The following is a 69,670-nucleotide window of genomic DNA, read 5'->3' as shown; positions in this document are numbered from 1 at the left end:
TTGGGGAAGGGCCTCAGAGATGGAGTCTGGGTTGGGGTCAGGGGGTGATCCTTCCATCCTCCCCCCCTCCCCCCCACCCCGCCCTGCCCCGCCTCCCAGGGTTTTCTCCTACTTCCTGCCCTGGCTCCTTCCGGTCCCAGTCACAGACTGTGTGTACATGAGGGTGTCCCCTCACCGGTTCCCCCGTCACGCTGTTCCCAGCCTCTGGGCGGGTGTCTGGGGCCTCGTAGCAGCCTAGCACCCACCCGGCCACCCGCCCCTGCCGTCGTCCAAAGCGCGGTCCATCTGCAAACCTCACGAACTGCTCCCAGCCCACAAAGAGCCGAGCGCCACACGGGGAGGGCAGCTTTACAAATCCGGGTAGCTGTTAGTCATTGCTGCTGCTTTTGCAGACGCGTGGCGGGCTCTGTTGTTTCCACTGTAGGTTGTGGAACCGGCATGTGATGGATGGGCCACGGAAATGAGCAAACCGGCCCTGCCCTGCAAATGGCTTGGTAAGCACCAAGCCCTGGGAATCACAGAGCAGGAAAGCTTCCCCTGAGAGCTTAGGACCGCGTGCCTCACCCTCCTTCCTTTTGTCTCTCTGAGCTCGGGTCCCTGGGAGCATCAGGAAATTTCCAGAGCTTCCCTGAGGGGCAGGGAGTAGGCCTGGCCTGGCGGAAGTCTGGGGGACACAGGCACCTGTCAGCTGAATCTCAGGCACCTGGAGGCAGGGTTGCAGAAGGGACATCCCGGAGGGGATGGCTAGGAAAGAATGTCTCCTCTCGACCAGAATCACCTTCCCCTCCCTCCGAAGCCCCACGGGGGTCTCCTTCTGCCTCCGTCATTCAGTCCCACGGATTTGCCCGGAGTGCTACATGAGGGACCAGCCTGACCCGGCACCTGCCTGCCTTGAGCTGATGATCTCCTGGCCGGTGGGAGATGCTGAAGCCCCAGATGATGAAGCAGATGATTTCAGGTGGTGGGAGGGTGATTTCAGGGGTGAGGGAACGAGACCGGATGATGGGACGGGAGTGGACGGGGTGGCCTTGGGGGTGCAGGATGTTAAATGGGGGAAAGGTGGTGGGATTTCAGACAGCTTAACGAGGTACAGGAAGTCATCCTAGAAACCCTCAAAGAAAGCTCAAAGAGAGGAGGAAGCAGAAACTTCTTGCAGGGGGCTCTGCCCTGCCCAAGTTCAAGGTTGGCCTCGCTTGTCTGCTCGCTCGCACCCCGGAGGGGCCCCGCTGCTCCACCTTGCAAGTGCAGGAGGAGGCGAGGTCGTGCCTGTAGGGGCCCCAGATCTTGCGCGAGGCGTGGGGTAGGGTCTACGGAATGATACTGGTCCTTCGCCAGTGTCCCAACCCCCGCGCCCACGCCTTCCCCTCCCGCCTGTAGATCACGGCATGGTATCAGTCTTAGTTCATGCCACATGCCCACACGAGTTCTGAGATGCGCTGGAACCGGGGGAGGGGCGGCAGGGGGGGGGCGCCCTGGCATGCCTCAGCGGGGGGCCCTGGCCGAGCTCCTTGCCCACCTGTTGGTACCCGTCCCCTTGGCCGATCTGCCAACCTTGCCTCTCTGGCAGTGGGCCTGTCCAACTTGATCTCAGTCTCTCTTCTTGGAATTTCCCTCCTTTCTTGGTGCTCTGGGAAAGTCTAGTTTGGGGGGCTGGGGTCAGGCCTCCGCAGCTCCTTCTTCAGGTGTAGTGAGTCTATTGGTTTCCCACAGGGGCGCCTGGGTGGCTCAGTCAGTTAAGCATCCGACTCTTGATTTCGGCTCAGGTCGTGATCTCACAGTTCATGGGATCGAGCCTCCCTTCAGGCTCTGTGCTGACAGCGTGGAGCCTGCTTGGGATTCTCTCTCCCTCTCTCTCTGCCCCTCCCCTGCTCGTGTGCATTCTCTCTCTCTCTCTCTCTTAAATAAATTAAAAAAATTTAAAAAGCCCACAAATGCCCACAAACCTCGTAGCAATAAACAACATTCATTCATTAGCTTGCCAGTTCTATAGGTCAGAAGTCCAGGTGTGACGGGGCTGGATCCCCTGCTCTGGGCCTTGGGGGTCTGAAATCAAGGTGTTGACTTATCTGGAGGAGAACCTGGCGGTGGACACTCTCTGCTCCTTCCCACGTGGCCCCATCTCCAAGCCTGCACCGGCAAAGGGAGCGCTCGGTGCCCATCTCAGTCTCCCATTTCCTCTTCTGCCGCCGGCCAGGGAAGCCTTCTTGCTTTTAAAGAGCTCTCGTGATGAGGTTAGGCTAAATGGTCCTTTTAATGAGCTCAAAGTAAATTGCCACATGAGGTAAGAGAGGCACAGAACTCACCATTGTCACGGAGTCTCGCACATCCCCTCCCTGGGGGCCGTTCTTTCCGTGCTGCCTCCCTGGGCAAGCAGCGGGTCCCAGATGGTCCACACAGACCTCCTCCAAGATGTCCCCTGGGAGGGCGCACCACCTAACTAACCTGGGAAGTCGGAGTCCTGGTTTTGAGCTCTGCCTTTGCCGCTAGCTGGCCATGTGACCTTGGGCCAGCCACCTTTGTTTGGGCCTCAGTCTCCCCATCTGTTCACCTGGGAGATTGGACTGTATCACAGGTTCTCTACTCCTGAGAACCGCCTGAGGTAGCTTTTAAAAAATATAGCGTCTTGTGGCACCTGGGTGGCTCAGTCACTTGAGCGTCCAACTTTGGCTCAGGTCACAATGTTATAGTTTGTGGGTTCGAGTCCCGCACTGGGCTCTTTGCTGGCAGCTTGGAGCCTGGAGCCTGCTTCCGATTCTGTGTCTCCCTCTCTCTCTGCCCCTCCCCTGCTCGCACTCTCTCTCTTGCTCTCTCTCTCAAAAATAAACAAACATTAAAAAATTGTTTTGAAAAAACTAGTGTCTGCACCCTATGCTCTGTGATCCCGGCCTAATTGGTCCGGGGTGGGGCCCAGACGTGGGTTTATTTAAAAACCCTGCTATGGAGATTGGGCAGCGATCCGTCAGGGTTGAAAAGCACAGAATCAAAACTTTCCAAAGCTGAGAGGTTCTCAACCTTGGCTGCACCTTAGGATCCCTTGGGGAGTTGTTTTCCTTTTTTTTTTTTTTCCCCCAAAAGACTAGTCAGTGCCCAGCCCCACCCCAGAGCCTAACTGAATTGGATGGAGGTCGGGTCCCTTTTAAAATCTCTCCAGGGGTTGGCAGTGTGCAGACACAAGATGGTAACTGCCCCTTCCTGTCCTCCCCCCATCACACTGGGTGGTATGGGGACAAGAGAAGGCCAGATTGAAGAAGGAAGCAGGGACAGGGAAGGGAAGCCTGCATTCTGGGTCAGCTCCAGGGACCCCTCCAAGCGATCGTGGTCTTTCTCCTGAGCCCACTTCCCAGGACTGAGGATTAAGAGCCGTCTCATTGCTTAGCACGGCGCTCCTCGAAGGGTGGTAAATGTCCTCGGAAGCCCCCCGACCCCCCCACCCAGGCCAGGTGGAGCAGGTGCCTAGGTGAATCTGACCTCCGCCTTCCCGGGAAGGCCTCCCAGTTTCTCACCGCTGGGATCCCCGCCCTCAGGTTCCCAGCTCGGCCCTGCAAACAGGCCCCGGCCCTGTTTTCAGCGTGGCCACTGCCTCATTCTGCACCATTTCCTTCCAAACAACTGGCTTCCCCTTCGGGGAGGTTATCAGAGCACAGTGCAGGGTGGACAGGGCCGGATTTCTGCCCTGGGCACTCCCCAGAGGTGGGAAGGGGAAGAGGATGGGGCCCCCGGCTGGACTGGCTGACCTGACCAGAGGCCGATCCCGCAGGAGAGTTCCAGGCAGGAAGGCTCAGCTCTAGCAGTCTGCCGGGAGCATCCACAATATACAGGGAGTCCTCCGTCCCTCTTGGAATGATGCTGGCTTGCAGACAAGGCCCAGGCTTCTGGCTGGTGGGCCATGCTCCCGGGTGGCTGTGTCTATGGTCTGTAGGGACCTGAGGGTGGGTCTCTGTTCCCACCATTTCTCACAACTGAGAGCCTCACAGCTGACCTTCCCCCCTTCCGATCTTGCCGCTTCCATTTGTTTTCCCCAGAGCGACCAGAGCGTCCTTGGGAAAACAGGGGTTGGATCCATAACTCCCGGGTTTAAACTGTTCGTGGGCTTCCTGCTGCGCGGCGGATAAATCCAGACTCCTACCACAGCCCGTGAAAGCTGCTTAATGTGGCCCCTGCCTCTCTGATTCCTTCTTCCCTCCACTCTTCCCACTCACAACAGCCTCCTTTTCCTCACTCGGATCCTTCCTACCCCAGGGCCTTTGGACTTGCTATTAATCCCCTCTATATGAAGTACTCTTCCCACCGGTGGTCATTCTTCTGTTCTACCTGTTACCCTTCAGTCCCAGATCACCCTGCCTAAAATACCTACCCCCCATTACTGTCTAGGTCACCCTTTTTTTATTTCTTCCCAACACATCGCTATGAAAAATGTCTTATTTTTTAACTTAGTTTTTCTTTCTTTCTTTCTTTGTGGTCTCTCTCTACTCCTAGAAAGTAAACTCCTTGAGGGCAGGGACCTTGTCTGGCCTTTTTGCTGTGAGTTCTTGGGCCTGGAAAACGCTCAGGAAACTTTGGCTGAATAAATGAACAAAAGAAATCGACATCGTCTCCAAGCATGTGGTGCGTGCAAGGTACCGTAGGTGTTCGTAGAAATGCACGCGTCACCGTCCCAAATGCACTACATGCCAAGGGCTGTTCTAAGGGCTTAAGCTCAATCTCTCAACAGTCCTGTGAGGTCGTTGAACACTACTAAGTTGTGTTCACATTTTACAGGTGAGGCAATAAAGGCACAGAGAAGTTAGCGACCTGGTCAAGGTCACCCAGCTGGTCAAACCCAGGCGTAGCCAGCCCCCTGTGCTGTACTGTCTATGGGGAAACAGGAGGCGTGATGCAAACTGCTTAGCTGGATTGGTTGCACAGGCCGGGGAAATCCATTCCATTCTATTGTGGCCACCCCCACATGGCCATAATAAGGCTGCAGAGGGCAGGGGGGGTGGGGAGGGGAGCAAGGGATTCTCCTGAAAACCCTCAAAGAAGCAGCAGAATCCCATGACGGGGCAAACTGCTTCCTGCCACTCCAGACTCAGTTTCCCCATTTCCAAGGTACAAAGGAGGTGGGCGTTTCTATAAGTGACAAATGGGTATCAGCCAGAAGTGTCACACAAACCCCAGCATGGGGGCGGGGTGGTGATAGCGAGTGGGGCTCAGACAGCAGGGGAAGGCATGAGGGTCTAGGTCAGAACTTGGGGGCATGGTCAGAACTAGAGGGCACACCCAGAGTTTCTGCCTGCAGGGCGTCGGCCCTTGGCCCTGATGGCAGCACCCCATTCTCCTTTGGGAACTCCCCCTTGGCCATCTGAACCGGCAGAACTGGAGCAGGGGCAGGGAGGTGGCCGTCCGGCAAGGTGCCTTGCCCTGCCCGGGCCACTGCTGGGCACGTGACCCAACCTAAGCCAATCAAATCCCCTCTCCAGACTGGAGTTTCAGCTGGTGGGGGCGGGGGGGGGGACAGGAGGGGAGGAGGAAGGCAGTACCCACTTCCAGACTCCTCCCAGGGTGTGCACGTCCTTACCCGGAGCCCCCTGCTGTACTCGCAGTCCTTAGAATCCCCTGCCGACGCCTCTGACCTCATTTGCTACCACTTTCTCCATCACGCACCACAGTGACAGCTACCACGTCACTTTTTTACTCCTCAGGGCTTGCTCCTCACCCCAGGGCATTTGGACTTGCTGTTCCCTCCACTAGGAACATCCCATTCCAGACCTTCCTTCCCCCTGCTGGCTTCCTCTTGTCATTTCAGCCTCCACCAAAGGTGTCCTCGAAGAGCCCTTCCAAGATCACCCAGCTGAACCCCCGCCCTACCCCACTGGCCGGGGTCTCCCATATCCTCCTGTTGTACCTTCTTTATGGCGCACAATGATGGCTCAGGTTATTTTGCTGACTTGTTGGTTTACTTCTGTCTGCCTTCCCTCGCTGGATATAAACCCTGTGAGAGCCCTTCTCTGGGAGTCTTACCTCCCCGAGCTTGGCAAAGCCCCGGGCACTTGGTTGGGGCTCAAGGAATAAGGAGTGAATGTGGTCGTGGGTTAAGTCTAACCCCAGGGAATCCTCATAGGGGATCCTTCAGTGAGTTCATGAGGGAATTCGTTGTCCTGTTTCCAGAGGGGAAAGCTGAGGGCCGGTGAGGGGAGAGGAAGCCATATCAGAACTCACTCAACCTGGTCTTCCTTCCCCGAGAAAGCAGGAAATGCCCCAGCCACCTCCAAATGGCGTACTTGGACTTTGGGGTCACTTTGCACAATCGTGAGCCAAGCTACCCAGGAGCAGGGAGTCCCTGGCCTTAGGCCTCCCCTTTTCCTCTCCCCAAGCTTCTGGGAAGAAAGAAGCCTTTGCTTCTCTTCTCTGGGAGAAACACAAAACATTCTCATGTGGAGAAGCACCTGGGGGTGGGAAGAAGGGAGGAGACGAGGCAGACGAGCTGGGTCCTGCCACATGCCCGTCCACACAGATCCGGCTGGCACGTGGGTGGTGTGGTCTGACTGGTTGGGTGAGTCTGGGTGTGGGCTGGGGAGGGTGCCAGCCGGTGAACCGTGATACCCCCAATCTGGAGATGGAGAGGCACTCTGGGGAGACAGCTGGTCTCCCGATGGCTCTCCGGCTCGTGAGCACAGACTCTGGTCTGGGACCATCAACACAAGAGACCCAGAGAGTCCCTGGCTCCTGGAAGGATGCCATGGCCACTTGAACAGGGCTTCCTGAGGGCGCCTCATGTGGTGGAGGGCGAGGAGGAAGCATTCGGGCTGGAATGGAGTCGCAGAGCATAGAGATGGGCTCGAGATAAGCAGATAAACGAAGAGGCAGTGAGGAGAGAAACCTCAGTGGGGGCGCTAAGAGGGTTGAGTGTGGTCATTAAGTGTTTGGAGCCGCAAAGACCTCTGCCACCTATTTGGTTAACCTGTCTGAGCCTCAGTTTCCTCATCTGTAACATGGGGATCACAGTACCCACTTCCTCATGGTGTTGTGAGGGTTAAGTGAGCTAGGACAGGGAAAGTGCTTAGCACTTAGTACAAGCTCAATAAATTAAGCATAAAGAGGGGTACAAAGTACAAAGTAATGGGCGTCTTGCACCCATTAACTCTTGCTTTTTCTCCTAGCTAAGGTTTACTTTGTCTAGGGAATTTGGGAATGGGCTCCACCCCTATGGACCCCTCCTGTCCAAATTCTATCCTTTTGGAACGCTGGTTGTTATTGGCTCTAGCTAAGGTGTGAATGGCCGATGGTGGCTACTGGGATAATGACCTTAATGGCTTAATGAAGTTCCCCATTTGAGAATATTTGCATATTAACCAGTGACAGCTTGAGAAGCCGGATGAACTTTCTCTGCAAAGCCCAGGGTGCGGCTGGGAGGGAAGACGAAGGAGTTTGGCCCGAGCGGGACTTCCTGGGCTCTCCTATCCCTCCAGAGCGCACTCGCATCCAGCCCTGGGTGTGTTGAATGGGCGGCCACTCACACAAATGCAAAGAGGAAAGCTTCAGGCGACCAGAAAGACCCCTAAAACATGTCTTTGGGGATGCTGCAACATCCTGCGTGGGGGTTGCACAGAGACAGGATCAAAAGATGTGCCAGGAAAGATGGTCTGGGGGCCACATGGGAGAAGAGGCCCCAAGATTCGCCCTCTCTTCCTCTGCGTCCTTGTTCTTAATTACCTAGGTTTATTCCAGAACAAGTTGTCCTAAATTCGGTCATCTCCGTATCACGATCATCACCACCATTTCTGCACCTCCTGCCTGTGCTGTTAGTTAAGAGCTCATTAAACTCTGTCTGGGGGCCAAATGCAGTCCCACATCAGCTTTGGTGAATAGTTTCATTTGAAGCGCAGCCACACCCATTCATCTAGGATTGGCTTCAGAGCTTTGAACTCCTGTCAGGAATGCTGTGAGGTCTGTGATCCCGGAGCTGAAAACATCTACTACCTGGCCCTTTACAGAAACAGTTTGCTGACCCTTGATTTTGTTTTGTAAGACAAAACAAAACAAAACAAAACACCAACTTCTGGGGTTTTTTTTTTAAGTTTATTTATTTTGAGACAGAGAGAGAGCACGCACCCACAAGCAGGGGAGAGGCAGGGAGAGAGGGAGAGAATCCCAAGCGGGCTCCACACTGTTGGTGCAGACCCTGATGTGGGGCTCGATCTCAATGAGCTGGGAGATCGTGACCTGAGCCCAGATCAAGAGTCGGACGCTTAACCGACTGAGCCACCCAGGTGCCCTTCCACTTGTGTTTTTGAGTTAAGTAGACTTACTTAAAAGGGAAATTATATCACTGCTATAGATTGAAAACCAGACTCCCTACCTGTGAGAGGAAGTGCACTGGAGAAAAATAAACATAATGAAAGCAAAAAAGTAGTTTTCATTTCTACCTAGGTGCTCTTGCCTAACCAAAGTGCTTTTTTTGTTTGTTTTGACTTTTTATTGAAGTATAATTGGCATGAAAAACCCTGTTCGTTTCAGGTGTACATCATAGCACTTCAATATTTGTATACGTTGTGAACTGACCCCCAAGTAAGTCTGGTTACCACCTGTCGCCTTATTACAATGTTATTGACTGTATTCCGTCTTCTGTACATTACACCCCATGACTTATTTTATAACTGGAAGTTTGTACCTCTTTTTTTTTTTTAATTTTTTTTTTAACATTTATTTATTTTTGAGACAGAGAGAGACAGAGCATGAACGGGGAGAGGGCCAGAGAGAGAGGGAGACACAGAATCTGAAGCAGGCTCCAGGCTCTGAGCTGTCAGCACAGAGCCTGATGCGGGGCTCGAACTCACGGACCGTGAGATCGTGACCGGAGCGAAGTCGGACGCTCAACCGACTGAGCCACCCAGGTGTCCCATGGAAGTTTGTACCTGTTAATCCCCTTTGCCAGTTTCGCCCCCCCCCACCCCTCCCCCTTCTAACCAAACTTCTGAGTTGTGACCTTCTTTCCTTAGAAGGGTATCATTCCATCTTCAATGCAGCAGATAATTATTGAGCACCAACTGTATGCCATGCATTATAATGAACACCTGTTGCCCTTGTGGGGCTTTCTTGGTGCCAAGTGCTGTTTGAAGCTTTTCATCTCTGCTAATTTGTGAAACTCTATGGCCCTGTGAGGTGGGTGCCATCACCCTGTTTATCATCGAGGCAAACCGAGCCACAGAGAGGTTGAGAGATCTGTGGACGTTACACAACTCGGGAAGTTGATAGGGGCTGGATTGTGGCTGCCCCCCCTCCCGCTCCCCACCATTTGCATGTTGTAGTCGTTAACCCCCAGCACCTCAGAACGTGACTCTATTCGGGGACAGGCTCTTTAGAGAGGTAACTCAGCTAAACCAAGGTTGTTGGGGTGGGTTGTAATCCAATATGCTTACACTGACATTCTCATAAGAGGAGGTGGGGACACAGACACACAGAGGGAAGGTGACGTCAGGACACTGGGAGAAGATAACCATCTACACGCCAAAGAGAGCAGCCTCAGAAGAAGCCAGTCCTACCGACACCTTGATCTCGGACCTCCAGCTTCCAGAACTGGGAGACAGTCAATTTCTGGTGTGCAAGCGACACAGTCTGTGGTACTTGGCTGTGGCCTCACACGGAGGCCACACATGGAGGGGCGGAGCCTGGATGTAATGGCCACGCTCCGTCCGTAGGTGCTGGAGCATCCTAGCACCCAACTGAGACTTTCTCCTTGTGCTCATCAAAGAGACTGAACAGGACTGGGGAAGAGAATAGCATTGTTACTTGCCATAATTGAATGGTATGAATTCCACACCCATGGATTGATTCAGACCATCTCCTGGACCGTCAGGGTGTATGCTTCTTGCTTTGGGGAATGTAAACCTGCCACCTGACCAGTGGGACCAGCCTGGGTCCATGACAGCCCATGGGCCCATGATGCCCAGTGGTCGACTCTCCTAGACTTCCGCGTTACTGCTGAGCGTCTTGAGATTCCTCGGGCCAACGCTTGGCTCTGCTGATCTGCTTGGACTTGACCGCTGGAAGCCATCCTCGGAGATCTCAGCACGTGGACCCACCCCTCAGTGACCTCACAGGGCAGCGCAAGGCTCCTCGGTGTTACGGGCACGCGCACCTTCTGGGGATCGTGTTCAACGCAGGTTCTGAGGCAGCCGGTCCGGGGAGGGCCTGACATGCTGCAGTTCTAACAAGCTCCCAGATGATGGCGCTGCCAGGGAGGGAGGGTGCCTGAGGAGCTGGGCGCATGCGCACATCACAACAGATGCCGTGGGTCCCCGCCAGGCACCAGAGCCATCTGGTTAGTCCCCCTGGAAGCGGGGACTTTTAGAGGCCATTTCGGGGGGGGGGGGGGGGGGAGAAATCTCCTTCCTTAATCTTTACCAAAGGTTCATTTGCCAGTGGCCTGGCTCCCAAATCTGGGATCCTCCATGAAGAAGACGCTGGAATAACTTTGCAAGCCATGGCACCGGTGTCTAACAGACTTTTATACTCCTGGAGAAGAGTAAGCCTGGAGAGCTTCAACATAGGCTTTGGGGCGCCATGCCACATGTTGGTGAGTTGAGGACCCTCGGGCTGCATAGGGAAGGGATGACCCAGTCCCGAGGCATGATCAGTGCCTTCTCCTTCTCTAGGGATCTTACAACCTGAGCTCTGACGCTCCAGATTGCAACTCACTGAGCGATCCTGGACAGGGCGTGGGCATCCATTCTAGAATCTTCCAACTCCTCCTCCAGGACCAGCCACCTTCCAAGCTTAAAAGATACCTCTTCAGAGTGTCCTTCTCTTCTCTGATCCATCTGACTACCCTGTCTGCTATAACTCTCTCTCCCAAGTCTGTTGTTTATCTTCTAACCTTTTTTATACTGTAATCACTGGTATTTCTTTACTTCCTAATGGCAGTTGCCACAACGTATAATTATATGACTGTTTGTTTCTTATTTATCTCATGGCTCCCTCACCAAATTGCACCCTCCACTGGGTCAGGGACCGTGTCATTTTCATTCACCTGTGTGTTTCATTCACCTCTCGGCACTGGGCGTGGTGCCAGGCCCTCAAAAAGTAGTTGTTGGATGAAGAACTAGGATAGCAATGCTTCTGAACTTCAACACGCAGGGGGTTCACCTGGACATTTCGTTAAAATGTAGATTCTGATTCATTAAGTGGGTAGGGCCTGAGAGTATGCATTGTTCAAGGCTTCTCATGGGATCTTGTTGCCACTGGTCCGTGGATCGTGCCTTAAGTAGCCATGTCCTAGGTAAAATCTGTCCTCATCAGTTGTCCACCCCACCACCCCCTGTCTCCTTTCTCATTGCTCAACACCCGAGGGGAGGTTTCCAGTGTTTCAGAAGCAAGGAAGGGGCTATTCAGACCCAAGAAATGGTTAGTAAAGCAGTAGGAGACATTTCAAGGAGCCCAGAGCTAATGAAGCTCCAAAAGCTTAGCTGAGAGTCGGCACACTGGGCTTTCAGAGGTGTCCAGCTCACATGAGCCCATCTGTGGAGACGTTGGGGACCTAAAGAAAGACAGTCCCACCCTGGATCTCTCCCAGCAGGGTGATAGGCTGTTCCAGGGCTGGAAAAGGGAACCCATGCCTCACCAGCCTGTCCTCCTTCTCGATGAAATCTCATCATGAACATCCAGCAGCTTAACAGACCTGGCCTGGCTGTTCCAGAGGTGGATGCTCCCCATCGCCTTGGTGACAATGTCTGGTCTCCACCACACCTGTGGACTCACCCAAAGGCCCCTCCGAATACAGAACGATACAACCGCAGGACAAAGTTGTTCAGTTGAACTTCTGGTGCTTCCCAGGGCCCCACATCTGTAGGAAGGTATGGTGGCCCTCCACCAGCCAACATGGCCACTCCCCACATGCCTAGGGTGTCAGGAGATCGGTGTTAAGTTGGACGCTCAAGACCATGACCATATATGGCTAAAGGACTAAGTATTTCGCAAAATGTGGTCCACACACCACTGGCATCAGAGTCACTTTGCAGCTGGGGAATGGGAAAAGAGAGCTTGTAAAACACGCAGACAGGCTCCACCCCCGGCCTTTGGAAGCGGGGCCCAGGAATTTGCATGGTTCACGGGCTCCCCGGATGATTCATATGTGCTTTTACCTTTCAAGGTCTCTGGGCTCCTATAGTTGCTTCCTCCTCAGTCTACGTAGTTTTTTTATTTCCTTTTGTGTCAGCTCTATTGCGTGCATATCTTTGATCATGAGCTGCCTCAAACCCCTTTGGAAGCTAGAGAGTAGAGTAAATACACAAGGCTTTATATGTGACTAGGTGCCCCAGGAACCACCCTGCCCCTTTGATGCGCCTCTTGCCAGTGAAACTGCCATCAAAGTGCAGCCCGCACAGAAGCTACCCGGCGAGCCCTTCCTTATTACCTGAATCCAGCCAGCCGGTCCCCAAGGCCAGCCCATCTTTGAGACGTGTCTGTGCTGGCAAACACTCCCAATGGACCAAACCATGCCCTGCACGCTTGGCTGTTTCGTCTGAGCCCCAGACTCTTCAGCCTTCTCTATAATATTGTTTTCTTTACACATTTCTCTGAAGGGACGTCTGAGTCCCCTGTGGCTTATTCTCCCAAACCCGGTGCCTGTCTAGAGTGTGAGCGCAGCCTTGCATTCCGTGCTCCTATCATTTTTCACCTTGTAATTTCTCTGCCTGAGCCCACTCTGCCCCCCCTTAACCTTCTCCGCACAGCAGCCCGTCAGACCATGGTGCCGCGTGTCCGTGTTTTGGTTTCACGCCGCTGTATTGAAGAAAAATGACTCGTTTACTCGTTGAGCTATTGGTTGGTCACCCTTCTACCCAGCCACGGTGTCTTTGAACTTGTTGCTTCCTCGACTTGGGGCTCTCTCCCTTCTCTTTTGCCAAGCCAACTCCTCGATGTCCTTCAGGTCTCAGGCCCCTTCCTCAGGGAAGCCCTCCCTGACATCTCAGCCTGGGTCAGATCCCCTCCCTGCAGGCTCTCAGAGCACCGACTAACCTCTTCCTTTACAGCGCGCTTTCCAGGCGGGCATTCGCATTTAGTAGAGCGACACCTTGGTTCATTAATTCATTTTGTTAGGGTGATTGTGTGCCCCGGTTTCCCGGGGACAGTTCTGATTTGCGATTTATTGTCCCACTGCATTTATTAATAGCACCCCCTCTGCTCTCGAAAGTGTCTTACTTTGGATGATGAGTTATATGGCCGTCCCTGTGGGAGCGACCCCACCCGACTGTAGGCTCCGTAAGGACCAGAGCCTTACTTATTTCTGCTCGTCACTGTGCTCCCAGCACCTGGCTCCAGAGAACCCGGCAGATCCTTCGTGGCTACTTGTGACCCATCCTTGAAAGTGATCCGGCATCGCTTCCGGCATCTTCAGCGGGTCAACTGGACGCCGGTCAGTGAGCCCAAGCTCTCAATGGGCTGAGTGTCAGAATTTGCAGGCATGTTTTAAAGCGACCGCCTATCCCCAAGAATTTGAATTTTATTAATTGAGTCATCAAATATTTATTGATTCCAGTGCTCCTGTCTTGTCGCATCGTTTGTGCATGACACAAGAGTTCATAGCTGAGAGGCAGAGGGTAAAATCCAGCCTGCAGACAGTCCTGCAAGCCACATGCCTGGCGTGGGGTTGTGTCTGCTTGGAGAACAGGGTATTTCATTTTTCCTTTGCACAAAGGTGACATCTTTGTGCCATGCTGTCTGCGCTGAAATGAAGCCTTTTTCTTTAAAAAGTTTTTTTCTTTAATGTTTGTTTATTTTTGAGAGAGAGAGACAGACAGAGAGAGAGAGACAGAGCGTGAGCAGGGGAGGGGCGGAGAGAGGGAGGGAGACACAGAATCTGAAGCAGGCTCCGGGCTCTGAGCTGTCCGCACAGAGCTGACCCGGGGCTCGGACTCACGAGCCGTGAGATCACGCATGACCTGAGCCGAAGTCGGCCGCCCAACCTACCGAGCCACCCAGGTGCCGCAGGAAGCCTTTTTCTAAATCATTGGTTTGGAAGAGGAAGCTTTTTCAAATTCTCATAAAGGCGCTGAAAAGACTAGCAGGCACCCTGACCCATCACCCACCCTGTGTCAGATGCTGGCGAAAAGGACCTGAGCAAGATAGACGTGGCCTCTGCTCTCAAGGAGCTTACGTTCTATTGGGCAATGAAGACGAAGAGGGAGAAAGTGCACAGACAAGAATGAAAAACTACCATTACAGATTGTAAACAGCGTTATGGGGTGAAAAGCCCCTCACTGAGCTCCTACTCTTTGCTGGCTGCTGGAGGCAGAGGTCGGAGTGTGGCGGGCGAGGCTGCCTATGCGGGGCCGCCAGAGCTCGGGGGATGTCCTGCAGAGGGAGGAACGAACAAGAGGAAACAGAGACGGGCTGTGTCCAGAGGATTTTAGTCCCACAGAAGGAGAGAATTCTCAGACTGTTCAGGTGTAGGGACTTTAGGATCAAGAGCCTCAATGGCCCAGATCCTGCCCAGAAGCATAGGAATGGACAAGAATTTCTAGGCCTCCTCCTCCCAAGTTGTCATTGTTTGAATTTGGAACTGGGGCACCATGAGCGGGGTGTGTGTGTGTGTGTGTGTGTGTGTGTGTGTGTCTTCCCCCGGAAACAGAAGACATCTTCCCTTCCCCACACCCAAAGTTCATAAGCATTTGGGAGTCTGGCCTGAGTCCTCAGACTGGGGTTCCCTGGCGGAGCCAGGGGTCACTCAGCTTAGGGGAATGTTTCCATGCGCTTACAGTGTAAGAGACAACTCCCCCCTGCCCCCCCCACCCCCCACACCAAGATACCGAGGAATCTTAGGAAGAAACAAAACAAAACCCATGTCAGTGTCAAGCAGGATAATGAAGGAACAGTGTTGATTAGTAAGTTCCATGAGATAAACGGTTTTGTTTTTAAAGGTTTTATTTTTTTAAAGTAATCTCCATACCCAATGTGGGATTTGAACCCACAACCCCGAGATCGAGAGTCACGCACTCCACCAACTGAGCCAGCCGGGCGCCCCTGAGAGCAAGCGTTTTTCGACCTGCTTGTTCACTGCTGGACTCCCAGTGCCTCAAGCGGTGTGTGGCACGTGGGACATTCACACCAGGTACACTTTTTTTTATTCGTTTTTCTGAAGGACACTTAGTGTGCGACTTGCAAAGTACTGTGAGGTCGGGGACATCAGCCTTATTGTTTATTTAGTTTTGAGAGAGAGAGAGAGACAGAGTGTGAGTGGGGCAGGGGCAGAGAGACAGGGAGACACAGAATCCAAAGCAGGCTCCAGGCTCCGAGCGGTCAGCACAGAGCCCGACGCGGGGCTCGAACCCACAAACTGTGAGCCAAAGCCAGGCGTTTAACCGACTGAGCCACCCAGGCGCCCCCCCCCCCACATCAAGTATACTTTAAGTGAATGATTGGAAATATATTATTTCTGTGAGCGATTGTTTGGCAGAAAGGAAGGAAGGCAAGGAGGTTTTTTTTTTTTGAAAAATTAAAAATATTTAGAAAAGCACAAAGAAATAATATTTTCAACTCTGCTTAAGATCCCAGGAAAATGAGAGCACACCCTGGACACTGTAAACAACGGGGACTTTTTTCTTCCCCTCTGCCTTTTCGGGGTTAAACTGTACTCTGTCTTTTCAGGACGGGCCAGGACAGGGGACCTCTGCCCGCCTTGCCACGCTGGGAGACACCAGAGGACTTTCTTCTGGGACTTGTTAAAGACGTCCCCTGGGCCTACCTGGGCTCCAGATGCTTGGGTGGTAATGATCCTGGTTGCGAACAGCATACTGCCCTGCTTCCTGTCACTCTTTCTGACTGTATCTCAGGGTAATTCAAATGTGAGAGGGCTCACAAGCTCCGTCCCCACGGGGCCGAACCTCCTGATAAAACCCGGGAGCTTTAGTCAAGCAGCCAGATGTTTCGGGGCTCAGTGCCAAACATGTCTATGATGGGAAAAACCCAGATACGACCCCTTAGGTCTGTGATGTCTTCAAGAGACCCGAAAGCCCCTTACAACGTGGTTAGGGGCTGTATCTACAGGGGCCTGGAGATTCTGCGGCCGTGGACTTCGGTGACAGTTGAACCTCTGTGTCGTAGGTCCAATGGACGAGATTTGTATTGTGGATCCTTCTTATATTTGCAGGATGCTTCACGACAGGGAAAAATGACGAGATCCAGAGCTCCAAGCTGTAACTGGAGGACGTGAGGCGGTGGGGGGGGAGGGTTCTTCTCTGCTGGAAACCATTGCCTCCATCCCGCCCCCACCCAGTCTGTGGAGGTGGGCGACAGGAGGAAATGGTCTTTCCAGAGAATCTATTTCTCAGATCCCACTCCAGGAATTCAGGTCTTTTGGCCGTTCATCCAGCAGGCAGTAAGGGCTTTCGTAGCTGTCTCTCTTATGGCAGATGGGCAGCCGGCTGAGCCTTGCCTAAAGTGCTGATGGCAGGGCATTTGGTTAGCGGGGCGGGGGGGTTGACCCAACATTAGTTTCCTATAGCTTTCATACTTGGAATTTTTCCTGGGCAGCTCTCGTCCAACAATCCTGCTCCACATCTGGAAAAGCAGCTGAGAGAAAATGTCGCTTGTGAGGTCTTTGCATGTGCTGGCTGTATTCCTCCCTGCAGAGGCATCTAGAGCTGTAAGCCAAGGTCAAAGATAGAGTTGGACCCTGAGAGATGAAGCGATTTGCCAGGATAACATGGCCAGCGGGAGATTTTTTGCTGCTTGGCTTCGTGACTTGCTTTGCCCACGAAATGTGAGCGCGCAGAAGCTTTTAATAGCCGGTGTGAACTTCATTCCCCACCTCCCTGAGACCAGCGACGGTCCACATCGAGGCTGCTCCATCAGCCTGCATCGTGAAGCAAAGATGATACGAACACGTGGTCACAGTCAACCCGTAACGGACGTATAATACGAGCAAGATACAGCAATTACCTGTGTTGCCAGCCACAGAGATTGTGGGATCATTTGTTACCATGGCGTCACCCAGCCTATCCTGACTGATACAAAGACTGCAGCTAGAACCCATCCCTTCAAATCCGAGTCAGCGGATGCTGATTCTTAGTGTGTTCGTTATCTATCCCTGCATAACCAAGTACCGCCACAATTAGCACACCTACATTCACTTAGAGTTTCCACGGGTCAGGGATCTGGACAAGGCTTAACTGAGTCCTTTGCCCCAGGACTTCCCACAAGTCAAGATGGTGGCCAGATCCGGGGTCTCATCTGGAGGTTCACCTGGGGAAGGATCTGCTTCTAAACACACATGGTTTTTGGCATTACTCTGGTCCTCAAGGGCTGGTGAACGGAAGGCCTCAGTTCCTGGCTGGCTGTTGGCCAGAGTTTCCCTTGTTGTTGTTGTTGTTGTTCTGTTTTGTTTTTTGTTTTGTTTTGGTTTTTTCCTGTGGATCTCTCTAACATGGCAGTTACTTTATGGAAAAAAAAAAAAAAAGCATGCTAACCTAGAGGACATAGACAGTCTGCTGGCCAGACAGAAGTCACAGTGCTTGTAACCTAATCACAGAAGTGACATCCATCATTTTTGCCTTATTCTGTTCATGGAAACCCAGTCATGCGTCCAGCCCACTCTCAAGGGGGAGGGGATCACACAAGAGTGAAGCCCCAGGAGGTAGGGTCACATGGAGAAAGGGCGGCACCCTAGCAGCCCGTCCACCAGTTTGCTTGCAAAGGACATGGCTGTTGATTGGAAGTGAGAAAAGCCTCTGCGACACCTGTCAAGATTCAACTGACCCACCAACCAAAAGGGGGGTTCACTGGCCGAATTACCTTCCCATCTCATCCGTTCCCATCCGGACTTTATGGATTTAGATATTTTCTTTTAGGGTCTCCACCCTTCTTGACCAAAGCCCGCCTAGTCTCCGCTACCTATCCTGCTACAATTCCAAGTTCTGCTACTGCCTGAAGGTTGGGGATCACATTCGCCCCGGGGCATGGACACCGCTTGTCATTCCTTCTAAGAACAGAAAAGAGTCAACAGAAGCAGATTATGAGCAATGGGCAAAACCTTAAAACGTTCAAGCCAGCAAGGCCACAGAAGAGGGGCCAGAGTTCTCAGTACCCTGTGCTCCTCACCCCTGACCCCCACCCTGGCCTTTTGTCAACCTGTTCCTGCCATGAAGCAATCAGCCAGGATGCCTCATAGGTGCGACAGCAGACATGCATTTCTCATTCACACGTCTGCAGCTTGGCTGGAACAGCTCTGTGTCCCAGATGGGAGTTCTGTAGGTCACTTAGGGTAGCTCTGCTCCCCATGTCTTTAATTTTTCTGGAAACCGTGGGCTACTGGAGGTGTCTTCTGCTTACGGAAATGGCAAAAGCACACGAGGGTAAGCCTTACTGGCCAAGCGCATTCCCAGCCTTTGCGTGTGCCCTGCCTGCTAATATCTCATTGACCAAAGCCTGCCAGTGGCCTGCCTCAAGGTCAATGGAGGGGCGGGGGCGGGGGGAGGGATGTACACTCTTCTGGCCACAAGGCTGGAGTGTGGATGCACACTGCTCTATAGCAGGTGAAGATTTGGGACCCAGAACTCAATCGAACACATTCTTATTTTCCCCCCACACCATGTTGAGGTTTCCAGCTTATTCTGGAAACACCAGGAGTGTGAATACGGGTGGGTAAAGGTAGGTTTCTGCCCCCAGTTTTAGCGGAGAGATAGGACTGTATTTAAAGAAACAAAACTAGGAGTCATAGGCAGCAGGTGAATGGGCGGGTAGGTGGGGCTCTGGAGCAGGGTTTGGGAACAACAGAGAGGAACAGTGGATCCTCTCCTTTCTCTGGGTCCTGGAAAGGCTCTTTGGTGTCTGGCCAGGTGCTTCCCGGGGTGAGGCACGCCCCACCAGCAGGCACACTGGAGGTGATTTAGGTGATTCGGGAGGAGGCACTGCCTAGAGTGAGAGTGAGTTTGAATCACACAGTGAGAAGGAGTTTCTCTTTCCTGGTGATCTTGCAGTGGTTCTGATGACAAGAAGGAGAGTCTCCTTCTGTGCTAACGTGTCCCTAATACCTCCCAGGCTGGCTGATAGATCCCCAACTTCAGGTTCGTGGTTCTTTCAGGCAACAGGATCTGGCTAGAATATACGGACACTGGGGTGGGGGTGGGGGGTTGGGTAGTGTTTATAAGGTTCTCATCTATGTTTGCTGAATGGCCCTGTTTCCTGTTTACTGTGATGCTATAGGGCTTCCTTTTAAAATAAATATCATTAAATAAACAGAGTTGATTTAAAGGAAAAAAAATAAGTGAATACTAGTTCAGGGGGCATGTAGTGACAGCTTGGCCATGATTAGCATTTGGTAAATAGTGACGTGGTAGGAACAGGAGAGTGGTTTTGCTGCAGTCGGTCTGATTTCAAATCCACGTTCCATGTGTCACTTGAGGCCTTTGAGCAAGTTACTTAGGTAGCTAATCTGACCCTCAGTCTCTTTATGGAGAAAACGAGGGCAAGTTCTTTTGCAGGGCTGTGAGGTTATATTGAAGGGAATGTTGAAGCAGAAACCCACCTGGACCGTCCATTCTGGGAGAGCCTCCTGGGTTTCCTGTGTCCTCCAAATGGCCATGGGACAGCAAATGCCAATGTCCCTGCTGGTGGCTGGGCCCCACCTGGCCCTCCTCGGCTGCAGCCAGACCCCACTCTCCTTCCCTTTAAGGCAGGGCCTCAGTTCAAATGAACACCTTTCTGCCTCCTCTCTAGCCCTACAGAAAACCTTCTGCTTAGCGGATAGCGGTCTTGAGCAGCATTAAATTCCAAAATTCAAAGAGAGAGGACGGGTCAGGCACCGGAGCAACTGGGGAACCTCAGGACCTTGGGGGTGGGGCGTGGCCCTTCAGAGGGGCTCTCAGATCTCCTAAGGATCTCTAATTTCCATTCAGGGAGGCTCTCCCTTGCAGAGCTCCCCAGCAGGATTGAAAAAAGACTGGCATCAGTCAGTTTAAACATGGCATTCTGGCCCCATCAGCCAGTGAATACATTGGTATTTCCTAAAAGTGTTTCTAATTCTCTTTTCCGTAACGCGGTCTACTGCCTTGTATTTTGGGGTGCATGCAAATAATATGAACCTGTTAAATTAAAAGCTTAAAATATACTGTTATGTTGTGGCCCTGTTTTGGAACTTCTTCGATTTTTCAATATACTAAATGCTCCCCCCACTCCACACATGGGGCTTGGGTACCTCTGGCCTCCTCCAACTCCCCAAGAACCTCCAGAACACATTAGTCCTCTCAGTTTCCAGATGGGGAAACTGAGGCTGGAAAGAGAGGCTGGCTGTTCCTTGTCTTCTGCTGTCACTTCTAGGGGTCATAAATTCCAGGGCTGTGGGTTCAAAGGATGTGGGTGGTGGTTTGTGCAAGGGTGTGTTTGCAGTGGGGAAAGCAGCAAGTGCGGGGGGGGGGGGGGCTCGGCGGGAATCCTAAGACTTGGTTCCCGGTTGCCCTGCCCCCTCCCACCAAGGTCGGAGAATAAAAATAACAACCGTTCATATTCACTGAGCACTAACTATGTGCCAGGCGCTGGGCCCGCGTGTATCATCACTTTCAGGTCTTCCAACAACCCTACAGGTCCCATTGTGACTCCCCTTTCCAGAAGAGGAAACCGAGGCAGGAAAGGTGTAGGAAGGACAGGATCACAAAGTTGAGAAGTAGGCCTGAGAAGGGGTTCTCCAGCAGGAAGTCGGATTCCAGATCCCTCGTTCCGAACCCTTACGGGAAGGTTGGAGGAGAAAAGGCGGGCAGAGGGACCGGAGAGGCCAGGGAGTGGAAACCCGTCCGGGCGAGCGCGGCGGAGGGACTCCTGGCTGTCCGTAGCGGCGCGATTCTCCGTCTTTCCCCGAACTGCGCGGCAGACTCCGCCCCAAACTTGGCCCGAGTTGCGCCCGGGGGCGGCCGGGGGCCGGGGGCGCTCCCCGGGCCGCAGCCTTTGCCTCCGGCGTCCCCCCACCCGCCTGCCGCCGGCCCTCCCACTCCGCTCTCCGGGCCCCTGACATCACGCCCCGGGAGGCGGGATCCGGGAAGGAGGGGACGCGGGGAGGAGGCTCCGCGCCACCGCGAGGGAGGAGGGAGGGCGCGCAGTCCCAGCCCAGAGCTTCAAAACAGCCCGGCGGCCTCGCCTCGCGCCCCAGCCCGTCCGTCGGTCCAGCCGCCTGCGCACGGTGAGTGGGGCTCGCGCCCGGGAAGCGCGCGCGGGGCGCAGGGCCACGTCGGGGGCCTCCGGGCAGCGTGCGCCCCGGGAGCCGGCCGCGCGCCCCTGCGCGCACAGGACCGAGGGAGTCCCGCCGTTGGTGGGGGGGCAGGGAGGGGCCGAGGCCCATCCGTACCGAACCCCCCCCCGGTCCTCCGCCAGGGGACCAGGGCGCGGACCTTCCCCGTGCGCCGAGTTCGCCCCGCACCCCGAATTCCACCTCCCCACCCCCGGACCGCTTCCTGCGCCTTTTGCGCCGAGGCGGGCGGGAAAAGTTCGGGGAGGAGTCAGGGCGGCTCCCCTCGCCCCCGCCGACCTCACTCCCGGGGCTCTCGGAGTCCGGCGCAGCCGTTTGTCGCGGGAAGGTCCCGGGCGCCTCGGCGCCCCGTCCCCCATCTTACCGAGCGGCGGGCCGGGCTGCGCCCAGGCCGGGTCAGTGGGTACCCTCTCGGCGGCGGCTCCGTTGCGCCCCCCAGCGACGAGGAGCAACTTCCTTGGAGGAGCCTGGAGGCGCCGCTGGGAAGCCGCTTCTCCCTTCTCATTCTGGTTGGGGTGGGGGTCTTTGGGGGCCCCACCCATGGGTTCCAGAGAAAGTGGAGGCTGGAGCTCGAGTATAGTGAGACTATACACTCTCCAAATCCAGGGTCCTAAACACACCCCAAGGAGGCCCTGATTTGGGGCTCACATGGGGACATCATAAATGGGAGCCCGTTGAGGGTATCTGGACATGAGGGATACCCCGCAGAACAAAGCCCTCCTTCCAGGCCGCAGAAGCCACCCCTTATTTTTGGAACAAGACGGACAGCCCGGTGTCAGGTTTGGGGAAAGTCACCCTGCCTCCTTCCAAACTCCAAAGACGACGTGTGTGTGTGTGTGTGTGTGTGTGTGTGTGTGTGTGTGTGTGTGGAGTGGGATTGGCTCAGGGGTGATCTTGTAATTTAGCGGTGTCTGTAATGGAGAGGCAAGCCTGAAAAGTGACAGGCAGAGGAAGGGTTAGGCTGCAGCCCCAATCTTGTATGATCCCACTGTCGAAAGGCACCTAGGACGGGCAGATTCATAGAGCAGAAACAAAGTACAGGTTGCCAGGGACTGGGGCGAGGTGGGGGGTTATCGCTTAATGGGTAAGTTTTATGTTGGGGAGGGTGAAAACATTTGGGGTATAGACAGTGGTGATGATTGCATGACATTTGGGGTGTATTTAATGTCACTGAATTCTACAGTTACAAGTGCTTAAATGGTCGATTGTATGTATTGTTACCACCATTAAAAAAAAAAAGTCTCCAGCCACCTCTGTACTTCCGTCTGAATTAGTGGAGTCTCAGAGGCTGCTGACCATTGCAAGCCACCTCTCTCAGAATTTGGCCTCGGTACAAGGAAGTAGAAGTGAGGCTGAGGAAGAGACAGGAGCCCGGGTCCCCCTAGGACTGCGGGAGGGACCGGGATGGGAACTGAAGCTAATGGAGTGTTTGCGGAACGCCTGTGCAGCATTCAGTGCGCCCACGCTCTCCCCTTCTGGAAGCTTCACACGGCTGCGTCCATCCCTGCTCCCAGGTGGCAGGTGGGGAGAGCCAGGTGGGAGCCGTTAAGTCAATTTCTCAAGAGCACTGAGCTAGTGAGTGCCCAGAGCCAGACTTTGAACCTCCCTCTCCCCAAGCCCTCCCCTTATCCACCTGGAAATGCCCCGGTGGGTTTCCTGGAATGGGGTGGGGAGGTGGGGGGGTGGGGAGACCCTTCTGGGAAAAACAGGGCCCAGATGCCCAGGGGGGCCTTGGCAGATGCCAAGCCCAGAGCCGAGGGAGGGGCATGGGGGTGGCAGGAAGACGCCTAACCTGTTTTCCCACTGAGGGATTTGGGATCTGCCCCCGCCAGGAATTGAGGAGTGGGAGTTGGAGAGCGAGCCACGTAGCCTGGAGCCTGCTGTGTCCCTAAAGTGGGGAAGCTGAGACTCACCTGAAATCTGGGGACTGGTGTCTGGGGTGGAAGCCACGGAGGTGGCCAGCCTGGTGGGGAGGCTTGGGGGCTGCGGCTACACCGCCCACCCAGCAAAGTGACACCCTGTCTGGCAAACGGGGCTCCGTGGCATCTAACTGTAAATACAGGGCACGTCCATTCAGTCACCCCTCCCTGGCTTCACAAGGCGCTGTCTTCCTGCGATGGAAGCAAACGTTTCACCTAGATTTCCTTTCTCAGCCTCGCACATACATTCCAGGCAGGAGCCGAAACCACGTGCGTGTGCGTTCAGACTCTCCATTTTACAGCCACAAGTGATTCATAGGTTGACTCAACTGGCCAAGTTTTCATCCCCTGGGGACTGCCCTGCCCCTCTGCGGCCTTCCTGGTTGATGGGGGCACAGCAGAGGCCAACTCTCTGTCGCAGTAGACTCGGTCAGACGTGACCAGGAGGGGAAGTCTGTCGAGACAAAAATATAGAAGTGCTTTTGCAAGGCCAGATGGGACGGCCATTGGATTGCTGGCTGGTTGATGAGTCGTTTGGGAGGAAGAATCCAACCACCCTCCCTGGGGGGGCAGATAAGTGTGTGTGTGTGTGTGGGTCTGTGTTTTGTAACATGTGGCCGCTGCCCAGCTCTGTGGACAAGTGGGGCTCTGACACAGAGCAGGGGTGGCGGCTGCCATGCCCCAAAGGTAGGGTGGGGTCCCAGGCACTGGAGCAGAGTCCTTGGAGAAGAGGCAGGTGAAGGTTGGTGCCGGGCTTCTAGGAGGGAGAATCAGCCCTGGACGTCGGCTTAGGAGAGCAGGCACTTGGTAGTGGCAGCTGGAGTGGGGAAAGGAGGCACCTGGCACCTTAGACGGACCGGAGGCCTGACTCTTGGACTTGGCTTCAGCTTGTCTGGGGAAGAATAGGGGTTGGGGTGGGGGTGGGGGGAAGCAGAGGCTCCCCTTTCTTGCCCCAGGCGTGATGGAGTTACCCAAGGCCCTGCAGGAGTTACCCAGAGTGCAGAGTGGAATCCTCCCCAGATGCATCTGGCTCTCGTTAGGGACAGGCCAAGGAGGGGGGGGAGTCTAAAAATATCAGAGGCAGAACTGCTACCCAGCGAGAGTGCTGGGCTAGTAACCGGATACCCAGGGTGGGGGCTGGTGGTGGTGCCTGTGACGCAGAGCTAGCGTAGCTCTGTTCCAGTCACTTGGGTTCTTCCAGGCAGCTGAGCCTTGGGCAAGGGCCTGGGAGGGGCGAGAGCTGTCTGCATTCAGGGCAGCCAGGGGCTAAGCTGGGGAAATGTCAAGGGCGTGAGAACCTTAGAAAATCCCAGTTTGACAACTAGGGACACCCTGACTTGCCCCAGGTCACCCGGCAGGTTGTCAGCAGAATCAGGAGCAGATCTGGGTCTAAGGGTGCACTGCCCAGGAGCTCAATGGCATCGGAGCCGTCATGGGGGTTCCAGGCCAGGTCCCCACGATCACGGTCCCTTACGGCATGTGCCATCCACCTGGGATGCTGAGTTTTCCGTGCTCACGTACTGATGGGAGAAAGGTAGACAAGACACTATGCCCAGGCAGTACGTCACTTCCCGCTGGGCCTTGGGTCACTCTCGGGCCCAGCCGTTGGGCTCTGGGGGATGTTCGCCCATCCTGGGGCAGGATGTAGAGAGAAGGAGGGGCTGAAGGAGAACCAGCTATATGAGTCCCTCCCTCCTTCCCATCTTAAGACACTGTTGGTTTTGTTCAAGAGGTATCTGCTGTGCCTAATGAGGAAGTTGTTAACGTGAATAACTGAATTCCTACAGCCCCCACTGTCCTTGGAAAGTGGAGCTGCTTTTGATCTAAAAGGGAAGTGAGGGCGTAGAGATTGCCCCAATTCCTGCCCTCTGTGGACAGGTTGGATGACCTCAGCTTCTAGAAGCTTCCTAGCATTCCTAGGTGGTGAGCTGGAGGAGGGGTCGCCGGGGGCGACATTTGGCATGGAGATTATCTTGAGGAATACGGGTGTAAAGGGTGTAAACTCCCTGTCACCGTGTGGGATGTGGGGACGGAGAAGTTAAGTCCCTCACTGCAGATCGCTTCCCCGTAGAGAAGTCACTTGGAACGTTTCTGGTTCTGACACTTCTGATCACAGATTTATCTGGCACACGCCGTCAGTAAATACGACTCAAAGTCGTCTCGTTCGTCTTGTTCCCATGAATGCTTCTCACAGTGTGTCGTCACTGGCGGCACGCGAGATATTTTTTGAAGTTCTGCAAACTGAACGTGAACCAAGAAAGAGTAATCATGTCTTTTTGTCAGTTGGGGTTTCACATCAACGGCACCCAGACCGGTTCACAGATATACCGTTTGGTAGAGTGAAACTACAGTTGATGCTTTCAACTTTAACACGTTTTTTAAAAAATAATCGAAGGGTGTCGTGGATCAGCCCGGCTGATCCAGAGCAAAAAGCTTAGCCCTGGAGTGACTGCCGTTTGGGAATTGGCATCACTGTGACCGGGATGGATACGCAGTTCACACTTCGGACGACGCCACCGATCCTGGAGTATCTGTGAGCTCTCCGCCCCAGCTTCGCTTCCGCAGAAAGATCCGTGTGTTTGGCCTCAGACCTCGCAGCCACTCAGCTTCCCAGGGAGTCTCTCCCTTTAATGAGGGTCCTTGTGCTGCCCGGATGACCTCGGACGTTGCTCTGAGGATGGGAGGAGTTGTGTGTCCACTGAGGATGGGAGGAGTTGTGTGTCCTCTGAGGATGGGAGGAGTTGTGTGTCGGTGTAGACAGGAGTGGCTTGCTTGAACCGAGGGAAGGGCAAGGGAGCGGCTGGCTGGCCCCCTTTCATCTTGCTGGGCACGATTTAGCAACTCTGTGCAGAGAGCTGCTACAGGCAGAGAGGGATTTCGCTGTCTTCCAAGGAGGCTGCAGCCTGGTCCAAGGATGCTTGTGCCGGGACCGGGACAGAGAGAGAGATGTGGTTTCGGGGAAACCGGTGGTTGTGGAGGGCAAAGGGTTTCCTTAAGCCTCGTGGGACCGGAGATGGGCTCAGCAGAGTCCCTAGGATTTCCCCAAGCAGCGATGGTCCTGGGTGTGCGGGCGGGAGCAGAGAAGGACGGCGGACAATGCTGGCGGGATCCCACTCGAGGAGCAGTGTGCAGGTCGCCTGCCGTTCAGGGAGGGCAGCAGGGGGCACAGAGCGGGAAGGGGAGAGAGGGGCCGGGTGGAGGGGCTTTCCTCCAGATCCCCAAGAACCTGGCTAGGGAGGCGGGCATGATGATGTTCACACAGCCTTGTTGCAGTGGAAAAGGCAGAGAGAGAGAGAGAGAGAGAGAGGAGAGAGAGAGGGGGGGAAAAGAGGAAGTAACCTAGAAGCAACCTAAATATCCATCGGTCGTTAACAGGACAGTTTACAGAGGTTAAAAGGAACGAGATTCATCTGTGTGTCCCTGTGGAGAATGGTCCGTAAGGCATTGTTATAGCAAAGCGATCGGTGGGGAAATACTCTTTTTGTATGAAAACCAACAAGGACTAGCGGCGTTTCCTGTGGCCTCATATGTATCGTGTGGACATAGGAAGAGTGTCTGGAAGGACACATCAAAATAGTCTGGTGGCTGCCTCTGGAGAGAGGGGAGGGAAAGGAACAGCAATGGAAGGAATGGACACAGGAACCCCAGCCTCGTCTGTACCAGAGAGCATGTATTCACGCGCTTCCTCTGTACCTGAAGTTCCGTAAGATCCGGTAACCCCGGGGCCAGGGTAATGGGGGGCCATCCAGCCCCCGGGGAGCGTTCCCTTCGGAACATCCCACTGTGGACGCCTCGTGAGTGTAAGGGGTTTCCTGTCTGGGTGCTGTTAACAGAATGGGGTGACAGTGAATATAGTGGCCCCAGTAGGGCCATTATGAGAACCCCCGAAGGGTATCCAGGAGGCCTTGGGGGAATGGGAGCTTTGAAGAGAATTCAGAGACACGTAAGGAGCCGCGGCTGGAACCGTGTTTTAGGTTGGTTATCTGAGGGGAGTAGAAAATGGCTTGCATTCTGGCGCCATTGTCCGTGGCAATAATAATAATTACCATTGCTGTTCTAGCATTTGTAAGGTGCAGAGCAGTTTCCTGGGCCACGGGCTTTGTATCCTTTATCTGATTTAAAATGAACACCGGGGCGCCTGGGTGGCTTAGGGGCGCCTGGGTGGCTCAGTCGGTTGAGCGTCCGACTTCGGCTCAGGTCACGATCTCACGGTTCGTGAGTTCGAGCCCCGCGTCGGGCTCTGGGCTGATGGCTCAGAGCCTGGAGCCTGCTTCCGATTCTGTGTCTCCCTCTCTCTCTGCTCCTCCCCCGTTCATGCTCTGTCTCTCTCTCTCTGTCCCAAAAATAAATAAACGTTAAAAAAAAAATTAAAATGAACACCAACCCGGGATGCCTGGCTGGCTCCCTCGGTGGAGCCTGCAACTCTTGATCTCAGGGCTGTGGGTTCGCGTCACACATTGGGTGTAGAGATTGCTTAAAAACGGAATCTTAGGGGCACCTGGGTGGCTCGGTCATTTGAGCATCTGACTTCGGCTCGGGTCATGATCTCGCGGTCCGTGACTTTGAGTCCCGCATTGGGCTCCCTGCTGTCAGCACAGAACCCGCTTCGGATCCTCTGTCCCCCTCTCTCTTCTGCCCCTCCCCCGCTTATACACGTGCGCGCTCTCTCTCTCCCTCTCTAAAAAATGAATAAACAGTAAATAAATAAATAAATATTAAAAACACGAAACAACCTCCCTGTGAGGGTAGGGACTGTTATAATCCCCGTTAGTAGATGGAAAAGTGGAGTCTTCACATTTTTGCTTAAAATCACCCAGTGGCTGTGTTTTGGATTTGAATCCAGGTCTTGTGGACCCCACAGACCCTGCTGCATTTGATGTATCCCGCCATGTCCGTCTTTGTGAAAACAGACATCGGCGTCCTCCTCTTGGAATAATCCCGGCCCGTCGAGCCGGGAAAGTTCCTTTGTTAGCACGTGTTTTGGTGGGTGTCCCGGAGGCTGGCATTCTTCCTCCAAAGCCGGCCATCTGGGCAGGCCTGGCCCCCCCCCCCCCCCCCCCCCCGCCGTGAGCTTGCTGCCCCCCAGCCTGTCTCACGGAGGACGGACCCGCCCCTCCCCCAGGCCGTCTTGATTCTGTTTCAGGTGTGTGTGGAATGGCATTCTGGGAATCCCGCTTTGGCCGGGAACCTGGAGTCTAAAGCTATCCATTCTTTCTGCTGGTCTTTGCCGAAGGCCAGGGCTGGTGGATGCGGGGACCCATCTGGTGAGGTCACGGGGGTGCCTCCGGCATCCAGCACCCAGCTCAGCGTGCAGTAGCAGGTGCTCGGGGACCCCCTGTCCTGTGAAGTGCTGAGAGAGGGAGTCACCCTGGAGTCTTGGGGCTCCATGCTTTCCAGCCGGCCCCAGAGGAGGATCCCAGGGGTGGGTGAGGAGCCAGCCAGAGGCTGCAGGGGGTGAGAAGGGAGGGGAGAGACTTGGGGGTGGTGTGGGAGAGATAACTGGGGCCGGGACAGCTAGCCGTTCCCTGTCCCTCCCGTGGCGGGCTCCACCTGGAGCTGCGTCAGGCCCCGGATGGCACGGTCAGCGTCCATTTGTATCAGAGTGACACGGGGTCACATTCTTCTAGGGCAGAGCCCGAAAGAGGCTTCATTGCCGCCACGCCCAGAGTGCGGTCTGCACACCCACGGGCGTTAGGAGGCAGTTTCTATAGCATACGGGCAAACGTTAGAAACTGTGATGTGCTCATATTTATTTAAAATTTGCGTTACTAAAATGTCCATCGCTTGGCCCGGGATACGGCTTTTCCTTTGATGGAGTGATACACGCTTAAAAACGAATCGATTCAAGCTCATGTGTTTTATTTTTTTTATTTTTTTAATTTTTTTTTCAACGTTTATTTATTTTTGGGACAGAGAGAGACAGAGCATGAACGGGGGAGGGGCAGAGAGAGAGGGAGACACAGAATCGGAAACAGGCTCCAGGCTCTGAGCCATCAGCCCAGAGCCTGATGCGGGGCTCGAACTCATGGACCGCGAGATCGTGACCTGGCTGAAGTCGGACGCTTAACTGACTGCGCCACCCAGGCGCCCCGAGCTCATGTGTTTTAAAGACGGTTATGGGTCACGTGTGGCCCCGGGGGGGGTGGGATACAGAGACAGGGCAGAAATGATAATAGTGTTGTGTCTGTCACTGTTTCCCTTCACTCCGTGATATGCCCACCCCATCCCCCGCCCGCCCCCAGATGCCGCGAGTGTTAAACAAGCTCCCCCTTTTCTGGGCAATTTCGAGGACCACCTCACCCCTCTGGAGACAGCCGGGAAGTCGTGCTCCTGTCCCCTGGGTCTATGGACCACACCCCAGGGCACCTGCCCAGCTGTGTCCACGACCCTGGCTGAGGTCCCGCCGCCGTCTCCCAGGTGGGGCCCTGGGGCTCTCCCAACGGTTTTCCAGGCTAGAGCTGATGAGCCTCGGAATATTCCTCTCCCTGCACCCAGAGGCTGGGTGGGACTTCCCAAGCGGAAGGAGGACACTGATCGTCTGGAGGCCCTCTTCTTGGAGATGCTTCCAGTCTCCACTCACCCTCCCTTCCGCCTTAGGGCCTGCACAGGGCTCTGGAGTGGCCTCGCACCGTCAGGGGTGGTGGGTTACCGGCCCCCAGTGAGCTCAGCCATGTCTGCACACTGGCCTGTTCTGGACAGTCCGTGCAAATGGGATCGTGCGTCGCGTGGCCTTTTGCGTCTGGCTTCTTTTCCCTCACAGCACGTCTTCGTGGTTCTTCCCTGTTGCGGCACGTGTTAGTGCTTTCTCCCTTTTCAGGGCCGAATAATATTCCGTCATATAGGTGTCACCGCTTGTGTTCATCCGTTCACGAGTTGCTGGACACAGGGGCTGCCTCCACCTCTTGGCCGTGGTGAGTAACACTGCGGTGGACATTCAGGTACCTACTTGGACCCGTGTTCCCGTGTCTCTTGGGCGTATCCCTCGGCGTGGAGTTGCTGGCTCGGATGGTAACCGTGTTTAATTGCTCGAAGAGCCGCCAGCCTGTTTTCCAAAGTGGCTGTACCTTCTTATGTTCCCACCAGCAGGGTTCGAAGGCTCCAGGTTCTCTGCTTCCCCAGGTTTTAATCCAACCCCCAGTCCTGTCCTTGTCTCTGGCTCCTTGGAGGCCTCTGCTCGTGAGGTCCCTATGGGTCTCGAGCAGGTTCCTGGGGGCTGGGGCCTCTGGGTCTGAGGGAGGACCCACCAAAGGTTCTGGGACCCGCTGACCCAAGGGAGTGGGCGGTGGGGGGGTCTGGAAGGAAGAGGCGTGTGCATGCTGTGTGGGCACCTGCCCGGGGTAGAGTTGGAATCAGTGCAAGGTGCTGTTTTCTGCACGACGCTGCAGTGACTTTCGAAGGCGCTGGACACGTTAAATGGCGCGAAATCACTCTGGGAGAGGTGGTTCCCTTTTCGATCCTCTTTCAACAATCCTGATTCCATCGAGGGAAAAATCTTAGTTGGCGCTGACACGTTTCATGCCTCTCCAACTTCGCTTTCCTTCTTCAGACGGTGCGCGTCTTCGGAGTAGTCCTCGGACAGACAACAGCACTGAGCCAGAACTCGGGGACTTTGGCGGGGGTGGGGGGGCGTTTGTTTTCACAATCAATCTCTATTTGTAGCAAGTGATGCTGATTTTCCACTGCCAGGGAGCCAGAAGATTTCTTTTAAAAATACGTGTATTTCTGTTAGCGAGTGGGTTTATTTAAAGACCAGGATGAAGTCGATTCCCAGAGTGGCACTCGAGAAGGTGATGGCAATGGAAGTTGGGAAAACCTTGTTCTGGAATGTAGGGCCCGATAATCACTGGTCTTGAGTGTTTCACAGAGGGAATCTCTTCCTGTCGTTTGTCCCCACCCCCCCCCCCCCCCAGCCGCCCAGTTAAGGGGCATGACTTGCCAGCTCTCAAGTTAGCGAATCTGTATGGGCTGGGAACCCCAATGGAGAGATGCTGGGTTAGAGTTCTCCAAGAAGCAGAACCAACAGGATGTGTATATATAGAGAGAGATTTATTTTAAGGAATTGGCTTACGTAGTTATGGAGGCTGGTGGGTCCAAAGTCTGCAGGGTGGGCTGGCGGGCTGGAGACCCAGGGAAAGGAGATGATGTAGTTCAAGTCCGAAGGCCGTCTACTGGCTGAATTCCTTCTTGCTTGGAGAAGGTCAGCCTTGTTCCAGTCATGCCTTTGCCTGATTGGATGAGGCCCACCCACATTAGAGAGGATAATCTGCTCTTCTCGAAGCCCACCAATGTAAATGTTAATTACACCCCAAAACACCCTCACAGAAATACGGTGGCTCAACCAAGTTGACACAGCTAAGGATCACAGCTGCTTTAGGGGAGGCAAGGCACATAGCATTATGTAAAACAGAATCCCTTTTAAATCATTCCCTTCCAGCCTTCCAAGGAGAAAGTCTCAGTTTTGTGCCAATATGCCTTCAAACTTCCCAAACACTTGTGACATCCTGTTTCAGCAAGGAGACAGCAATTTGGCTTGGGACCTGGCTTTCAGCGGCCCGGTTTCTAGCTGGCATCTAGTAACATTGTTTTGTTTCCATTGTATTTCTTTTTCCCAACACCCTTGGTTAATGGCAGGCAACGCAGACTTTCCATTTGAGTCCTGGTACAAGGCTTCCTTTTATAAAGATGTAAGCTTAGGGGCGCCTGAGTGGCTCAGTCGGTGGAGCGGCCAACTTCGGCTCAGGTCATGATCTCACAGTTCGTGGATTCGAGCCCTGCGTCGGGCTCTGGGCTGACAGCTCGGAGCCTGGAGCCCACTTCAGATTCTGTGTCTCCCTCTGCCCTCTGCTGCCTGCACTCTGTCTCTCGCGTTGTCTCAGAAATAAATACACATTAAAAAAATTTTTTTATAAAGATGTAAGCTTAGAAAGTGAGGAACTCACTAGTACCAAGGGAATGACGGGACCCACCTGAAATTCCGAAGGTGGTACCCAGGGGAAAGCGACGTAAGCATAGTGGGGCCGGTGCCCGAAACAGCCCCTCATGCTCCACGTTCCCTGAGCTGCCCGTTGCCATTTTTGACTTCTTTCCCCCCCCAGGAGACCGTGCGAGTGGTTGATTTCCATGTGGAGGGTCCCACCGGAGAGTGGTGGCAGTGGACAGGACGAGAGCACCCTGGCTCTGTGGGAAGGGCTGGCCTGGGGGCGGTGGTTCTGAGAAGCTCCTTGACCATGATAATGGTCGTGGTTGCTGGCGTGCGTCCCAGCCGCTGCTCTAAGCACTCGTGGTGTAGTATCTCCTAGAAGTCCTAGAAGGTAGGTGTGCCATCGTCATCCCCGTTTTACCAGTGGGGAAACTGAGGCACAGAGGGGTTACACTGCTAGGCTCCAGTCCAGTCAGTCTGGCGCTGTTTTCTTGCATATTTTCCCCCCGTTACCTCCTGTTCATCTTCTCCCCTCCATCCACCTCCCCGTGTTAACTCCCTTGGAGGTGCGGGCCCGGCTTTCCTGGTCTGGGGGCTCCTCGGCCAGGCTACGTTGTAGGAAGTGATTCCTGGTCCCTGACTTGGCGGCACAATGCGTATACAGAAATGCCAGCTCTTGGGGCGCCTGGGTGGCGCAGTCGGTTAAGCGTCCAACTTCAGCCAGGTCACGATCTCGCGGTCTGTGACTTCGAGCCCCGCGTCGGGCTCTGGGCTGATGGCTCAGAGCCTGGAGCCTGTTTCCGATTCTGTGTCTCCCTCTCTCTCTGTCCCTCCCCTGTTCATGCTCTGTCTCTCTCTGTCCCAAAAATAAATAAACGTTGAAAAAAAAATTAAAAAAAAAAAAAAAGAAATGCCAGCTCTTGTCACTTAGGAAAGGTGACGGGCTGTTAACGTGAATGCCTCCGATCTCCCGGGGATTACTTGAAAGTCACTAGTACAGAGTGTTCTGTGAAGGCAAAAACGTCCCCAGCCTAATGGCTGTGAGGATGGGGTGACGCCCCGAATCTGATGCCGGCTTCGGCCCCGGCTGCCTAATCCGGTTCCACCTCCCTGCCACGCTGACATGCTGCATGCCTGCAGGGGCACCAGCAGCCCTCTCTGGGCTGGGGTGTGGGTCTGCTGGGTGGCATAATGCCAAGGAGCTCCTTGGATGCCAGCAGCCGGCGGTGAGATCTTTAATTGAGGGGCTCAGGCAGCAGTCATGGGCAGAATGACAGTTACTAGGACTTCTGTGAAAGCTGCCCGAGCCACGGGCAACCTTGAGCTCTGGGGATATGATGAGCGAGACATTGTCTCTGCCCCTTGAGGACCGAATCTGATAAAGCAGTGTTTCCAATGTAGCAGTTAGCTTCTGCTGTGTAACAAACCACTATGAAACGTAGTGGCATAAAACGGAAACTGTTCACGGGGAAACCTCGCTTCACGAGCGCAGATCGTTGCGGAAACGTGCTTGTCGTCCAAAGCGCTCGCGTACCAAGGTGAATTTCGGGAACGTTGGCTCGTTTATCAAGTTGAAATTTATTAGAAATGTTTGCTTGTCTTGCGGAACACTCGCCGAACACGTGCCTCGCAATCCAAGATTGTACCGGGTTTAGTTCCTGATTCTGCAGGTGGGTGGTGTGGGCTGGGCTCGGCTGGGCGCTCTCTTGGGTCTGTGGTCAGCTGGTGGGTCAGCTGGGGGCTGGCTGGTCGAGCGTGGTCTTTGCCGGAAAGGCTGATCTCTGCCCCGTGCAGTCTCCTGCCCTCCAGCTTGTTCATGTGGTAGCTGAGCAGAGAGAGAGAGAGGAAGTGCGTGAGGTCTCGGGAGGCCCCGCTCCGCACTGGCACTGCGTCCCTTCCACTGCCTTTTCTTGATAGAAGAAATCACAGGGGCAGCCAGGGTTCAGTGGGTGGGGAAATAGATTCCACCTCTTAAAGGGAGGAGACGAGTTGCAAAAATTTTGTTAAAATCGTGTGTGCTTCTGAACATGAGGGATGTTGGTTTGCCTTTTTATATTCTTGTGATGTCTTGCCTGGTTTTGGAATCGGGGTAATTCAGGCCTCCAAGGATGAGTGTGTGTGTCGGGGGGGGGGGGATGTCGGAGGTGGGGGGGGCGGGTTCCCTCTTCTTTGGTTTCATTCGGTCGGTGTTATCCTTTCTTGAGTGTTTGGCAGAATTCACGAAGGAAGCCATCTAGGCCTGGAGTTTTATCTTTGGGAAGGGGCTCCAGGCCCTTGATAAATATTTCTTCTTCCTTCTGTTAGCAAACTTGAAAAGAAAAGTCTAGGTCCGTTTCTTTTTCTTAGCTGTTCAGCTCCTTGAACTCTGTCTCGTTCAGTCATTCCCTCCGTACCTATTTACTGAGCACCATTGACAAAGCAGGCACTGTTCTAAGTGCTGGGAGGGCCGTCTGCACCACACAGAGGGTCCCTGACGCCGTCACGGAGGAGAGCGAGAACGCCCAGGTAATCAGGTGCATTGTGGCATCAGGCTGCGGCAGGTGCCGTGGGAGAAAGATAAAGAAGGGCTGTAATGTACGTCACTAAGATTGTCCTCAGCAAGTTTGCCTGTCTTTTTTTTAACGTCTATTTTATTTTTGAGAGAGAGCAAGAGCATGAGCAGGGAAGGGGCAGAGAGAGAGGGAGACAGAGAATCCGAAGCAGGCTCCAGGCTCTGAGCCATCAGCACAGAGCCCGACACGGGGATCGAACCCATGAACCGCGAGGTCATGACCTGAGCTGAAGTCGGACGCTTAACCGACTGAGCCACCCAGGCACCCGGACGCCTTCTTTTCTAAGGTCTCCTCTCTCAGCTTGTTTCTGGGTCCCACCGTCCGTTCTTGGTTTTCTCCCCACCCTGTGCTCACCACCCCCTCCTCCTCCGTCCCCTCTCCTGGCCCAGTGCTTTCTCCACGTGGGCTCCGTGTCCCACCTGCCCACCCACCACACCGGTGGGTTCTGCTAGGTGCTCCTGTTCTCTCCTGAGTGAAGGTCCCACCCGTATTCCCACTGCCCGGCCACGTGTCCACATCGTTCCCAGACTTGGCTAAACGTGCTGGGCCATTGCCCTCGCCCTACAAACGTGCTCCTCCCGCTCTGACCCGCGTGCATCAGCATGCTCAAGCTGGGGGCCCCCAACCCCTCAGCCGGTGCCAGGCTTGGTGACTCTGCTTCTGAGAAGTTCTCGCTGGTGCCTCCAGCCTCAGCTGGTGCTCACTGGCCTGTTGCTGCCTTGGTACAGACCCTTGTTCCCTACCAGGGATCTACCCCAAAGGTGTCAGCCCTTGGCCTGCTTCTAACCCACCCTCTGACTTCCAGAGGCATATCTTGGTACTTTCCTCCTTAAGGGGCGCCTGGGTGGCTCAGTCCCTTAAGCGTCCGACTTGGGCTCAGGTCATGATCTCGCAGTTCGCGAGTTCGAGCCCCGCGTTGCGCTCTGTGCTGACAGCTCGGAGCCTAGAGCCTGCTTCGGATTCTGTGTCTCCCTCTCTCTGCCCCTCCCCTGCTCATGCTCTGTCGCTGTCTCTCTTTCAAAAAATAAACATTAAAAAAAAAAGTAAAAAAAAAACCAGTCTTCCTCACTTCCTGCCTTACTCATTTGTGTATCACCAGGGCCTGGTTTATGGGGGGCGCTCAGTAAACGCTCATTTACTCAGGAGCAGGGGACGCCTGGGTGGCTCAGTCAGTTAAGTGTTGGAGTTCGAGTCCCGTGTCGGGCTCTGTCCTGAGAGCTCAGAGCCTGGAGCCTGTTTCAGATTCTGTGTCTCCCTCTCTCTCTGCCCCTTCCCCTTCTTTTGCTCTGTCTCTCTCTGGAAAATAAATAAACATTAAAACAATTTTTTTAAAAAACAAACAACTAAATAAAAGCAGTGAGCAGTAGGCTAGACTCTGAGCCTGCTTCTGCCACCTGCTAATTTGATGGTATGAACAAATCCTCTCATTTTGACTTCTAGCCAGCAAAGGGGATCCTAGCCCTTGCCCATCCGTGTGACGGGGCTGTCACCTCCCTGACAAAAGGAAAAGGAAATTCAGATTTAGGGTGGGCAACGTTGTAGTTTCTCTAGTGCTGGGTTGCCTGGGTTCAAGTCCCAGACCCAGCCTTTACTGGCTGTGTGACCCTGGGGACGTCGCTTCACTTCTCTGAGCCTTTCCTTCGCCTCTAAAAGGAGGCTAATTGTAGCACCTACGTCATGGTGTTTTGTGACAAATGAGTGAGAGCCCAGAACAGTGCCTAGCACACGGTAGGCACCGAATGTCGCCTGCCACCATTGTTGACGTCGGACTGAGAGACTCAGGCCTGCGCAGGCAGGATCGTCCTCGGCGGCTTCCTCCCTGGAGCACCGCCGAATCCCCGTGTCCTGTGTGTGGCCGTGTCTGCCCCAAGCCCAGTGCTGGCTCCGTGCCCGGAAGCCCCAGCCGCGGTGAGAGCAAAGCCGGGCCGCCCAGGGCAAAGGGGCTTCTGCCAGCGTCAGGGCATCTCGGACGCCTGGATATTCCAGTGTGGCTGGTGTCCAGATACCAGGGCGGGAGGCCGAGCTGACCTCTGCCTTCCTGCAAATGGAGGCCAAAGCCACCATCCCCTCTGAGTGCCGCGGGTGCTGGGAGGGGCCTGGGCTCCAGCCAGCCGGCCCGCCAGCTCCGGCGCGGGCCTCGGAGCCCCTGTGACGGCACAGCGTCCCCCGGGGTTCAGTGCCCAGAGCGTCCTGGGCCTGTCCAGCCCGGGCTGTGGGTGGAGCGCTTCGGGGCCGAGGGAACCCCCCCCCACCCCCCCCCACCCCCACCCCCCCCCCCCCCCCCCGCCCCGGACCTCCAGACGCCAAGCAGCCCAGGTCTGTTTTGAAAAGCTCCACACCTCAGGGCTGACCTCCTGCCCACAGTTCCTGGAACGGCGCCAACTCAGGCTGAGAACAGGCCTTGGTTTAAATTGTAGGAAGGACTCCGGGGGTGGGCTGAGTGGTCGTCTCAGCAGCGCGCCCTGTCCCCACGGGAAGCTGGCCGGCTCTCTCTCTTGCTCCCCGGCACGTAAGGGAGCACATGCCAAAGCCACTTCCTTTTAGGGGCTGCAGGGGTGGGGGTGGGGGTGTCTCTCTAGGAAGGGGAGGAGAGGAGGGACCTTAACCTTCTTTTCACCTGTAAGGCCTTATGGTGATGTCCCAGCATCAGCAGCAAGCCAAATGGTGCTTCTGGCAGAGGGAGGGCCAGTGAGTCACCAGCAGGACTTTGTCCCCACCCAGGGTTAGACGTGCAGTGCGTGAACACACACACACACACACTTCAAGCAAACATCCGACCAAGGCAAAAGCAGGACAGCATTTCTACTAAAGAGCCAGTGAGGAGCTACCAGTCCTCGGTGTGTCCTGTTTGTTGTCTGAGGTCTGGCTGGGCATTTCTGGGAGCGCCGTCCCTCATCCCGTCGGCCATCAGAACTTAAAACTCCCTGAGCCGCCAATCCTCCTTCGTGTGCCCGGAATCTCCATAGCCCGCCCCCTCCCCCACACTGGCTCTGGTTCTGACGCCCGGAGGATGCTGGCGCCCCCGAAAGCCATTTGCTGCTCTTCCTACCCCGGTTACTGATTCTTTCTCTTGCAAATAATTCTTTTGACTCTGCAGTTCTAATACCCTGGGTTGTCTGTTATTTTATGTGATTATTTTGGTGGGTATTTTATAGCACAGAGAGCATTTAGGCCGTCAATCTGGAGATACTTTAGCGTGGTTCCTACTGTGCACCAAAATCAAGGCTGTAGAGTGTCTGTGGGACCCACCTGAGTTTCTGGGTGGAAAGGGGGTGCATTGGGATACATTTTGAAAACAGGACTGAGTCCGTGTAGTGTCTGGGTGAGTGTTTTTAGTGATCAACGAGAAGCCTTATCCAAAATCCAGACCAGTCTCCAAGTAGATCAATAAAGACAGCGTTCGATTCAGTGGGGCCAGTGAGTGAGCCAATAGGATCAAAAATGCCAGAAACACTTTTTTTTTTTATGTTTATTTTTGGGAGAGAGAGGGACAGAGCATGAGTGGGGGAGGGGCAGAGAGAGACGGAGACCTAGAATCCAAAGCAGGCTCCAGGCTCCAAGCTGTCACCACAGAGCCCCACACAGGGCTGGAACTGAGGAATGGCGAGATCATGACCTGAGCCGAAGTCGGACGCTTAACCAACTGAGCCATCCAGGCGCCCCTAAAGTGTATTTCTGGTTTTTTTTTTTTAAGTTTTATTTATTTATTTTGAGAGAGAGAGAGAGAGAGAGAGCAAGCACACAGGGGAGGAGCAGAGAGACAGGGAGAGAGAATCCCAAGCAGGCTCCACACTGTCAGTGCTGAGCCCAAGGTGGGGCTCGATCCCATGACCTTGGGTTTGTGACCTGAGCTGAAATCAAGAGTCAGACGCTGAACTGACTGAGCCACCCAGGCGCCCCTAGAACGTATTTCTTAATCAGACCCTCTCTAATAAGCCCCGTCCTATCCCAGCCGTAGCTCATGGGCCTATGCAGAGACATGCTGCCTCCCCAGATTCCGCCCGTCTGCTGCAAAGATTGAAGGAAGTCCCACTAAAGGTCAAGGATGCAGGGATGGCTTGACGCTTCCTGAGCCCTGTCACCTGATGTTAACTAGGCTGCTGTGTGATTTCCATTAGGCCCTAACCACGTGAGCGGGGAGGAGGGCAGCAGAAAATGTCCTGGAGCCCAAGGTGGAAAATAGGGGGTTGGAGTCCCAGCTCTGCCCAACTTTGGCAAATCACCTGCAGCCTTTGTGAGCCTCAGTCTTTCATCTGTAAAGTGGGGATAATGATACCTTGCCCTGCCGGCTTCACAGGGCTGACATGAAGGTCCAACACAAGACACGCCGTGTAAACTGCAGCTCGACCTTTAATCATGAAGAATCACGTGGGTGACCCCTCGGCGCACCCTCTCCCCGGGACCTGCTGGACCTCCTCCCTGTCTTGGGGGCACGCGTGCATTCCTATGCGCTGTCGCGGTCAGGGGCAAGTTCGCTAGTCCTCCCTGAAGAATGCCCGTCTTTCTTGTCATGTGGCAACAGCAGCTGGCAGAGGGCAGAGGAGGCCGGGGCTGGGAGAGAGGGCCTGGCTGGGTCGAATACCCCACGAGGGACGTCTCACCACGGGCTCGTAACTGTAACAGTGTTCTGCAATATAAGACTCGGAATGGTAAACATTTGGCGAGAACTAAAGACAACAGACAGAGCCCCCCGAGGGGTGGAAGAGGCAACTAGTAACGCCAAGGAAAAGAAGGGTTCTTCAAGGGAAAAAAAATGCAATCAAAGCACACTGTTTGTCTCTGTAGTTGACAACAGCTACGTGGTCAAAAGGTCAAGGTTGATGATTGGCGTATGGCAAGACTGTATGGAGACGGAGAGAGTGGGCAGGTGGGGGGCGACGGTGGTAAAGAGACTCTCCCCTGGGCAGGAAGCCGATGTTTACAGTAGATGAATCAGGCGGGGAGGCTCCTGGCTTGACTCGGTCCGTGGAGCCCAAGACTCTTATCTCGGGGCCGGTGAGTTCAAGCCCCCAGGTTGGGTGCAGAGATTACTTAAAAACTAAAATCTTTAAAAAATCCCAAAAAACAAATACAGTAGGTGAATCAGGAAATAGAAGTGCATATGGAAACATGGAACCCTGGGGAAAAACACAGCTGAAAGGGGTTAAAAGTGATTGCTTCCGGAGACCGGGAGCAGGGCAGGGCAGAGGCTGTGGCTTTTCATCACACGCCTTTGATCCTATTATCTTTTGTGTGTGTGGTTTTTTTTCCTTGTCATCACCTGTATTATATAGATCAAAACATATTTTTTGAGAAGTTCTGCAAGTGCTAAGACTTTGATTTCTAGACTGGGACTTGAAAAGCTCACCCATACAGCCTCCCACCTTTCGGAGCGTCCCGAGCAGTGGCTGGAGAATCCACCAAAGGGAAGTGCGCCGTGGCCTGCCCTCCTGCCTGGTGAAAGCCATGCTGGCACTTGGCAGAGGCTACTGGAAAATGCTTTGTGGACATTGGAAACCTGTCTCCCATCCTCCCAGGGGTCTCCCACTGAGCTCACAAGGGCACCTGGAGTGGGGGCCAGGACACCCTCCAGACCTGACCTTGCTCCTGCTTCCCTGTGGGATCGGAACAAGCCGTGGCCTCCGTTCCTGGCCTCGGTTCCTGCCTCTGGGCGACCAGGGCTTTGAGTTTTCTGAGAACATTCATAGTTACGCATTTTTAGAGCTACAAACGATAGCAGATAGCTTTCCGTGCACCGGGCACAGCCATAAACAGATAGACAATAGATAGATAGATAATAAACAAGTGAACAAAATGAGGTACCCTGAGGCTGTGAAAGTCCTCGGAAGAAAATGAACCGGGGGACAGGATAGATAGAGGGGGCGTAGGTGCTCATGGGGTGATCTGGGAGCTTCTCTGAGGATGGGCTGTGGGAATTGAGACCTAGACAATGCGAAGGAGAGCCAGCTGAGGGTAGAAAGGAGGGTGTCCTCCAGGGAACTCTCCTCCAGAAAAATGAGACCAGGCCAGCCCGCTAGAGCACTGAAGGCCTCAAGAATAGGGAAAGCAAGAGGCATCGGCATTCAGTAGGGCATTTTTTGGAGGGAAGATAAATCTCTGTGAATGGCAAGGATAAATTCAGTGCCACCTTGGGTTTGGTGGGCTGGCCTTCATGCAGCCCCCAGCCCCGGGGGGTTTGTCTGTCCTTCAGTATCTCCAGAGAGGGTGCACGGAGACCCCGTGCTGGGGTGAAAGATGGGTGCGTGTCACGAGGAGAGCACCGCTGGGAAGGGAGGGCCCAGGGGATGCCAGAGGCTGGTCTGTGCTGGCCAGAATTACACTCCCCGGGGAACTAAGGGTGGTAATAAGTCAAAGACGTGGCATCGAGGCTTCTGCGCCCACACGGGACTCTGCACAGCTGTGGGTCCAGTAGGTCAACTTTGAAGATGGAGTATGGCACAGCACTAAGTGTCCAGTATGGTCAACTGAGCAAAAAAAATTAACAGTAAAATCCACTACCTGCACGTACCCTTTGACGCAGCACCCCCACTTCTAGGACTCCGCGGAGAGCAGCGTAAGGGGGCGCCCGGCTGGCTCAGTTGGTGGAGACTGCACCCCTGCATCTCAGGGTTGTGAGTGCGAGCCCCAGGCCGGGTGTAGAGATCGCTTAAAAATAAAATATTAAAAGGAAATAAGTGTAAGGATATCCCTGGGCAGTCCGGCGTGCAATAGCAGGACATCTGGAAAGGACCTCAATGGCCATCAGCAAGGAACCAGTTGAGCAGACTGGCTTCAGCCACACAGTCCAACACCAGGCGGCCATGCCAACGACGAAGTGGAATCCTGCGCGCCCGAAGAGAATGATTACTGGTGGGGAAACTAGGCTGGAGAATGGGCTCCCGACTCCACACCCGGCTCCCCCTTCGGTGAAGGGAAAGTGGGGCTCGAGGGGAGCAGACACTCCCGCTCCCCTGGGTAGGGAGGAGGTGTGCGGCAGAGCAAAGCACCGCGCAGCGCGCCCTGAGCTCCACCAATCCGGAAGGTGGGCGCTGGATGCCCCCTCCAATCAGGAGCGGAAGAGCAGGTGAGGGGCGGAGCAGGAGGCCGGAAGTGTCACCCAGGTGCAACTCCCTCCACACGGAAACCGGAAGAGTGTGGAATAAGTGTTCCCACATAACTATTTCTGGAAGGACACAGAGGAAACTGGGAAGAGGGGTTCCCTGAAGGAGAGGAAGTAGGAGCCTGGCCTCAGAGATAGTGGTAAAGGGACCCTTGACGTAAAGGTGCAGGAGTGAAGGGCCCTTCTTTAAAGGTTTCTGGGATCTCTCCTACTTATAAATGGTTTCTTCCAAAGCCTGTGGTGAGGTCACTTGCCGTGTGTCAGGTCCACAAGTTCTTTTTGTCCCATTTTGCTTTTATGGGAGATCGAGACATCATCGTGGGGGAGCACTAAGTAGGTTGCATTTACTTCTCTATTCCCGAATTTTCCTGGACACCTAACAGTTCAAACCAATCTGTAGCCACCCTTGTTTGCCCCTAGATCTTTGTCTTACACTGGACTCAAGACATTTTGTAAAAACCTATCGTCTCCTCTGCGGGAGCTCCTTCATAATGTCTGGAATTCCAACCGAACTCACTCCCAAGTGTTAAAGCAGTGCCTTCCAGACATTAGGCGTTCTAGAACCACCCTCAGGCTTTTTGCTAACACTGAAGACCTCCCGTCCTTTTATTTACATATTTTTCTTAAATGATTCACTTTTCAAACTTCAGATTTGTTTTGGGGCGCCTGGGTGGCTCAGTCAGTTAAGCTTCTGACTCTGGGGATGGGCTCAGGTCACCATCTCACAGCCCATGGGATAAAACCCTGCCTCAGGCTCCATGCTGATGGTGCGGAGCCTGCTTGAGGTTCTCTCTTTCTCCCTCTCTGCTTCTCTCTCTCTCTCTCCCTGTCTCTCAAAATAAACTTTTTTTTTAAAAAAACTTCAAATTTGTTTTAAAAGGATATTTCATATTACTACTGTAAGTAGTGTTACTTATGAAAAGAACCTTTTAAATTCTTAAATTCTGGCTACACTCTATGACCTACCCAAAGTTCTGCTTATTCTTTTTGTAAAAAAAAAAAAAAAAAGGCAAGTGTTTGAGACAGGCTAACACCGAACTGGCTCTTTTTCCTTGGTGGACTCAGAAGGATTGGAGTGGGGACTTTCTTCGTGGTTCAGTGTTATTTAATGCCCTATCAATCAACGTATCAACCCAAGCCATGCCCTATAGCATTTGAATTCCACACTTCGGAGAAACCAGAGTTAGAGCCTTTCTCCCCTCTTCTGGAAAGTTTTAGTTATGTGTCCATATGCTTTTGTGTCATCTGAACTGGATAATATATTAAGTCCATTATCCCCTGGCATTTATGGCCCTGCCTGATTAGGTTGGCTTTCTGGTAAGGGTCAGAAACACATCTGTTTGGAGGCAGCCTACGATGGCGGCTAAAAATGATGCAGGCGTAAACAAAGGAGTATTTGTCCTTTTAACAAGAATTGGAAGAATTTCTGAGCTGGTTCACGGATTCTTCCCGAGCGATGATGCGCAGAATCGCCGCTGGGACCGCGCAGGCCGAACTCTGGGGCCGCGGCTCCTGGCTCATTGTTAGGGAGTCCTAGGTCTTGGGGAGTCCCCCCGTGTGAGCCCACGAGCCTCTGCCCCCCATGAGGGAATGATGAGTCCCGTGAGTGAGAGAGCATGGTCAGAAAAGACAGGCTCCCGGGGACGAATGCCTTTGGTGCTTTTGAGCAGCTCTCCAGTGTCACTTTCATCCACTTGCTACAACCCTAGCTCTTCGGCAAGAGTTCCAATTTCACTTTGCTGTCGCTTCCTATGGCGGAGTATGCAGACTGTCCAGCCAGAGTAAAAAGTTTAGCCTGAGATCTCAGTGGCTTAACATCCAAAGGCTTCTTCGTCAATCACAGTATCTGTCCAGAGCGTGAGGCTTCAACGAGTGGTGGCTGCACCATCCCGGCCACTTCATGGGGGAGGGATGTGGGAGGACGCACACCTCCTCTTCAGCCGGGAAATGCGCGCCAGGGTTGCTTACAGCCCATTGGCCAGAGTTAGTCACAAGGCTCCAACCTAACTGCAAAGGAGGCTGGGAAATGTAGTCCTGTCAGGCCCAGAGGAAAATGAATCCGTCGCAGCTGTCTACCATCCACCATGTTTCCATTTTGTGGTTAGATGTCGTTCACATAGGGATGGATGTTAAGAGGAGGGGTGTTTGGGGATTAATTTTATAAATGGTCAGATCGTTAGGAAATATGTTCGCGTTGGGATCACTTTGGCTCTGTTAAGCACCATTGCTGTGATCATGAATACCTCCAGCTTCCTCCAGACCTCTAGCTTCCTGGGAGCTGTGAGCCTCCCAGGGCATTCCCACCATTGCCTGGTGGGTGGGGGATCAGGGAACAGCATTTTGGCACACATAGAGCCACTCGTTCCTGCCCCAGCGCCCATAGTGTGCTGCTTTGAAGAGGTGCGTGCTTTTCTGATTAGCGATTTTAATCTGTCCTCACCCGTCTTCCTCCACAAGCGATATTTGGCATTTGGATGCAACACGGATCAGCTCCTCATGCCAGACTTAAGTCTATACAGGGAAGGAAAGATGAGAGAAGAGCTGGGTTTTTTTTTTTTTTTTTTTTTAACTTTTTAATGTTTATTTATTTTTGAGAGAGAGAGAGAGCACAGGCAGGGGAGGGGCGAAGAGAGAGGGAGACACAGAATCCGAAGCAGGCTCTGGGCTCTGAGCTGTCAGCACAGAGCCCGACGCAGGGCTCAAACTCACAAACCGCGAGATCATGACCTGAGCCGAAGGCAGACACTTAACCTAGTGAGCCAGCCAGGCACCCTGAGAAGAGCTGTTTTTGATTTGGTAAAACCCCCACTAAAAACTGCCTATTTTTTGCTTAATTTTGCTCTGCCATTGACACGTGTATTTCTCTCTCTCTCTCTCGCCCCCTTTAGCATCTCTCTCTCTTTCTCTGGACTTTAAACGCAACCCCTCGCCCCACCGTGCCCTGTGAAAATGTTGGTGCTCCTGGCTTTCATCATCGTCTTCCACATCACCTCTGCAGCGTTGCTGTTCATCGCCACCATTGACAATGTAAGTTCCCTTTCTTTCTGACCATCCCAGAGCCCCCGGATCCTACAGTCTGTAGAAGCAGGATTGAGAACTTGCCCAAGGCGATTAGGATACGGGCTTGTCCTCCCCCATGAGACATGCCCCTCTCAGCTCAGGCCTCGGGACTCGGCCAAGTGTGGAGGTTCAGAGCATCTCATGGTTAGGTCTGGGTGCACAGGCACCTGGATCTTCTTGTCCCTGATCCCCCCACATGCCTGGTGTGATGCCTTGGGCGTAGGAAGCTCTTTCCTTGAATTCGCTTGAATTCATCCCTCCTCTGGGTAAATTTCTTAACCTCCACACTGTGCCATTCCGGGGCCGGACCATTCTTTGCTGTGGGGCCGTCCTGTGTCATGTAGGGTACTTAGCAGTATCTTTGGTCTCCACCCACTAGATGCCATTTTGTGACAACCAAAAACGTCCTCGGACATTGCCAAATGTCTCCAGGCGGGCAAAACCACCCTCAGTGGAGGCCCACTGCCCTAGATCCCCCAGGTGACCCATCCCAGGTGATTTCTGCCCCTCCTGCCTTTAACACCTTACAAGTCAGGAACCCTGTTGCTAGACCCCCCCAGTCATGCCTTCCCTGGCAGAGCTCACGCTTGGAACTTTCCTGCTGCCCGTGCTCCCGGAAACATTGAACTCTTACTTTCATATCCAACCTGCGGCCGTATAGCAGGGATGCATTTGAGAAACCACCCATCAGTAAAGACTAATAGGTCTCCTAGCAGGAAATGAAGCTTGGTACCAGAGGTCCTCCTGGCCTGCACTTAGCCCCATGGGCCTGGCTTCAATCCTGATCATTTCAAACTCAGAAGCATTTAGAGTCAGAAACACAGCTCAGCAAGCCACGGGTGCGCCTTCCGCGTGGCCACCGATGCTGCCGACGTCGAGGACTCCTGTTGATTGATCATCATATAGGAACATAGATTATCACACCGCCTGCCCCTTAGCGCTCACCCTGGCCAGGTCCTGCACTAGGCCCTTATACATGCACCCACCCATTTGGTCCTCACCTCAAGCCTCGAGACGGGTCCTCTTCTGACACGGTTTTATGATGAGGGAGCTGGGCCTCCGGGCAGTTGGACACCTGTGCTCAGCTCACCTGCAGTCAGTGGCGGGACCGGGATTGGAGCCCTTCCTGACCCTGGATCCTGGAAGGGAGGTGATTGCAGTGATCAGTCTGGGTTCCAGAAGGGTCTCGAGGAGTTGCCCTGCGGGGCCAGGGCAGAGATCACAGTGATGCTGTGGCTTAAAGGGTTCGGGCCTCTGTGACATAAATGGTAGTGAGTGTTCTTTTAGAATCCCCTTTCTCTGTGCTTTGCAACTTCCCCTTTGAGATCCTGAAAGGATCGCAGACGTCATGAGAGGGATAGACAGACATGAAGGGCAGAAGAGTCCTCAGCCACAGCACCAGCTAGTCCTTTGGGGCACCGTGGGTATTTGTAGTGCCCTCGCACTTACCAAGAAGACACGGACAGGCTTTTTTTGGCCAGTTGGTAAGTCACGGTGTTCATTATGAGTTAGGAATTACTCTTGGCATGTAGCTGGCACATGGGAGCTCGGTGAATGTTTGATGACTGGACAGATAGGAGAGGGGGGATTCCAGTCTTTGGATGGATAGAAGACAGAAGAAGGGCCCACTGGGGGCGGGGAGCTGTAGAAGGCACAGAGAGGAAGAGAGCATTTGGGCCGAAAGCAGAATTTGGCCTGCTCGTCTCCTCCACAACAGCTTTTGCCCCTGGATTTCAGCCTTTCTGGCTGCCCCCTGACGTCGCCCCTGTAGTTCATGTGGATTTGCCCCTATGAGCTCTTGTTATTGCCACATGAGCCTCATTCGCTGCTGAAAAGCAGCCCAAGAGCACGGACCTTGCTTGGGAGCCTGTCGGACGTGCAGAATCCCAGCCCCACCCCAGAACTCTCAAATCAGAATCTGCAGTTTTCTAATTTTTTTTAAACCTTTACTTATTTTTTCGAGAGAAAGACAGAACGTGAGCACAGGAGGGACACAGAGAGAGGGAGACCCAAAATCCGAAGCAGGCTCCAGGCTCTGAGCTGTCAGCACGGAGCCAGACGGGCTGGAACCCACGAACTGTGAGATCATGACCTGAGCCGAAGTCGGACACTCAACCCACTGAGCCACTCAGGCGTCCCCAGAATCTGCATTTTAACTCGATTCCCAGGGGCCCCACATGCACCCTGCAGACTGAGAAGCGCTGGTCCCGTCCCGAATATTTATTTCCCGCTGTGCCTTGCACCTGGGTAGAAGTCAATGCTTTCGTGATTAACCGACCACCCTCCCCTGTGTTTCTGCTTTGTGTTCCAGGCCTGGTGGGTAGGAGAAGAGTTTTTTGCAGACGTCTGGAGAGTGTGCGTCAACAACACAAATTGTACAGAAATCGATGCCAGCTATAAGGGTGAGTGCGAAGCCGATACAGAAACACCGAGCGAGAAAGCAACGCTCAGGCGGAGGGCTCCCCTGTTCGCTGCTTTCATACCCCCTCCTGCGCTCTTGGGGTACTTGGAAGGGGCTGGCCCAGTGCTCCGTGCAGGCCGGAAACAGGAGGGGTGTGCAGAAACCAGCTAAGCCGCCTCCCCTCCGCCGCCCTGGTTCTTGGCCCATCAGAGCTTCTGTTTCTCGCGAGGTGTCAGGCCACTTTTCCCGGTTTGGGCACAGCCACCTTCTCCCCTGTCCTCACAAGGCGGAGAGCAGAGAGCCCAGAGCCCAGCAAGCTGCCAGGTGTCTTCAGGAGGGCATCCTGCTCACGAGGGCTCCGCCCTTACGGCCCGATTCCCTCCTAGAGGTCCCACGTCCGAACGCCATCCCATCGGGGGTTAGGATTTCAATAGAGGAGTTTGGAGGAGGCATAGTCAGCCCACAGCAGCCCCAAATTGCACCATCCCTGGTTCACCCCGAACCGTGAGATCGTGACCTGAGCCGAAGTCAGACGCTCAACCAACTGAGCCACCCAGGTGCCCCCTGGATTTTTATGCTTCATGGAGCTGTAATTTACGAATCAGAAACTGCATACTTCTTAAGGGCTCAGTTCAAAGAGTTTTCCCAATGCTATATACGCCCGTGCAAGAGAGGGAACTTTCCCATCACCCTAGAAAGTTCCCTTGGGCCCCTTTCCACTCGTTTCCCGCCAGCCCCGTCCCGAGGGCAACCACTTCTGACTTGTGTCACTAGAGTTCCCTCTGCCTGTTGGGACTTGATACAAATGGAGTTGTACAGTGTGTATTCGTGGGCAGGGGGCGGGGGGCGGGCTTCTTTCCTCACCGCAAGGAATGGGGTGAGGGCCTGGGTGCTCTGTGGATGGCACTCCTGATGTACAGCCAGGAGGGACCATGAGCCACTGCTGTAAGCATTTCATTAGATCCTTCCAAGTTGGGGCGCCCGGGTGGCTCCGTCAGTTAAGCATCCGACCAGCTCAGGCCCTGATCTCACAGTTTATGGGTTCAAGCCCGGCCACGGGCTCTTTGCCGTCGGCATGGAGCCTGCTTGGGTTCCTCTGTCTCCTTCTCTCTCTGCCCTTCCCCGACTTGTTCTTTCTCTCGAAGGAAATAAACTTAAAAAAAAAAAAAAGTACTTACAAATTATGCTTTCCTCCAGTCAGTTTCAGGCAAAATTGGGGAAAAAGAAGAAGGTTTGTCGTTAGGTTTTCCCGTGCAACTTTGGCCACCGTCCCCTCACCCGTGTTAGCTGCATCCTGGTGATGACGTTCGGCCCTTAGGCGGGACTCCCTGCTTGCAGCGCCCCCTAAAATCCTTACATGGATGGATTCCTTCTGCTTGCCCTGCCTGAAGGCGGGGGGCGGGGGGGGGGGGGGAAGCTGGGAACCACGCAGGTGGCTCCAGCCTATGCCCTTGACCCCTTGTCTACACTGGCAGTGTGCAGCTTCTGCTGGGACTTCCTTCTGCCGAGCCTGGCTCTCCAAGGCTGATCTGAGAACCCTCCCTTTCTCTTCTCCTAAGTAGCGGTCATAAGGCTGATTCCCTTATAGTTAGAGAGTATTCAGTAGTCAGTTCTCAGAGCACTTGCTGAAGGTCCCTTGGGCCCGTGAGCCCCATGTCCCCAAGAATCCCTCTGGAGGCCTGTAATCCTGGCCCGTGCATCCTGACCTCTCGAACCAGAACCTGCCAGGTTGGAACCTGAGGGTTTGTACTTAAAAAACAAGTTCCCCAACCACGAGGCGTGCATTTCGGGGCAATACCCAGACCAAGAGGAAAAACACAACAGGTGGTTCTTGCTCCGTTTTCCAGATAAGGACGTCGGGGATCATGTGGTCCAGTGCACAGATGGACACTGAGGGGGAGGGGATGCTGGGAGGACACCTGGCCGCTCTTGTGCTCGTAGTGTGCAAATGTCCATTTACCTCCTGTCATCCTCTCTCGGGAGCTGTCACTGTCACTGTGGCCCCGGGGGTCTGCGGTCCTCGGTCACGCTCTCTCGCCCTCTCCCCGCAGATTATTCCACGGTGCAGGCGGTCCAGGCCACCATGATCCTGTCCACCATTCTCTGCTGCATCGCCTTCCTGATCTTCGTGCTCCAGCTCTTTCGCCTCAAGCAGGGGGAGAGGTTCGTGTTAACCTCCATCATCCAGCTCATGTCATGTAAGTAGAGCGACGGGCTTCCTGGAATAAGCGCTCCCCTCCCGGGAGCTCCCCTCCCTACTGCACCATGACTAGGAGCCAGGAGAGGCGGCAGGTGAGGTCTTAGAAAGGAGAAGCCGGCCGCCACGCTGCGGCAGAACCTTCTATACGTCAGAGTCTGGGATTTAGTTGGAGGGTCAGGGCAGGCGTCCCCAGGACATGAAGTCTGAGCTGGGATCTGTAGGATAAGTAGGAGTTGGCATCTAGAACGTGCTGTCTTGATACTGAGGGGAGAGGCAAAGGTTCCCCCAGGGAAGATGCCACTAATGTCTGTGTGTGCTGGTGATTCTGTCAGGATGGCTTTTGGCTTCAAGTAAGAGAGGAACCCAATAAACAAGGGCTTCAGCCACAAAGACCTTTACTTTTTTTATATGACAAAGAGCTTGAAGGTGGAAGGAGCCATTGTAGGCCTGGCAGCTCAGCAGCATCAAGAGCTTCCACTCGGTTCTTTGATGCTTTTCATCTTCAGAGTGTCAGTGATGACTTCCTCATGGCCCCCAAAAGGCTGCTGCAGCTCCAGACATTCATCCTAACCTCACAGTATCTAAAGCAGTAACAGGGGAAAGTACAGCAACAGAAGACGCATTCTCCTCCCTATCTGTCTCTTTGCGGGGAGTACTATTTTTCACTGAAGGCTTTTTCTGCGGCCAGAACTGGGGCACATATGGATCCATAAAGTATAGCAAGTAAACAGGAACAGGACTGCTGGGTGGGGGAGGGGAGGGAGAGATGGTTGGCAAACGGTGGTCCACGGGCCAAATCTGGCTCACTGCCTGTTTTTTACTTTTTTAATCTTTTTTTTAAATGCTCATTCATTTTTGAGAGAGAAAGAGAGAGTGTGTGAGCGGGGGGAGAGGCAGAGAGAGAGACCCAGAATCTGAAACAGACTCCAGGCCCTGAGCTGTCAGCACAGAGCCCGACGCGGGGCTCGAACTCACGAGCAGCGAGATCATGACCTGAGCCGAAGTCGGCCGCCCAGCCGACTGAGCCACCCAGGCGCCCCTCGCTGCCTGTTTTTATAAATAACATTCTAGGGGCGCCTGGGTGGCTCAGTCGGTTGAGCGGCCGACTTCGGCTCAGGTCACGATCTCGCGGTCCGTGAGTTCGAGCCCCGCATCGGGCTCTGTGCTGACAGCGTGGAGCCTGTTTCGGATTCTGTGTCTCCCTCTCTCTGACCCTCCCCCGTTCATGCTCTGTCTCTCCCTGTCTCAAAAATAAATAAACGTTAAAAAAATTTTTTTTAAATAACATTCTACTGGAACGTAGCCCCGGCCACTCACTTGCACAGTGTGGCTGCATCCACGCTCCAGCGGCCAAGCTGAGTAGTTGCGACAGAGATCGTAAGTGGCATACGAACCCTAAACTCTTCGCTGTCCGGCTGACGCCTGGCTTACACCGGTTCTGACTCACCCTCCGGGCCGTGCTGACAGCCACCCGAACAAAATCGGGTCCAGCTAGCAACAAGTGCGAAGTCAAGCGTTCACAGGGTAGGCGGCAATATTCTGTCGCAAAACATTAGCTGTGATCTTTCCAAAAGATCAAAAGTAACTACTCCCCAGTCATCGAAGCTTACGTGCGTCTTCTTCTCCAGCCGCGGACCCTGCGGGGGGCTGGTGCACGCCGTGTCAGTGGTCCGTGATCTGTTTATTTGCTTTCTTTGGACAGGCCTGTGCGTTATGATAGCAGCTTCCATTTATACCGACCGGCGTGAAGACATCCACAAGAACAACGCGCAACTGTATTCGCTGACCGCAGACGGCAGATATGGCTACTCCTTCATCCTGGCGTGGGTGGCCTTTGCTTTCACCTTCATCAGCGGCCTCATGTACCTGATATTGAGGAAGCGCAAATAGGACACCCAGAGCTACGTGGCGTTTACTGCAGTACAGAATCCACATTCAGATAACCGTTTTGTATATAATCAATTGTGTGTGTGCGTGTGGTTTTTCTAGCAAACATATCGTTTCCTTTAAAAGCCAAAAAAAAAAAAAAAAAAAGAGAGAGAGAGAAGAGTTTTTGCATTCTTGAGATCAGAGAGAGAATAGACGATGAAGGCTGGAACCCAGAACTCCTGCCCGTCCAAAAGTCGCGAGACGACAAAGCCAAAAATCCAGCCATGCTCAAATCCAAACATGTTCAGTGGGATGTTTCTAGACCGTGGCGATGTGCTGTGATGTGATGTGACGAGAGACCAAGAACGCCAGGTCTCGGGGGACGTCCTCCCCCCCAGGCTGGAGCCTCGCCGAGCACCCCCCTCCCCTCGGGGTCCCCTCCCCATTCTGTCTGTGCTGGTGTTGGAGGTGGGGTGGGGGGGGGTCCGGGTGAGGGATCGAGTCTCCTCATATGTTTAGCCAAGTTCTATGCGAGAAACAGATGTGTATCCCCTGCTGTTCTGTCTGTATCCAGACCAGAGCCCAATGGTCCTGTGAGGGGCTGGGTCCAAAAAGTTCCACCCACGTTTGCTGACGATGTCAGGTGCTTGCCTTAGGGAAGGTGAACTTTAAGGGGGGTCGGGCTGAGGCTCACCCTAAGGCGGAGAATCTCAGCGTGTGACCCCCGGCAACCTAGTAAGGTGCAGACTGCCAGGGCCCCTCCCCGGACCTACAGAATCAGTGTCTTCAGGGACGGGGCCTGGCAACCTGCATTCCTAACAGGCTCCTCGCGTTGAAGCTGAGGACCACAGCCCCAGGGCCAGGTGAGCACAGATGCCTCGTCACGAGACGTAAAGATCTTGTGGTGAGGTGCTGGCCGCCACCGGCCTCTGTTAGCTCTTGTCTCTTCCACAGCGGCTCACATGTGGGTCATCGTCCCAACTGTGCCCAAGCCAGTGTCCAGACAGCCCGATGGCCTAGAGGTGCTGCCTTCTTCCTCCTGTAAGTAGGAAAGCCTGTCCTGCCTTCCGAGGCCGGCCAGCCTCCGCTAACCCCCATTTCTAGAGCCTCAGCGGGCCCACCCGCCGTTCATTCATTCAGCAGCATAAGTCATGGAATGCTTGGTACATGTCAGGCCCAGGGCCCGCCGAGTGGGGACAGTCTTCTCAGGGGCTCAGTGTCCACTGGAAAAGGCAGATTAAAAACTACTTAGGAAAACTAATCAAGAACTATGACGAAGGCCGCAGAGAACACAACCCAGGTTCAAGAGAGAGAGGCCCTTGGGTAGGGGGGAGCCTGCTGTATGCCTGCCTATTTTCAAATGCTCCTGGAGGCACTTAGACCGGCAGAAACGTCACTGTGGTCTGCGACACAGAGTGCCTTTGTCGGGCGGTGGTGTCTCATTACACCCCAAGGACACTTTTGTGGAGGGTCCCAGGGTCCCGCCTGCAAAGGCAGCCGTGACAGGCTTCCAGATTGCCGTGGCTCTCGAACATCGGTGTGCACGGTGCCGCCTGGGGAACGTGCTTTGGTAGGGTCCGGGGGACGAGCCCGCCAGGTGCTTCCGAGGCTCTCCTGCAGAATAGGGCCGTGGGGAGTTTGTCTTTGGGGTGAAAGCACAGTGTGTGGCAGGTGACCCCGGGAAGTGCCTCCTGTAAGAAGTTCTTCGCCCCTCACGGTCTGTACCCTCTTGGATTTTGGGCATGCCGCCGGGGACATGTGCCTGGGGCCCCGCGTGGGACCCATCTGCCGTGTCTCCGTGCTGGCACTTTGACCTTCTGCTAAGTGGAGCGATGACTTGTCATAGCCTGGTTCCCGTGGAGCTGGGAAGATGCCCAGGTGTGGTCTTAGGGCCACCACGGATGCCAGTGCAGGATGGGCTTTTCTCTCCACCCACTCGCTCGTTTCTTCGTTCATTTTCAACAGCGCATTAAATGCTTACTATGTGCTGGGCACTGTGTGGGGCTCTCAGAACACAGGGTGGGCAAATTCACTTGAGGTAGGAACTCCCTCCTCGTGGAGAGGCCACCAGCACAGCGACAAAGGGACAGACACGGGGAAAAACTGTCACCTCTTGCTTCCATGGAAAACCCATTGTAAGAGTGTGGGCCATACCTCCCGGGGTTTGCAAGATGCTACATGAGCCTCAAGGAGGAAGGTGGGTCTGCGTGCCCCGGGGCTTTCTACCCAGGGGGCTTTTCTAGAATTTTCTAACAGCCACAGTGGAAACAAACAAAAGTCTTAGAGCCCCAAATCTGGAAAGCCTGCTCCCCAGGCAGGGTGTGAATTTCCCTCCCCAAATTTGAGGGGTACGTGAGTGTCTGAAACGACCCCGTGGATTTTCCTGGCTGGTCACCCCTCCTGTGGAGCACGTTTGGTGTCCACATCCATCTGTGATGCTCCGGTTTTGTGAAACACGAGAGGTGCTTCCTCCCCCGCGTGGTGGGATGTGTGACATGCATCGGGAAAGTAAGGTGGTAGCAGGAGGAAGAAAACGCCCAACCTTCTTCGCCCTAGACAGAACCAGCCCTCACTCGGCGCTTAGGGTCAGTTATTCAAGGACAACCCCAGTGAAGAAACTTAGCTGAGACATCCAGGAAGCAACGACTAGGACCAAACACATGACTCGCAACAACTGCATTTGAAGGGAGTGTAGCTTGCGCATTTTAGGACATTTTTATAAAGTACTGTAATTCTTTCGTGGAGGGGCTATGGATGGAGACAGATTAACTTGTTGTGTTATTTGCATTAAAATTCCTTTGGGTCTCTGTGCAGATGAGTTTGGAGGATTGATTTGTTGGTCGGAGTGGATGTATGTGTTCGTCGATGAACGCAGGAAAGTTGGGGGCCTTCCCCCCACCCCCCGACGCCGCCCCCCACATACTCTCTGCTGTAGTTGTGTGCCTGGGTGCATTCGTTCTTCCACAGAGCTCAAATCCTGGGATGCTCTGTACTTGCCGCTAAGGAAGACCTGCCCCCGAGCCTATACGTAGACGCACTCAGCACAGTAACTGGAAGATAGGAGTTGTGGCTTCCTTTAAAGTCTGCCTGGACGAGAGATTGACTTGCTAATAGTTGAAAGGCTACTTACTATACAGTGGGTTAGACAGTTCTGTGTATTGAGGGACAGTGGTTTTGGGGGGCAGTGTTACAGAAAGGCTTAGGGGCTGAATTTGAATCTTGGCTTGGGGACAAAATGGGACTTTAAGGTAGTTAGATCCTTTCTACTTAATGTGTCTTTAAAGTAGTCTATTTCCTATATTTTATATAATATGAAACTGTGCATGACAAATAAAGTTTGGAAGCAAACTGCCCAGAACCACAGACTCGAATGTTCCCAACCGTGCCAACCATCTAGCGGAGAAGGCTGCCATTTTGAGTGGCGGGGGCGCCATTTCACTTCCCGGCAAGATAATCCTGGGCAGTGTTTACAGCGAGCCATTGATATCTGACAGTTCGCCACAGGACAATTTCCACCCCCCCCCCTTTGCCTGCAATGGAATCTGTTTCCCAGAAGAATAACATGCTTCTTCTGGGACCCCGTGCTGGAAGGCCCCACACTTGGTTAGTGATCCGCTCGCTAATGCCATCTTAAAATTCGTAATGATATTTGAGCAAACAGCCCAACTATTTCTGTTTGCAACGGTCCCTGAAAATTACGTAGCCAGTCCTGTTCTCCAGTTTGCTTAATAAATGCTTCTGCTTTAAAGGGTTTGGTCAAGGGGCGCCTGGGTGGCTCAGTCAGTTAAGCGTCGGACTTTGGCTCAGGTCATGATCTCATGGTTTGTGAGTTCGAGCCCCGCGCCGGGCTCTGTGCCGACAGCTCAGAGCCTGGAGCCTGCTTCGGATTCTGTGACTCTCCCTCTCTTTCTGCCCCTCCCCAATTTGTGTTCTGTCTCTCTCTCTCTCTCAGAATAAACATTAAAAAAAAAGTTAAATGGCTGCATTATGATGAAAGGTCTTTTGAGCATACTCTGCTAAAAAATGAAAGTTCAGCCAGAAAGAAAGAAAGAAAGTATAGATACCTTGGTAGATAAGTAGATGGGTAGGTAGGGAGATACATGGGTAGATCAAAACACAGATGGGAAGATGATAGATGGATAGATTGACAGGCAGATAAAGAGACAGATGATAGATGAAGAGAGAGAGAGCTTGAATTTTTACCTAAGGAATGCCAAAAGTAGTAGTAACAATCTAACTGGGGAATCTACATCCCCTTGTCTCGACACGGGCGTTGCAAACTAAAACCTCCAGGGGTTTCTATCTGTATTCTTTGTGCGTCTAGGGTTTTTGTTTGTTGGTTTAGTTTGGTTTTTGGTCCGTGTGGCAGGTAGCTGGTGGTCACCCCAGAGAACTCAGTTTTACGTATGTCTTCCATTTGGAAGAAAGCTTGTCATTCATTCATTCACCAAATTTCTGTGGCCTCCCACGATTTATCCTGGAGAATGCTCATGTGTGCTTCAGAAGAATGTGTATTCTGCTGCTGTTGGAGGGAATGTTCTGGAGATGTCTGTCTGGCCCATTTGGTGTACAGTGTAGTTCAAATCCAATGTTTCCTTACTGATTTTCCGCCTGGATGATCTACCCATTCCCAAAGGTGGGGCACTGAAATCTACTATTACTGTATTGCTGTCTGTTCTTCCCTTGGGACCTGTTAACATTGCTTTATTTATTTAGGTGCTCCGATCTTGGGTGCATTAATATTTATGACAAAGGACTCAATTCATCACGAGGATATTGTAAATATTTTTTCACCAAGTATTTGTGTATGTATTATGGCATAAGCATTGTGCTGGTTGCCAGGTACATTATGATAAACTTAGTCCCTGCCCTGGTGTAGACTTAGTCCCAATTAAAAAGAAGGGGGGGTGGGTGGTGCCTGGGTGGCTCAGTCGGTTGAGCGTCCGACTTCAGCTCAGGTCATGATCTCACAGTTCATGGGTTCGAGCCCCGCGTCGGGCTCTGTGCTGACGGCTCAGAGCCCGGAGCCTGCTTCGGATTCTGTGTCTCCCTCTCTCTGCCCCTCCCCTGCTCATGCTCTGTCTCTCTCTCAAAAATAAGTACACGTTAAAAAACAATTATTTTAAGTGCAAAGAGGAATACTTGACGGTACGTGAAAATTACATGCGATTCGCATTTCAGTGTCCCTAAGTAAGGTTTTATTGGAAGCCAGCCATGCCCATTTGTTCAGTTATGGTGCCAGCTGCCTTCACGCTACAGTGAAGTCCACACTACAGTGGGAGAGTTGTTGCAGAACGTGCCTGGCTCTAGTACTGTCTGGCCCGTTATAGAAAATATATGCCATCCTCTGGTCTGATCAGACAAGAAGGGAACTTCCTCCGCGTCTCTTTTGAGGAACAAGATGAGTTTTCCCGGAGCCCTTTGGCAAACTCCTCCCAATGTCACTGGCCCGAGGATTCCACTTTTCATGCTTCACCCAAACACCGGCGGGGGGGTTAAATTACCACGCTTAGTATTGACCTCTTAGCTGGGGATCACATTCCTTCAGTGAGGGATATACTTATGAACCACACTCTCAGAAAAGAGAAAGGAAGAGGCGAGGAACAGTGTCTGCCCCGGTCCATCCCTTCGCTGCACAACGTCCATGCACAACTTCAAAAGACTTGTTAAGATTCATGGGATGTACTAGCCCCTTCCTAAGAGGTACACGCCCTGAAGCCAAAACCAGTTAGTACTCCCAGCTCCAGGGTTGTTTGGTGACTTTATTTATTTGAGAGAGAGAGGGTGCAAATGAGCAAGGGGCAGAGAGAGGGAGAGAGAGAGAAGCGGGGCTCACCCAAAGCCGTGTTTACCAAAGCCGGTCTCATGCTCACCCGACGCGGGGCTCGAACTCACGAGCCACGAGGTCATGAGCTGAGCCCAAGTCAGATGCTTAACCAACTGAGCCACCCAGGCGCCCCTTGGTGACGTTTATCATCCTCTTTATCAGGTCCGCACGTGGCTCCTGTGACTAAAGGCTAAGTCATATACGCCCAACGTACCCAATACGTAATGGGGGAAGACCTGTTCTGTAATAAGTGATGCCCTTTGGAAAATGGATCAGTAGAAGGAGAGTCGATGCCCAGTGACCTAAGGGTCACGGTCCGTTGCGAATACCGAGAACTTCCCCAATGGGGAGCGACATCAGTGGTTGGTCAACCCATGGCCTTTGATTCCACTCAGTGGCACAAGCTGTATCCAAGGCTGTATCCAAGATGGGCAGTGGGGAGGACGGCCCCTTCCTCCTTCCCGTGGGCATGAGGCCTGGTGTCTCAGAAGAGCCTCGGGCGGGGACAATCACAGATGGGGTTCCTTTGGCCGTGCAAGGCCACGCCAGCCAGACATCTTCCCTGGCTCTTGGCTTGTTTCTACACAACAAGCTTTTATCATCACAAATTTTGACAGGAATCCTGGAGCTGGGTGGTTCTGCCTGACGATCTTTCACGAAGTGGGCCTCATCTCTGAGCCTGAGAAGTCCTGTCTCCTGGTCCCATCGCTCAGTCTCTTGAGGCAGTAACTTCAAGCTTTCATAATCCAAGCTATGTCCCTGGTCTTGTCTCTTTGTCTGGTGGAAAAAGCTAGGATCTGGGGTATCTTTTCTCGTCATCTCCTCCATTGTGCTTGGCTTTCCGCCTCCACACCACTGATCCGTAGTTTCGAGCAGGGCTTAACAGACCACTGGCTTGCTGGCCAAAGGCCTGCTTTTTTGTGGCCCAAGAGCTGAGAATGCTTTGTCGTTTTTGGAGAGTTGTAAAAAAAACATGTCAAGAAGTATATGCAGCAAAGACCTTGTGTGGCCTGGAACACGGAAACGATTTACTGTCCGCCCCTTTGCAGGCAAAGTGTGCCGCTTCCCGGGTTAGACTTCGAGTCGTCCGTCACTGCGCATCTCTGAATCACCGGATTCCCCCGTCAGTTTGGATTGCAGGCTTCAGACAGAAAGAATCTCAGGAAAGCCATGTTTTCTTCCACTCTTGCCATCGGGTGAACCATCTCTGGCTCAAGGCTTTTTCTTTTCTTACGTTTTGTTTATGTTTTACATTTATTTTGAGAAATAGTGGTGGGAGAGAGAGAGGCAGAGAGAAAGGGAGTCCGAATCTCAAGTGGGCTCTGTGCTGCCAGCAGAGAGCCTGATGTGGGGCCCGAACCCAGAAACTCTGAGATCATGATCTGATCTGATCATGATCTGATCATGATCGCTTAACCAACTGAGCCATGCAGGTGCCCCTCGATTGACTTTTTCTTGAAGGAGCTTCTCGACGGGTCTAGGAAGCTGAACATTGTAACAGCCTGAGAGGTTTTGACAACCCTTGCTGGTCCGACAGCATCCACAGGTACATGGTTGGTGTAAAACAGGGTTAAACGTTTGGTCCTGGCCCAGCCCAGTCCACCGCCTGATTTTGCAAACAGGGTAACGCTGGCACACAGCCACGCCCACTGACTTACACATTGTTCGTGCCTGCTTTAACAGGCAGGGATGAGTGGTTGCCAAAGACACCATACTGACCGCTAAGCCTGAAACTGTTGCTATCTGGCCCTTTACAGAGAAGCTTGCCAAAACCTGGTATAAAGCAAATGTTTTGTGATCACAGTGCACGGGCCACCGCTTTCCAGCCTGGAATGGCGGGGCCTCACTGCCCTCTGCCCTGCCCCCTCCACTGGCCAGTTGCACATTTAGAGTGTTACTTGTAGTGCCCAAATTTAATCCCAGTCAGCGTTCTTAGCTGTAAGCAACGGGGACTCTGGCTGATTTAAACAGAACGGGAGCTCGGTGAAAGCAAACCGGTGAAGCACAGGCTTGGATGTGTGCAGTCACATCCCAGTGATTGCCTCCGATTCTTCCATAGAACCGTCTGGTAAGGAAACCACTGCTGTCACCACAAGCTGGTGCTTTGCACCGAGAACTTGACCTTAGGAAGCCCGCTGCTCCACCGGAAAGCATCTATCTGTGCTATCCCTACTCCTTTGGATTCAGAGCCTGGCACGGTGCGTCTGATCGATGGGCGAAGACTGTGTCAGGTGACCACACCCTCGCCGCAAGGGCAGCTGGGAAACAACAGGCATTTTCAGTATCTATAGTGGGAGGTAAGGTCTGCAAGCCACCAAAACTCAGAAGGAAGGAAATTCCCCAACAAAGGAAGGAAGTTCAAAGGCTGGGCAGTCAAAACCCAAGAGCAAATGCCTGCTACATCCTATCAGGATCCAGTTCCCTATTTATCCACAGCTAAGTTCGTGTTTCCCAGACTTTATTCACCTGTCTCTCCTCGGCCACATGCTCCTTGCTCATTGGCATATACGGCCTGGACTGTTACTTGCTGAACATTTTTCTTTAAAGCAACTAGTTTTTATGTGAATACATTTATTCAAAAGGAAACTCTAAGGTAAGTTGAAAATCACCCTCGGCTGTCCTAAGTGACATAGATATGATTAAATTAAAAACAAGAATGCTGTTAAGTGTAGTGCAAACCGTTGTCTGGCAGAGGTTTTGAGCCTGAACACTGCTGTTTCCTAAGGAATAAAGGAGGCTAGTAACCGATGTATAGGTGTTAAAAAATTATCAGGACCGTAGCTGCTTGACATAATCAGAAAGCTAACAAGAGAACGGAGGAGACAGGAACTTCCTCCTATGTGATGTGATTCTAGGTACCACCTAAATGAGTTGGGTACCACTGGGGGTGTTTGCCTCGTCATGATAATATAAAAAAGCATACACTAAAATCTTTGCTGGTGCAAGGGAATTCACACGTACGCTCCGATCCTATCGGATTTCCTGAGTCTGCTCTTTCTGAGCCGGGTTTCCTCTTTCAGGCTGGCGGCATCAGACATCCCAATCCAACAGGAGATTAGAAACGTGTGTTTTTGTTTAGCCACGCCTGGGTGTGTGATCGGAAGCTTCCAGCCTCCGAGGAAGCCTGCCATGCCCCATACTCTCAACTCCCCTCTGACCACAATCCCCGCGCGAGCTTCTGCCACCGCAGCGACCCAGGAAGGCGTTGCGCCGTCCCGCACAGGTGGCCGGCAGGAGCCGCATCTCTGCCAGGTGTCTGCAGTGTGCTAATTACAGAGCATGTCGGGCTTTAAGGAGCTGAGGTTCCTAACTCCTCTCCCGTAGGGTAGGGGCTTTGGTTCGCCTTTTCTGGTCACTGCATTTCTTGCTCCCACCCCAAGGTCATGGCCCAGGACTTCTGCGGCCAACTGGACCCTCCCTGGGAGGCAAGGCCAGGTCATGCAAAACACACGGGCCTCAGAACCAGACAGGCCCGGGTTCCAATCCAACTCGGCAGTTAGTTGCTAAGAGGCTTCGGCAAGCAGCTTAGACCCTGTGAACCTCGTGTCCTGTTCTGCAAAATGGGAGTAATGCTTGGTCCACCTGGTCCCCCACCCGGCCAACATGCGTTGAGCACCTACTGTGTACCACACACTGGGCTGGGCACGGAGACACAGGACGTACCAGACTGAAAGGAGCTGACGTTGTAGTGGGGAGAAACAGATAAAAATTACACATTGGGATACAATCTGTGAAGGAAGCCGTGTGGCATGAAGACAGCAACTCGGGGTAGGTGAGGCCTGACCGTTGAAGCTGAGACCCGCGCTAGGAGAGCTGAGGGCAGACGGGGCCAAGCAGCAGAGCCAGCTGGGTTGTGGGGTCCCGTGAGATGGCGCACGTACCGGGCTTGGCACCGAGCAGGGGACCCTGAGTGCTTGCGGAGACACCTGGAACTCCGGTTTACGGAGCGCGGTCACGGGAACTGTGTCATTTCGTTTGATTCCGTTGCAGCCCATCAGGCAGAGGAGGCAAACACCGTGCATTCACTTTTATCGGTGGGGAAGCAACGAGAAGAACAGGGAAGTATAGCAAGGAGCCAAAGCCATTTCCTTTGGTCTCTCCTCTCCCCAAGGCCACCTCCTTTGGGGCGCCTGGGTGGCTCCATCGGTTAAGCGTCTGACTTGGGCTCAGATCGAGATCTTGCAGTTTGGGGACTCTGTGCTGACAGCTCAGAGCCCAGAGCCTGCTTCGGATTCTGTCTCCCTCTCTCTCTGCCCCTCCCCCGCTCATTCTCTCTCTCTCTCTCTCTCTCTCTCTCTCTCTCTCAAAAATAGATAAACATTTTTAAAAAACCACCTCCTTTGATGGACGGTGGACGCTTGCAAGATGGGAGCGGATGACTTAACTACTGCTGTATGACAAGCAGAACCTTGTTCGACGGGTGTCTCTCATCCCGTTTCGAAATGACTCGGGTATAGACTTATGGTGATGGCACAGATGGAGGAGACCAATTGGAAACATACGTTCTCTTGGGCTCGGAATTGGGATACCACTTCTGCTGCCTTTTGTTAGCCAAGCAGGTTACAAGTCTTACCCAGGTTCCAGGGAGAGGAAACAACTCCCTCCTTCATTTGGGAGGACCACACTGTCACTTTACAGAGGACGGGGGTGAGAAGGTGAAGGCGGGAGGAAGCAAAGTATTGAGGCCATTCGTGTCATTTGTTAGTGCCAACTTCCATTTAGGGGCATAAAGTAGAGAACGGGTTGTGTGTGTATGTGTGTGTGTGTGTGTGTGTGTGTGTGTGTAGCAACTGAACCTTTTAGAGCACACACCATTCGGGAAATGCTCATGAAAATGCAGACCTGTTAAATCTCTAAGGACCTGTCCCAGGATCTGAATTTTAGGACTCCCAGGTTTTTCAAGTTTGCATGTCATCATTTTAAGGGATCAGACCTATGTACCGGAGTCAGATGAGTTTTAATTTTGCATTTGGAGATGAACACTGGAACATGTATGCCAGTCTCTATGCCTCCCTCCAAAACAGTATGTATCGAAAAAGTGTCCTGCTTCCAATGTATTTGCTTTATGGACTTGGGCAGGCCAAGCGGCTGGAAAGTGAAAGAGCTGGTGACACTACCACCCCCTAGTGGCGGCGTGTGGCAATACAACGTAGCAATAAAGCACCCTTAGCAGATAGGTTCTTTCATATCCACTTTAGCCAAATCCAACACAGCTGATAAGGGCTAATGTGAGTTGTTCCTCATTACTCTACAGTGAAATCTCTACCGCCAGAACATTGCTATGGTCCTCTCTTCATTAGCTCCATTTATTCCTTTTTAGCCACGTGATGCTGGTACTTAGAATATGGCCCCACGGACACAGATCTGCAGGTTACAACCGGGTGTCACTATAGAATGACTCTTCTCACGTGAGAAAAGAGTATATTTTCAGTGCCAGCCCCCTTCGAAGTCATTTTAAATAATTCTATCACGAGAAGTCCTTGCGAATGTTTTCTTTGAAAATTTGTCCTCGCAAGAGCTCCGTGGTATAGACCAAAGTTGCTCAGCGTTGGCGCGATGGACATTTGGGACCAGATAATTCTCTGTCTTGGGGGCTGTCCTCTGTGTGTCAGGTATGTAACAGCAGCCCTGTCTAATCCACCCATTGGATGCCAGGAGACACTCCCCCCTGCCCCCTCCACACACACCAAATTGCGTCAAGGTAAAAGGTCTTCAGACGTTGCCAAAATTGCCCTCAGTTGGGAACCACCGCCATAGAGTTTCATACACCGGGAAATACGGTGACTGGTGACCCCGGAAGCCTGCAAGGGCACTGCTGGAAATTTGCTGTGAGGGTGGCTGGGCCCCACGCAGCTCGCATCACTGCAAGAGAACAGGGCAGAGCCGACGACAGAGGACCCGGCTGTGGCCCTTGACACGTGTCGGAACACACGGGAGAACAGCACAGGACGTTCCCGGTCCCAGAGTTTAAGCCGTACGTTTGCTCAATATGTGTCATCAGCTGGAATAAACAGAGACAGGAGGAGCCGGGAAGCTACTGCTTCTTTGTGTTTGTGGAAGGGCGACGGTGCCGTTTCCCCGGGGCCTCGCATGCATGTGAGGAAGGAGAGGTGTGTGTGGCTCGCCCTTGGCACAGGTTTACCTTAAATAACAGATTTTTGGGGGCCAGAAGAAGTTGGACGTGCTGCTGCCTCATCCGGGAGGGAAGGGGAGAGGAGGGTTAACAGGCGGCCCACCATGGCTCTATCCTCTTAGCTAAGCTTAGGTTTGCTTTTTCCGGAAGCCTTCTTTTCCTGTTTGTCATCCTCTGTCATCCTATGGCAGCCTGGGATGGGTGGACTTTGGTCCAGAAAAAAAGGATCCCGAAAGACCCCCAGCCCAGACCTTTTCAGAATAAGCTGTGATTCCTGGATCACAACGAAATATCTCACTGGGACCAACGAGACATGCCTCGTGGGGGCTAATGACCCTGCCGAGCCTCTGGTCCCAGCATTCTCCTTGCTGGGTGACCCGTGGCAAACTGCTTGATTTCTCTGGGCCTCTGCTTCCTGTAAAACGAAACTGGCTGTTGCAGCAAGTGCAGGAAGCATACAGACGGTGCTCAGAGAGGGCTATTAATCTCGAATTATTATTGTCGAGTCACTGGGCCAAGGCCACCTGTCAAGTAAAGTGGTAGATCCCAGGCTAGGAATTAGATTTTCCTACTCCAAATCCTGGGTTCTTGCCACATGCCAGCACCACTTGGGAAGCTTCTGAAGCCCGGATCCCGCAGAGGCGGTCATTTATTGGCCCGGGGAGCAGCCCGGGTGTGGAAGTTGTTAAAATTCTCCAGGTGATTCTAACATGTAGCCCGGGGCTGAGAACCCGTCTCTGGTCTGCGTCATAAGTCAGGTGCAATCAAGTAACAGTCAGGCCCGTGCGGTATTTGACCTTCTGTGACTGGCTTATTTCACTTAGCACACCGTCCTCCAGGTTCATCCATGATGTAGCATGTGACCGGATTTCCTTCTTCTTTATGCCTGAATAATATTCCCCGGTATGTAGATACCATGTTGTCCCTATCCATTCACTTGTCGATGGGCATCTAGTTGGTTACCACCTGTTGATATCCCTTGAGGTGCCTCAAGTAGTCAAACTCATAGGAACAGGAAGTACAATGAGGGCTGCCAGTGGCTGGGGGAAGGGGGATGCGGGGCTGGGGTTCAGTGGGTACAGAGGTTCAGCCGTGCAGCTTGCAAAAGTTCTAGAGATCTCCTGTACGCCATAGTGCTTGTGGCAAATGATGGCATACCCTCAAAACTTTAAGAAGGTAGATCTCCTGTTAGGTGTCTTATGTTTACAATAAAAAAAAAAAACAAAACCAAAAAACAGTGGTAGGCGATGGGTTGTTCGAGGAAGTACGGAAGGCTCCAGAGTGAGCAGAGCCCAGAAACAGCAGGACTGAATCAGGAGGGGCTTCCTGGAGGAGGTGGTGGCTGAGCTGACGGTGGAGACGGACCTTCTGGGAGGAGAGGAGCCAGGGAAAGCACGAAAGCTTGGAGCCAGCCTGTGGAGTGGCAGGTGGCGGGAGGCCTTTTAAGGGGGTTAATGGGAGCAGCAGGCTGCTGGGAATTCCAAGCAGGGATCTGGAGCCTTCAGCGTGAACCGTGAACCGCAGACATCGCAGATCTCGGAGTTGCCTGCTGGGAGCAAGGTGTGGCCTGCCGGCTCCTGCCTCCCCACGCCCCGGTGAGTTGACACAGTAACCAGACTACCTGTGAAAGGGTGATGACTCAGTCTTCCCTCTCAGCCTCCGTCTTGCTCGGCTTGTTTTCTGGCAACGGAGGCAGAGAGGCCCCGTGGGCAAGACGGGGCAAAACGTGGCAAAAACAATGGCCAGTTGGTGCCAGAGGCTCACCTGGTTTCGAGGGGTTGGCCGATTTTCTCTCTCAGCGTACGTGGAAAGGGCTGCATAGCTGCGGGTGGGAGAAAAGGGTTTCGTGAAGTGTCCACAGACCCACGGCCTTGGGGTCCCCTGGGGAGCAGGCGGACCTGCAGATTCGTGGCCTCGCCCTAGACTGTTGGAGTCCGTCCCTCCAGGGGCGGGGCCTGGGAACCTGCCGCTTTGACAGGCTCTCAGGGATCCCGATCCGGAGAGGTGGGTGGATGGCAACTGGGAATGTCTCACAGGAGGTTTAGCCTTGTCCACCAACCCAGACAGCCCGAATTCGGAGGCGTGATTGCGCTGCCCGCCCGAACTTCCTTTCCTCTCTGCTGGTTGTCCGCTGTCTTGTTGAGCGTCATGAAACGCCGAGTGAACCTCCAAGGCGGTTTGGAAATGCAGTGACCTGACTTCAGTGTAGTCCCACCAAAACTGATAAATTAAAAAAAGAAAGGAAATCTCACCTACTAGCCATGGTCCACTCATGTTTGAAATACCTATCCATGCGGATATTTATTGCTTTTTTTTTTTTTTTGACTGGCTGATATTCAGTCCCCCTTTGCTTTGGTAACAACACCCCAAATTCCTCTTGGAGAGCCATCTCCCCCTCCCTGTGGGCAACCTGATGGGCAGGTCAAGCGGGCGTTTTGTGGCGCGTGACCCAAGCCAGTGCAATCCACGTTTCTTTCTTAGACCCTCCTGGGCTCCTCGAGGATCCCCAACCCTGGCGTTTATTCCATCTAGCAGGTGCTTCTTATCTTTGCCTTCTTTCTGGGCCTTCCCTAATCTACACCACGATTGCGTGGGTCATCTTAGGTGCCTCTCATAAATCCCCCTGCTCCTGAAGTTCCGGTCGGCTTGCGCCCTCGAAAGGTCTCTCCTTACCTACGTGTACATGCTGCTGCAGTATTCTGGAAAGCTTTGGCTTTCCCTGCGAAAAGGAAAGGAGTGGAGGCAGGGATGATCACGGGCGTCAATGCCTTTCAATTCCTCTGCCACATTCAATGGAGTCCACCAGGAGAGCCTGAGGTTTTTCTCGCAGACAACATAGAGAATGTGGCTCATGGAGACCAGTCTTCTACTTGGGTTAGGTTTGCGGCTGAAAGTAATGGATTTTGATCTACCTCACTCGACTCCAATTTGACGAAAGGGTGGAAAAAGGAAGAGAGGAGGAAGGGTGATAAAATCCACCCGCAAGGGCTGTGGTTTCTAAGTGCAGGCGGCATTCTGGAATGGGGAACGCCGTCAGGGAAGGGCTTTTGACTCATTAGGAAAGCCAGCGGGCGTCTGTGGTCATTCTGGTTACATTGTGTGAATCAAGGTCAGAATCTGAATCAACGGAGAAGTGTTAGAAAAGAAACATTTTTTTTTTTTTCTCTGCCCTTCTTGGCTTTTTGTGACCCGTCTAATAATCACATTAACCTAGGACGGATTAACAAGAGAAACACAGATTTAATTAGTACACAGCAGAGTGCCAGAGGGACCACGAGGCCCAAGGGCAAGCCGGGAAATGGAGGCTAACGTTTCATCTTGAGCTGAGGAATGAGACAGGGGCCTGGGGCTCCACAGTGGGGGAGGGTGACTCAACTCACAGCAGCAGAAGAGCAGGTGTTCGGTAATGAGACGTTCTTCTTGCCATACAGATATGTCATTCAGATTAACAAGTGACCTCTTGGTAATAGCTCTCTTTCTGGGCCAGGCCCCCTATCTAAATTCTTTTAGGTAGTTTAAGGAAGAGGTACAAGTTTTTCTTGAGTCTGCTGGGTCTTGAATGCCTTCCGCTCAAAACAGTCCACATGTCAATAGTCCACATTTTGGGGAGACTTATTCTGAACCCCTTCAGAATCAATGTAGAGGCCTGGGAGAAATGGACCGTGTTGTATCTAGGTGATAGCTAAAACACTTGCCACACTGACACCGTATTTCAAATATATTATTTAGTAGCATTGTGACCGTTGGTTTCAACGCGCAGAGGACAAAAAGGTTTCATTTCAGTTTCAGAAAGGCGGAGAAGAGGCATAGTGCCACCTGCTGGCCATTTCCCCACATTGTAATCAAGCCTCAGAGATGAAATTTGTGGCGTTAAATGTAGGAGGCGAAACGCGAAACTCCACTGCCCTCAACATCTGGCCATTGACCTGGGATATATACATCTCTATATTCAATTAAATTCTCAAGTATTAATCAAAAAAATTTGGTTTGGTTTGGTCTGATAAAAGTTGTTCTTTTTTAAAATCAGATATTCCCCAAAGAAGAGAAATGATTCCAATGATTCATTTTACGGCCATTCTACATTTTCCTCTGCCATGTTAGTTTTCCTGGAGGAAGAAGGGTGTGCACATTTATTCTGTGCTTCTTAGTAGCCTTGGGGCAGAGTAAGTGGACGCTGGCGTCTGCCTGGTATATTCATTGAAGATTCCCTGGAAAGCATTCATTCTTGATTCCCCTACCCCCGGACATCACTTCCACGGCTTCTGTCCACATCACTTCCCAGCCCGGCTGCTGTCGTCTTGTTCTGACCACTGCAATAGATTTGTAATTAGTCACCCTCGTTCCCTGGTCTACCCACCACCCTCACCCCAGTCTCCAGCTTATTTTCTACGTGGCAACCAGAGTGATTGCAACCTCTTCTGATCGTGTTAACATCTTGATTGAAACCTTCACTGGCTCTCCATAACTCCCAAGACAACAACCCAACCTCTTTCTCTTTTCTAAGCTTTCATTTTAATTCCAGTAGAGTTAACATTCAGTGCTATGCTAGTTTCAGGTGTACAGAAAAGTGACTCACTTCCATGCATCACACTCAGTGCTCATCACGGCAGGTGTATGCCTTAATTCTCAACCCCTGTTTCATCCAAATCCCCGCTCTTTCCCCTTTGGTAACCATGTTTGCCCTCAATAAGGAAGAGTCTGTTTCTTGGTTTGTCTCTCTTTTTTCCCCCTTTGCTCATTTGTTTTGTTTCTTCAACTGCACCTGAGTGAAATCATATGGTATTTGTCTTTCTCTGACTGATTGATTTCGCTTAGCCTTATACTTTCTAGCTCCATCCATGTCATTGCAAAAGGCAAGGTTTCATTCCTTTTTATGGCTGAGCAATATTCCATTACATATATATATTTCACATCTTCTTTATCCATTCATCACTCGATGGCCACTTGGGCTGTTTCCATGGTTTGGCTCTTGTAAATAAGGCTGCTATAGTATGTTAAGTTACAAGTTAAAAATAGAACTACTCTACGATCCAGTAATCGTGCTGCTGGGTATTTACCCCCAAATACAAAAACACTAATTCAAAGGGATATATGTGCCCTGTTTATAGCAGCATTATTTACAATAATGACCCAACTTCTTTTTTTTCTTTTTTCAATATATGAAGTTTATTGTCAAATTGGTTTCCATACAACACCCAGTGCTCATCCCAAAAGGTGCCCTCCTCACTACCCATCACCCACCCTCCCCTCCCTCCCACCCCCCATCAACCCTCAGTTTGTTCTCAGTTTTTAAGAGTCTCTTATGCTTTGGCTCTCTCCCACTCTAACCTCTTTTTTTTTTTTCTTCCTTCCCCTCCCCCATGGGTTTCTGTTAAGTTTCTCAGGATCCACATAAGAGTGAAACCATATGGTATCTGTCTTTCTCTGTATGGCTTATTTCACTTAGCATCACACTCGCCAGTTCCATCCATGTTGCTACAAAGGGCCATATTTCATTCTTTCTCATTGCCACATAGTATTCCATTGTGTATATAAACCACAATTTCTTTTTCCGTTCATCAGTTGATGGACATTTAGGCTCTTTCCACAATTTGGCTATTGTTGAGAGTGCTGCCATAAACATTGGGGTACAAGTGCCCCTATGCATCAGTACTCCTGTATCCCTCGGGTAAATTCCTAGCAGTGCTATTGCACGACCCAACTTCTTAACACGGGCTACCAGTCTCTAACAGTGTCCCAGGTGCTGTTGCTGCCTCATAAGCCTCACACTTAGAGGCTTAGAGTAACTTGGGTTTTGCTTAGTTTTGTGGGTCAGGAATTTGAATGGGGCTCAGCTAGGCTGTTTGGTCCACATGGCTTCCACGGAGGCGATTGAAACCCAGGATCTGCTTCAAAGAGGCCCTCCTCACCCATGGGTCTGCCACCTTGGTCCTCCCTGGTTGCTGCCACCCTGTGACATCTTGCCCTCCAGGGTCTTCATGCAGCGTGGTGGTCTCAGGGTAGATGCACTTTTTTAGACGGTGGCTGGTTTCCAAAGGGGAGGAACCAGAGCCAGCTCTGAGAGCTGGCTCAGCATCGCTCCCACTGTGTTCCGTCGGTCAAAGCTGTCATCGACCTGCCCAGAGTCAAGGCGGTGGAGATACAGACGGGTCCACTAGGTGGGGTTGGGGCAAGGCCACACTGCGGGAGACCAGGCAGCATGTGGGTCTGCTGTCCAGGGCCTGGCCCCTGCAGAAGCACAGGTCATCCTAAACCACCTGCCTCTTACACATGTGCTTCCCTGCGCTCTTAACCTGGCGAGCACGGCCAAATCAGGATTTCCAGACTCTCCGTGGCCTGAAAGAATCCGCAAGCCACTGTTTTGTCCCCCAACTTTTTATTTTGAAAAGCTTCAGCCTACAGAAATCTAAGAATGACATGAGCCCATACACTTTCCACTTAGATTCACCAACTACTAACACTCTGTGGTCGTATTTGCT

At 53.1% G+C, this 69,670-nt stretch overlaps 1 protein-coding gene, 1 long non-coding RNA gene and 1 other non-coding gene across 4 annotated transcripts; 1 reads left to right on the top strand and 2 right to left on the bottom strand.

The window, feature by feature from the left end:
* Positions 1-14,923: 14,923 nt before the first annotated feature.
* TRNAE-CUC (transfer RNA glutamic acid (anticodon CUC)) lies at positions 14,924-14,996 on the bottom strand. The gene has a single exon. It is a non-coding gene; the product is annotated as a tRNA-Glu (tRNA).
* A 6,003-nt stretch (positions 14,997-20,999) lies between these two features.
* On the top strand, positions 21,000-54,044 carry EMP2 (epithelial membrane protein 2). 2 transcript variants are annotated; one of them, XM_027043269.2, is made up of 5 exons: positions 21,000-21,145; positions 44,590-44,728; positions 47,073-47,163; positions 49,214-49,360; positions 51,065-54,044. In XM_027043269.2, exons 2-5 carry the CDS (start codon positions 44,651-44,653, stop codon positions 51,250-51,252), a joined length of 504 nt encoding a protein of 167 aa, XP_026899070.1. In that variant the 5' UTR covers positions 21,000-21,145; positions 44,590-44,650; the 3' UTR covers positions 51,253-54,044. The 2 variants fall into 2 exon arrangements, with proteins under 2 accessions (XP_026899070.1, XP_053069765.1); XM_053213790.1 differs by lacking the exon at positions 21,000-21,145 and adding an exon at positions 25,934-26,088.
* LOC113594861 (uncharacterized) lies at positions 38,320-44,144 on the bottom strand. The gene is made up of 2 exons (XR_003415319.2): positions 41,111-44,144; positions 38,320-39,229 (listed from the first exon to the last, which is right to left on the bottom strand). It is a non-coding gene; the product is annotated as an uncharacterized LOC113594861 (long non-coding RNA).
* Positions 54,045-69,670: the final 15,626 nt, after the last annotated feature.

The sequence above is a fragment of the Acinonyx jubatus genome, chromosome E3 (assembly GCF_027475565.1).
Source record: "Acinonyx jubatus isolate Ajub_Pintada_27869175 chromosome E3, VMU_Ajub_asm_v1.0, whole genome shotgun sequence".
Lineage (NCBI taxonomy): Eukaryota > Metazoa > Chordata > Mammalia > Carnivora > Felidae > Acinonyx > Acinonyx jubatus.
The sequence above is the reverse complement of the archived record's forward strand: the minus strand, read 5'-3'. Positions and strand labels throughout refer to the sequence as shown.

Coding starts and splice junctions, on each gene's coding strand:
- EMP2 (XM_027043269.2), top strand. CDS start 44,651: ATGTTGGTGCTCCTGGCTTTCATCATCGTCTTCCACATCACCTCTGCA. Junction 44,729..47,072: donor TCATCGCCACCATTGACAAT/GTAAGTTCCCTT, acceptor TTTGTGTTCCAG/GCCTGGTGGGTAGGAGAAGA. Junction 47,164..49,213: donor AATCGATGCCAGCTATAAGG/GTGAGTGCGAAG, acceptor CTCTCCCCGCAG/ATTATTCCACGGTGCAGGCG.